The sequence below is a fragment of the Haematobia irritans genome, chromosome 2 (genome assembly GCF_050003625.1).
Source record: "Haematobia irritans isolate KBUSLIRL chromosome 2, ASM5000362v1, whole genome shotgun sequence".
Classification (NCBI taxonomy): Eukaryota; Metazoa; Arthropoda; class Insecta; order Diptera; family Muscidae; genus Haematobia; species Haematobia irritans.
Genome location: NC_134398.1, coordinates 128,098,202 through 128,170,290, shown reverse-complemented (window position 1 = coordinate 128,170,290; position 72,089 = coordinate 128,098,202). Strand labels below are relative to the sequence as shown.

General features: G+C 34.4%; 4 protein-coding genes across 4 annotated transcripts in view; 3 read left to right on the top strand and 1 right to left on the bottom strand.

Annotated features, from left to right (window-relative positions):
• LOC142225061 (uncharacterized) overlaps positions 1-2,630 on the bottom strand; it is a 42,027-nt gene extending 39,397 nt beyond the window's left edge. Inside the window, exons 1-5 of the mRNA XM_075294837.1 lie at positions 2,449-2,630; positions 2,244-2,380; positions 1,683-2,182; positions 1,315-1,611; positions 1,047-1,240 (exon numbers count right to left, since the gene is read on the bottom strand). Coding sequence (XP_075150952.1) covers positions 1,047-1,240; positions 1,315-1,611; positions 1,683-2,182; positions 2,244-2,380; positions 2,449-2,610 — 1,290 coding nt within the window. The 5' untranslated portion in view covers positions 2,611-2,630. The remainder of the gene's footprint in view (positions 1-1,046; positions 1,241-1,314; positions 1,612-1,682; positions 2,183-2,243; positions 2,381-2,448) is intronic.
• Positions 2,631-9,916: 7,286 nt separating this feature from the next.
• On the top strand, positions 9,917-11,539 carry LOC142223987 (zinc carboxypeptidase-like). The gene is made up of 5 exons (XM_075293796.1): positions 9,917-10,090; positions 10,159-10,295; positions 10,357-10,856; positions 10,929-11,225; positions 11,300-11,539. Exons 1-5 carry the CDS (start codon positions 9,929-9,931, stop codon positions 11,497-11,499), a joined length of 1,296 nt encoding a protein of 431 aa, XP_075149911.1. The 5' UTR covers positions 9,917-9,928; the 3' UTR covers positions 11,500-11,539.
• Positions 11,540-43,077: 31,538 nt separating this feature from the next.
• LOC142225060 (zinc carboxypeptidase-like) lies at positions 43,078-44,579 on the top strand. The gene is made up of 4 exons (XM_075294836.1): positions 43,078-43,236; positions 43,298-43,434; positions 43,498-44,282; positions 44,350-44,579. The coding sequence occupies exons 1-4, from the start codon at positions 43,078-43,080 to the stop codon at positions 44,577-44,579; spliced, it is 1,311 nt and encodes a 436-aa protein (XP_075150951.1).
• A 15,870-nt stretch (positions 44,580-60,449) lies between these two features.
• LOC142226234 (zinc carboxypeptidase-like) lies at positions 60,450-71,881 on the top strand. Its single transcript, XM_075296134.1, has 4 exons — positions 60,450-60,635; positions 67,446-67,582; positions 67,672-68,453; positions 71,535-71,881. Exons 1-4 carry the CDS (start codon positions 60,477-60,479, stop codon positions 71,825-71,827), a joined length of 1,371 nt encoding a protein of 456 aa, XP_075152249.1. The 5' UTR covers positions 60,450-60,476; the 3' UTR covers positions 71,828-71,881.
• The last annotated feature ends 208 nt before the right edge of the window (positions 71,882-72,089 follow it).

The following is a 72,089-nucleotide window of genomic DNA, read 5'->3' as shown; positions in this document are numbered from 1 at the left end:
CTAACAGTGTAAGGATTGTAATGACAAGTTGACTTTTTAGACGCTGCTACTTTCGACTTTTGTTGAGACCTCAGCATAAAAATCTGTTTATATAAGGCTCGACTATTCCATTTTGGCTAATGCCCGATTTTGATAAGTCGATATGACTCAATTAAATAAAAAAGAATCAATTAGCTTTGGCTTTGCGATTTTTTTGGACCACGAATCAAATAGTCGAAGGCCGATTTTCGAACTTTTGTATTCCCAGAGATTACATAACCAATAACACGTACGGGTATTAAATCCTACGCAAGGCCACCAAAAGTAATTCTCCATCTCAATGGTAGTATTGGTAGCTGTGCCTCCATCGGCCTCACAAAATAATCGCCCCTGTAATACTCCCAAACATATATCCTGCTTCAAGCATATATATATTTTCAGAATTTTTTCAAACAAAAACTTCTTTGTAAATACTGTGCAAACACATTATATTTTACCCTTAACATATCTTTTTTATAGCGCCTAATAGTTCATTCGAGTTACTAAGTCGAACTCGACTATTCAATTATTGCAAGGCAAGTATGGCTACTGTTGTTCCGATCTTCATTCTGTTCACACTTTGGATGATCAATTCTCCAGATGCCCATAACTGGCACAATGATAAGCAGCAATGTTCAAACAAATGTGGCTTAAAAAGGAACAATGATGACTTTGGTAAATTTGATAAAATACTATTATAATTAATTCTTATTACAGGTCTTAATAATTTTCATGCGTGTAATGCCACATTATTTTTGAGTTTAATTTTTTGATTAGTCGGCTTGACTTCTTCACTTCAATGGCTCAAAATTATTTAAGCGATAAAACTCAATATTTAAGTCCCTTAGAAATGAAACAACTACTATGCAACGGAGTGATAACAATGAACGTGAACATTAAGAATTTCAATATCATAGGTTTTAAACCGAAGTCCCCATAGAATGACGCCGGAGGTTTGAGTAGCTTCTTTCGTCTCCAATTAAAAAACAAAATTACAAGGCAAATTGCAAATCTTTATTATCCTATTAAAAAAGTCCTTCAGATTCAGCTTGATCAACCATGGCCATAATACCATCAGTCACTTCAGCGCAAACCTCTAAAATTTGGCTGGCAGGCAAGAAGAATCCATATTTAGTGCCGTCATCACGCAATTCAATTGTGGCGGTGAAAGGAATATTTTTAACACCATAGGCCCAATCCTTGGCGGCACCCGAGACAGGATCTAAAAATATGAATGGGAATGTATATTAGACACGCACTTAAGCAAAGACGTACTATGACAGTTTTAATGCTTACAATTCAACACACCACTGGCTCCACTTTTGAATTTAGTTCCATATTTCTTTTCAGCAGCATCAGCAAAAGCATTGGCAATACGCATCATTTGATCATAGTTGGGGGGAAATTCAATAGTGGAGTGACCATAGGGAAGAAGGACAAAATTGCCATATGAATGGAATGCCAAATACATGCGAATGTAGTTGTCAGGGAAAGAGTTGACGAATCGTTGCAAAGCTAGAACTTCAGGTTCGGTGTCTGCAGCAGCACCACCATACCAATGATCACAGGGAACATCAATGTTATAGCCAGCACCTGAAAACGAAATAGATTCCCTTGATAAGTCTAAAATCTTACGTTTGTGATGCATGGCATTAATGGCTTACCTCCCCAATGGTAACCGAAATTACGATTCATATCGACACCCAAACATTCGCCTGAGGAATTTGAGAATCCAGTAGGCTTACGATTTTTACGCCATAAACGTTCCACTAAGTGGGTATGTTCCAAACCATCCGGATTAAGAACTGGTACAAATATCCAATCGTATTGATGTAACAACTCCTTCATTTCCTTTTTCTCTTTTTTTAGTAGGTTGTCAATGAAGCAGGTTGTGGTGGCCGAGGAAATCCATTCAATTGCATGAATATTCGATTCAATGAAGATAGCTTTATTATTTGGTTTGTGAGAAATGCGAACAGCCTTAATGGGAATGCCGTTATAAGAATATCCTATAGTGTAGGGAGTTATTATACGTGGGTAAGCTTTATGGATGTAGTCCGTCCAATTGTAGATATCCCATACTCTGTGATAGCTTGTCCATGTCATGTTGTGAGTAAGCGTAGGAAACAAGGGTTTTGCCTTTGGCGCACTCTCATCAAGGACTCTAAAGATATGGAAATTGAGTCTTTACAATCTGAAAGGACCATCTAAATAAAAGTACTTACGCCTGCAAGTCATCAATAGTGCGTTCGTAGCTCAATTCATTGTAATGAAGATAAGCTTCCATGGCCTCGAAATTGGCAGGATCAATAGCTACATCGTATTTATGACCGGCACCCGCGATTTCGTTCAAGAAATGCACCTATATACCGAAATTCTCAATAAAACCAAATGTCCTAGTATTAAACAACTCCCCATGGATATACTCACCGGAATGTTATTGGCCATTTTCTTGAATTCAGCCAATTGTTGCTCATCCTTGACAAAAACTTTGTAGACCTTAAAGTCATCGTAACGAGCAGCAGCTGGTTGGGAAGCCGATGTCAATCCAAGGATTGACGTAGCAACGACAATAATCGCGAATAATTTCATTGTGCCTTTTTCTTTCGAATTTGAACAATGACTGCGCAGTCTATAGAAAAACTACAGGTTTTTATATCCATTTGTCTTGGATGATATTTGCAACATTCATAAAAATCTCAATATAACCGTCAATAAAATAGTTGATAAATTTTTATAGCAATCAAATGTGCACGTTTTCAAAGTTTTCAGACGGCGGAGGGTTAAAACTATTCTCATAAGATATTAGCAACGATAAGATAAAATCAAACAATCTCAATGTTTACTATATCGTAAACCACATAGTGGTCAGGGTATAATAAGTTTGATTTGCCAAAAAATGTGCCTACCAGAAATATTCATTTTAGACCACATAAAATATATACCGATCGACTCAGAATCACCTCCTCTAGCGCTTGGTGTCCGTCCGTCCATCAGTCCATGTATTTGTTGTTCACAGGATTCCGGTCGCAATTATTAACCGATTTTGATGAAACTTGGTACAAGGAGTTTTTTGGGCACAAGGACGAACGCTATTGAATTTGGAAGAAATCGGATAAATTTATATATAGCTCCCATATATATGTATCGCCCGATTTCGACAAATGGGGTCACGTTGCGCTTTTTTTTTAAGGGATCGTCACCAAATTTGGCAAAAGGTAATCTTTTTCATCGCCCTTCAAGTCTGCAAAATTTCATCCAAATCGATTCAGATTTAGATATAGCTCTCATATATATATGTATCGACCGATTTTCCCAAATTTGGCCACAAAAAGCTTTATTTATCAACCGATCTTACTCAAAGTTGGCTAAATGTAATCTTCTATAGCACTAACTATATATGCAAAAAATCATCGAAATCGGTTCAGATTTAGCTATAGCTCCAATTTATATGTACCGCCCGATTTTTCTAAATTTGGCCATAAAACCCTTATTTATCAACCGATCTTACTCAAAGTTGGCTAAATGTAATCTTCTATAGCACTAACTATATGTGCAAAACACCATCGAAATCGGTTCAGATTTAGCTATAGCTCCAATTTATATGTACCGCCCGATTTTTCTAAATTTGACCATAAAACCCTTATTTATCAACCGATCTTACTCAAAGTTGGCTAAATGTAATCTTCTATAGCACTAACTATATGTGCAAAAAATCATCGAAATCGGTTCAGATTTAGCTATAGCTCCCATAAATATGTACAGCCCGATTTTTCTAAATTTGGCCATAAAACCCTTATTTATCAACCGATCTTACTCAAATTTGGCTAAATGTGGTCTTCTATAGCACTAACTATATGTGCAAAAAATCATCTAAATCGGTTCAGATGTAGATATAGCTCCCATATATGTATCGCCCGATTTTGAAAATTTTGCCTTATGTCTGACAATATAGGCCTCATTTCTTAACTGATCTTACTCAAATCTTGCACAAGGTAACCTTTTAGTATTAATCAAACCCGCAAAATATTATGCAAATTGGTTCAGATTTAGATATAGCTTCCATATATATGCATCGCTAGATTTTCCTAAATTTGGCCATAGTACTCTTATTTATTAACCAATGTTACTCAAATTTCAAATGTTGATGTACTAGCCGATCGTATTTATACGTACTTGTAGCTCTTACATAAGAATATTGCTCGATTTTTACAAATTTGGATTTATTACCCACACTAATTGAACGATTTTCTCTTTTTTAATAATGGGCTCAATATTAGTGGCATACTAACTCTGTAGGTGCAATACCAACTATAGCCAGTGTTGCTAGAAGTAGGGGAAATTCCCTATATATAGGGTTTTTCTAATATTTAGCGTCTTGTAGGTACGTTGGACCACAATGTAGGGACATTTTCACTCAACACAATTTGTAATAATTCTTACATTTTGGTGGCTCCAGAGGAGGAAATTAGAAGCCGACAAGGCTTGATCTTTAACAACATTTACCACTCGTGCCAAAAAAAACTAACAAAATTTGAAGATTACCACAAATCTACCAAACAAATATTTCTATAGAAATTTTTGTCAAAACTTTATTTCTGTACAAAAATTTTTCAACATTTTATTTCTATAGAAAATTTTGTCGAAATTGTATTTCTATAGCATTTTTTTTTTTAATATTATTTCTATAAAAATTTTTCTCAAAATTTTATTTCTACACCCTCAAAAAAAATAGCTTCTTTAACATATGTTCCAAACATATTTTGCAGGAAGCACATATATTATTGGATACTGCCGAAACATTAATATGTTTGTTTTATGTGAACATATTATATGTTTGGAAGCATTTTGAGCCCAAAAATATTATATGCTTGGAAGAATTTTTCCCAAAGACGATTGTGCTCATTCCCTAACATACTCGTTATTTTCACTTCCACGAAATATTTTAATTCTTGGCAACTTTTTCTGTAATACAAATAATGTTGAAGAAATTATTCACTTTTATAATTTTTTTAAATTTTACTTTTCGCCTGCACGGAGAATCGAACCGAGGACCATACAGTTTGTAAGCCAACACACTATCCACTGGGCTACGTAGCTGTTATGGTCACTAGCAGATAATTATCGTTATAAGTTACATTTATATAGCATAGTTTGCAGCGCCCACGAGCCCATGTAAACATAACATTATTTAACAGAAACATACATTTGTTTGCCACGTGGAGCAGTGGTTAGCATGTCTGCCTTGAATGCAAAGGGTCGTGGGTTCAATCCCTGCTCCGACCGAACACTTTTTTTTCTAATTTACACATTTATATTTATACTATATAATTTTTTTATAATGAAACTTCGAAATGTGGGTTATTAAAGATTTATAGTCATTAACAGTGCTTGATATAAACGAAATTGATTTTGATTGATTGATTTTTTGATAAAATATTATTTTTTATTGCAAAAATAACAATTTTGTTACAAAAAACTGTTTTTGGTACAAAACTTTAAAATTTGGAAGGAATTCAAAAACTCTAACAAAAGAAGAACGTGGCGTCGAGTAGTAACATACATAAATAATTTTATAATATAAACATAAATTTATTTAGGCGTGAACAGTTTTTTACTAGCATTTAACACCATCGGTCTAAAATGCCTTTTATTTTTCTTTAATAATTCATTTTAAAGAAAATAAACTTTTTAAATTGTTTTAGCTGCAAAACTCGAACTTAATGCCCGCTTTTATATTTGAAGGTGTCCGTCAACTCCTCTTGGACTACTTATTAATGAAGAGGAACTAAACTTTGTTTTTATACATTTTACTGTGTAATTTTTCACTATTTCCTCCTTATTTCATTTTACTGTCCCAACTCTAAAAAGAGAATAGTGCCCTTTCGTTATTTTTATGAAGACCCCTGATTTCTTTTAACGCACCAAGAAAAAAATTGTTCCCATAATGCCAAAATGATAAACAAAACACATGTCCACACATACATAAAATGCTGCTCTCAAGGCGAAAACACATGCTTTTTTTCAAATGTCTATTCTCTTGGTTCCGAATGTCCATTCTCTTTATTCAAATTAAATAATTTTTAGACTTAAGCATATCAAATTTTTGGCCTTATCATAAAACAGTTTTCCGAAACAACATACAATCAGATTCGCAAAAATTTCTCTCTTTGGATTCTTTCGCTGTGTTATGTTGATATCGTTCGTCAACTCTCCCGGTTTCCATCTCTATTTCTTTCTCTATACTCTCTCTGTCGCTTTGGATAAAATATCACAACATATGTATGTTTAGTCGAAATTTGTAAATTTATATATGTTTGTATTCACACATATAATTTTTATGAAACATTTATGCCCCAAACATAATATATTTTAACATATTAGGAACATTACATGTTTGCACTTAAATATATTGTGTTTTAAAATTGTGCCCGAAACACACTTTGATTATATCGGAACATATGAAAAACATATTTTTCTAAGAGTGTATGGAATTTTTTATCAAAATTTTATTTCTATAGAATTTATTGTCAAAATTTTATTTCTGTAGAAAATTTTTTCACAAAAATTTGTTTATAGAAACTTTTTCCACATTTAATAGAGATTTAGAATTCTACCAACTGTGGCAACCGTGGTGGCATATTCATGTTTTAAGATAATAAAGTACTTACTACCATTTTTGTTTTGTAAAATTTTTTTAAATTTAACGAAAAATATTGTAGGGAAAATTGTTTGGGAATATATGAGAAAGTAGGGAACTTTTTTTTCCTTGTAGGGTAAACCGAACATTTTCCCTAGCAACACTGACTATGAGCTAGTTAGATTGGGACAAAGCACCCATAAACATGTACCCCTTAATTTTTTTGAATATGAAACTGCGGTTTATCTCCCATACCTATATCAATGTTACCCCACAAATCCTTATGTTTACTAATTCAACAAGTGTGGTTTAGGGTATGATATAGTCGGCCCCGCCCGACTTTCTACTTTACTTACTTGTTATACCCTAAACCACATAGTGGTTAGGGTATAATAAGTTTGATCGGCCAAAAAATGTGCCTACCAGAAATATTGATTTTAGACCCCATAAAATATATACCGATCGACTCAGAATCACCTCCTGAGTCGATCTAGCGCTTGGTGTCCGTCCGTCTGTCCATGTATTTGTTGTTCACAGGATTCCGGTCGCAATAATTAACCGATTTTGATGAAATGTGGTACAGGGAGTTTTTCGAGCACAAGGACGAACGCTATTGAATTTGGAAGAAATCGGATCAAATTTAGATATAGCTCCCATATATATGTATCGCCCGATTTCGACAAATGGGGTCACATTGCGCGTTTTTTCAAACCGATCGTCACCAAATTTGGCAAAAGGTAATCTTTTCCATCGCCCTTCAAGTCTGCAAAATTTCATCCAAATCGGTTCAGATTTAGATATAGCTCTCATATATATGTATGCCCGATTTTCCCAAATTTGGCCACAACACCTTTATTTATCAACCGATCTTACTCAAAGTTGGCTAAATATAATCTTCTATAGCACTAACTGTATGTGCAAAAAATCATCGAAATCGGTTCAGATTTAGCTATAGCTCCCATATATATGTACCGCCCGATTTTTCTAAATTTGACCATAAAATCCTTATTTATCAACCGATCTTACCCAAATTTAGCTAAATGTAGTCTTCTATAGCACTAACTATATGTGCAAAAAACCATCGAAATCGGTTCTGATTTAGATATAGCTCCCATATATATGTATATCCCGATTTTCCAAATTTGGCCATAGAACCCTTATTTATTAACCGATCTTACTAAAAGTTGGCTAGATCCAGTCCCCTACAGTACTAACTATATGTGCAAAATTTCATCGAAATCGGTTCAGATGTAGATATAGCTCCCATATATGTATCACCCGATTTTGAAAAATTCGCCCCTAATAACCTTATGTTTGACCATACAGGCCTCATTTCTTAACTGATCTTACTCAAATCTTGCACAAGGTAACCTTTTGTGGTATTAATCAAATCCGCAAAATATTATGCAAATTGGTTCAGATTTAGATATAGCTTCCATATATATGCATCGCCCGATTTTCCCAAATTTGGCCACAGTACTCTTATTTTTTAACCAATAATACTCAAATTTAATGTACTAGCCGATCGTACTTATACGTACTTGTAGCTCTTACATAAGAATATTGCTCGATTTTTACAAATTTGTATTTATTACCCACACTAATTTAACGATTTTCTCTTTTTTAATAATGGGCTCAATATTAGTGGCATACTAGCTCCGTAGGCGCAATATCAACACAGCCAGTGTTGCTAGAAGTAGGGGAAATTCCCTATATGTAGGGTTTTTCTAATATTAAGTGTCTTGTAGGGACGTAGGGCCACAATGTAGGACATTTTCACTCAACACAATTTGAAATAATTTATACATTTTTGAGGAGGAGGAAATTAGAAGCCGGCAAGGCTTGATCTTTAACAATGTGTGGTAAACTTTATTCCTGTAGAAAATTTTGTCAACATTTTATTTCTATAGAACATTTTGTCAAAATTGTATTTCTATAGAATTTTTTTCAAAATATTATTTCTATAAAAAATTTTCTCAAAATTTTATTTCTGTGGAATTTTTTCTCAAAATTTTATTTCTATAGAATTTATTGTCAAAATTTTATTTCTATAGAAAAATTTCTCACAAAAATTTGTTTATAGAAACTTTTTCCAAAATTTTATTTTTATAGAGATTTAACAAAAAAGATTACTAATTTGGGTAGAATTCTACCAACTGTGGCAACCGTGGTGGTAATACAAATTTATATTCTAAGTTATATACGTTGCATATTCATGTTTTAAGATAATAAACTACTTACAACCATTTTTGTTTTGTAAAATTTTTTAAATTTAACGAAAAATATAGTAGGGAAAATTGTTTGGGAATGTATGGGAAAGTAGGGAACTGTTTTTGTCCTTGTAGGGTAAACCGAACATTTTCCCTGGCAACATTGACTATGAGCTATAGTCAGATTGACACAAAGCACCCATAGACATGTACCCCTTAATTTTCTTAAATATGCAACTGCGGTTTATCTCCCAGACCTATATGTTACCCCACAAATTCTTATGATTACTAATTCTGTAATGGTGGTTTAGGGTATGATATAGTCGGCCCCGCCCGACTTTCTACTTTACTTACTTGTTTTTTATCTACAACTGATTTTATCTAATTTTCCAATTTGAACAGTCATGTTGCTTATGGAAAATTTCTTTTCTGTACGAGGGCATGTCACATAATTTTAATTAACATCCATACAGATTTTATTTTCGAGTGGAATTTTATTCATCGTAATATTTTGTACCCTCCTCTCATCTAAATATGGGTCTCTGACTCCACAATTTATATGTATTCTTGGTCTGGGTGAATTTCTGAGTTGAAACTTTCGAGTTTTGTAGACATAAAAGTAATAGAGCCTACTAAAACTAGTCATTATAGTACTATTTCAAATGCAATAAAAATGTTTTAAGACAGTGAACAAACTTTTATTTTGCTCAGCGGATTAAATGTGGATTAAAATTATGTGACATGCTTTCGTACATTACTTTGTTCCAGAAAAGAAATGTTCCATTAGCAACATTATTGTTCAAATTAGATAAAATCAGTTGTAGATAAAAAAAATCATTGAGATTGTTTGATTAGATCTTATCGTTTATAATATCCTGAGAACATTTAAAAAGTTTGCATTGGTTTGCAATAAAAAAAAAAATTATCAAATATCTTATTGACGGTTATATTGAGATTTTTATGAATGTTGGAAATATCAACCAAGACAAATGGATATAAAAACCTGTAGTTTTGCTATCGACTAAACAGTCATTGTTAAAACTCGAAAGAAAACGTCACAATGAAATTATTCGCGATTATTGTCGTTGCTACGGCAATCCTTGGATTGACATCGGCTTCCCAACCAGCTGCTGCTCGTTACGATGACTTTAAGGTCTACAAAGTTTTTGTCAAGGATGAACAACAATTGGCTGAATTCAAGAAAATGGCCAATAACATTCCGGTGAGTATATCCATGGGAAGTTGTTTAATACTATGACAATTGGTTTTATTGAGAATTTTGGTATATAGGTGCATTTCTTGAACGAAATCGCCGGTGCCGGTCATAAATACGATGTAGCTATTGATCCTGCCAATTTCGAGGCCATGGAGGCTTATCTTCATTACAATGAATTGAGCTATGAACGCACTATTGATGACTTGCAGGCGTAAGTACTTTTAATCAGATGGTCCTTTCAGATTGTAAAGACTCAATTTCCATATCTTTAGAGTCCTTGATGAGAGTGAGCCAAAGGCAAAACACTTGATTCCTACGCCTACTCACAACATGACATGGACAAGCTATCACAGAGTTTGGGATATCTACAATTGGATGGACTACATCCATAAAGCTTACCCACGCGTAATAACTCCCTACACTATAGGATATTCTTATAACGGCATTCCCATTAAGGCTGTTCGCATTTCTCACAAACCAGGAAGAAAAGCTATCTTCATTGAATCGAATATTCATGCAATTGAATGGATTTCCTCGGCCACCACAACCTGCTTCATTGACAATCTACTAAAAAAAGAGAATAAGGAAATGAGGGAGTTGTTGCATCAATACGATTGGATATTTGTACCAGTTCTTAATCCTGATGGTTTGGAACATACCCACTTGGTGGAACGTTTATGGCGTAAAAATCGTAAGCCTACTGGATTCTCAAATTCCTCAGGCGAATGTTTGGGTGTCGATATGAATCGTAATTTCGGTTACCATTGGGGAGGTAAGCCTTTCATGCCATGAATCACAAACGTCAGAGTTTTCACTTATAAGGGGGAATTTATTTCGTTTTCAGGTGCTGGCTATAACATTGATGTTCCCTGTGATCATTGGTATGGTGGTGCTGCTGCAGACACCGAACCTGAAGTTCTAGCTTTGCAACGATTCGTCAACTCTTTCCCTGACAACTACATTCGCATGTATTTGGCATTCCATTCATATGGCAATTTTGTCCTTCTTCCCTATGGTCACTCCACTACTGAATTTCCCCCCAACTATGATCAAATGATGCGTATTGCCAATGCTTTCGCTGATGCTGCTGAAAAGAAATATGGAACTAAATTCAAAAGTGGAGCCAGTGGTGTTTTGAATTGTAAGCATTAAAACTGTCATAGTACGTCTTTGCTTAAGTGCGTATCTAATATACATTCCCATTCATGTTTTTAGATCCTGTCTCGGGTGCCGCCAAGGATTGGGCCTATGGTGTTAAAAATATTCCATTCACCGCCACAATTGAATTGCGTGATGACGGCACTAAATATGGGTTCTTCTTGCCTGCCAGCCAAATTTTAGAGGTTTGCGCTGAAGTGACTGATGGTATTATGGCCATGGTTGATCAAGCTAAATCTGAAAAGATTTTTAAATAAGTTTTAAAAGAACAATAAAGATTTGCATTTACTACAGTAATGGATTTTAATTTATTTTTTTTTTTTTGACTTGGAAATGAAAGAGGCTTCTCGAAATCGCAGCAGAAACATTTTCGATCAAAAATTTGTGCGAAAGAGTAACAACGTAAAGCAACCGATCATATCCTATATTTTTACAAATAAGTAAATCTTTAGGTGGATTTGGCAAAGTGGAAAAACAAGCTATTGAAAAGGTCTTTCAAATACGAGGGCGGAATTTCTTAGACTATCAATGAGAGAGAAAATTTAGTTTTTCAAAAATATTTTTATTTTTCAATATAATCTCTTGAAACTTCAACACACTTAGTCCAACGCTTTTCTAGCAATTCTATCCCTTGATTAAAATAGTTTTCTTCAAGATCTTCAAAATAGTGGTTTACAATTGTAATTGCATCTGAGGTATAACGCTTGCCAGCAAGGAATTTTTTTAGATTTGGGAACAAGTAAAAGACACTGGGAGCTAAATCAGGAGAATAAGGTGGGTGGTCAAGCAACTCGTACTTTAATTCGTTGATTTTAGGCATTGTTAAAACACTCTTGTGCGATGGTGCGTTGTCTTAATGAAACATTTTTTTGTGTTGTAAGCCAGGACGTTTTTCTCGAACTTTTAAATTTAATTGATCCTAAAGGTTGCAATAGTACTCTGAATTTTTTGATATTGAATTTATTGGGGCACTTCCTTCAGCTTCAGTCCATTGTTTGGATTGTTCTTTTGTCTCTGGAGTATAGTGGTTGATCCATGTCTCATCAACAGTTATGAAACGACGCTTAAAATCCATTTTATTTCGCTTAAAACGATCCAAACCAGCTTGAGAAATGCTCATTCTTATGCGTTTTTGATCGACTGTTAACAAATGTGGCACCCATCTTGCAGAAAGCCTTTTCATCTGTAGTTCTTCATGCAGAATTAAATGGACTCGATCATTTGAGATGACCATGATATTAGCAATTTTACGCACTTTTATTCGTCGAATATTTAATACCATATCATGCTCTTTGGCTACAATTTCTTTTGTTGTTGCTGTTTTTGGACGTCCACTACACGCAAAGAAAAAAAACGTTTGGAAAACGTGTACCGAAAACGTTTTTCTTTTGTTAGAGTTTTTTGAATTGCTTCGAAAATTTTAAACTTTTATCACCAAAAAAATTCGTTTGTTACAAAATTTTTATTTTTTCAATAAAAAAAGTTATTTTTGAAACAACAACACAGTCCATTTCGTTTATATCAAACACTGTTCTTTTCTGACTTTAGGTCTTTAATAAGACATATTTTACAGTTCAAAATTTAATATACTACAATGTAATGTTGAAAAATTTTTCGGAATCTTCCGAACATATCTGGAATATATGTAAAAAAAAAAAACAAAAAAACTTTGGTCGAAGCGGGGATCGAACCCACGACCCTTGGCATGCAAGTCGGACGTAGCAACCACTGCTCCACCGTGCCAAACTAAATGTTTGTTTCTGTTAAATAAACTTTGTTTATTCGGTTCGTGGGCGCCGCAAGCTATGCTATATAAATATAACTTATATGGATATTTATCAATTGATGACCACAACAGGTACATAGCTCAGTGGTTAGTGTGTTGGCTTACGAAGTGCATGGTCCGCGGTTCGATTCTCCGTCCAGGCGAAAGGTAAACAAATTTTAAAAATTTATAAAATCGTATAATTTCTTCTACATTGTTGGCATTACAGGAAAAGGTGTTAAGAACTAAAAAACATCGTGGGTGTGAGAAAGATGTGATGGAAAATGCAATTAGCAAGAAAACAATGTTTTTTTTGACTTTGTCCTTATGAAATTGTTTTTACATCCTGGAAAAGAATAAACGTTTATCACAAAATGTATATACTTTTCTCCCAAATACACTTCCTTACAGCGAAAAGCAAATGAGAAACGAACTTTGTTTGTCTAAAATTTCGTTTGGGAGGAAAGAATTATTTTTTTTGCGTGTACGTGGTTCATCTTCAATGATTGTACGACCACGTTTAAATTCAGCAACCCAATTTTTATACCCTGCTCCACACTATGGAACAGGGTATTATAAGTTAGTGCATATGTTTGCAACACCCAGAAGGTGACGAGATAGACACATGGTGTCTTTGGCAATAATGTTCAGGGTGGGCTCCTGAGTCGATATAGCCATGTCCGTCTGTCCATTTTTGTAATCAACTGCGAACTAGCAGTTTTAGTCCAATCGACTTAAAATTTGGCACAAGTATGTGTTTTTTGGCTCTATTTTTTCTATTGATTTTTCCTATTGATTTTGGAAGAAATCGGTTCAGATTTAGATATAGCTCCCATATATATCTTTCGCCCGATATGGACTACTATGATCCCAGAAGCCAGAGTTTTACCCAAATTTGCTTAACATTTTGCTCAAGAAGAACAATTGGTACTATAGTCAAGTGTGCCAAATTTTGCTGAAATCGGTTCAAATTTAGATATAGCTCCCATATATATTTTTCACCCGATATGGACTACTATGGTCCCAGAAGCCAGAGTTTTACTCCATTTTGGTTGAAATTTTACACTAGGAGTACAATTAGTAGTGATCTCAAGTGTGCCAAATTTTATTGAAATCGGTTCAGAATTAGATATAGCTCCGATAAATATCGTTCGCCCGATTTACACTCATATGACCACAGAGACCAATTTTTTTACTCCGATTTAGTTGAAATTTTGCACAGGGAGTAGAATTGCCATATAGCTATGCGTGCCAAATTTGGTTGAAATCGGTTCAGATTTAGATATAGCTCCCATATATATGTTTTTCTAATTTCGACAAAAATGGTGAAAATACCAACATCTGCTTAGACGAAAAGTTGTAAAAATGACTCTAATTTTCCTTAACTTCTAATTCATATATGTCGAGCGATAAATCATAAATAAACTTTTGCGAAGTTTCATTAAAATTGCTTCAGATTTAAATGTTTCCCATATTTTTTTACTAACATTGTGTTCCACCCTAGTGCATTAGCCGGCTTAAATTTTGAGCCTATAGATTTTTTAGAAATCTATCAAATTCTGTTCAGATCGAATGATATTTAAATGTATGTATTTGGGAAAAAACTTTATATATAGCATCCAACACATTTGACGGATGTGATATGGTATCGAAAATTTAGATCTACAAAGTGGTGCAGGGTATAATATAGTCGGTCCCGCCCGACTTTAGACTTTCCTTACTTGTTTACTGTTGCATATGAAGGAGCACTTTCACCTAACTTATTCACCATATCATTATGAATTTCTTGTCCCGATGAACCTTTTTTATGTAAATATTTAATGACAGCACGCATTTCTAATTTTTCTATTGTAAAAAAAATGCGGATGCGTCTTTTTTGAACACCTGTTTCTATATGAAGGAGATGCCAGATCGAAACAAAATTTGACATGTGTTCATAATAGAGATGGAAGTTTCCAAAACACTTAACTTTTTTCTGTTTATACCGTGCTTTTTGTGCTAGGCTAAGAAGTTTACGAACTGCCCTCGTAAATATTAAACATTTTCAAGATGTTTTCTATAGAAGTTTTTGTGGCCTCTTAAAGGTGTATTTTCTCTCTCCTGTAAAATTAAGTTTTTAGACTCATGAGGTTTTGTCACAAATTGTTTCCGCTACAAGAGCTAAACCTCCTAAATTAAGGTAAGTACTATGTTCGCTTTTCGCGTTGAAATTTTCGCGGTTACTTTATTAAAACAGTTCAATATAAATCAGATAAATTAACTCAATTTATGCACAGTTTCTTGTTCCTCTAGATTTCGGCAAGACTTTACAGGAATAAGTTTGTTTTCATTTATAATTTTGATTATTTAAGGAAAAGTAATCGCGAAAATGAAGTGGTTTTCAACTCGAAAAAGGAACATAGTACACACCTTTATGCAGAAATCGTTGCATTGTTAAAATGTTATTTGACGATGTACTTGCACCGAAAAAAAAAAAAAAAAACAGTGAACCCCCCAGGAAGAAGAATTTTGGTTAACTTTAGAATATTTATATTGTTTTTAGAAAATGTTAACTAAACAGTATTACAAACGACGAAATCACACCGATATCATAAAAATAAGTAAATATTTTTCGACAAATTCAAATTCAACTTTATTAAACATAATTATTTTTTTCTTTTTTTTTTAAGAATTTGAAGGAGACAATTGGAATGCAAAATTGCAAGAATGTCTTTAGTGCTATACGAAGTTCAAAATGGGCAATTTTTATAGAAAAATATACAAATTTAAAGAAATAATGAACGAATTTAGTAAATCTTTATGCTTCATTTGTGTATAATTTTCCCGTTTTTTAGTTCATTAAACTAAATTACGCAAAAAATTATTAGAGTAAAGGAAACTTTCTCAAAACATAATAATTCCATGAACTAAAATAAAATTAAATTGGCTTTAGTGAAATAGAGGGTTCACATAGAAAGTATTCGTCAAGATTACTCGAAGTTTAAAAAAGAAACTGGAAAATTTTAGAGTTAAATAAATACAATGTTTGTAGACTTTATAAGAATTGCAAACATGAACAATGTGGCGTTGTTGTTTAGTCGGATAAGAGAGAACAAACAAATTACTTAACAAAAAACATCAAGAAGTTTTGGACCATATTAGCAACATTCCTAAATACGAGAGCCACTGTTTTTATACCCTCCACCATAGGATGGGGGGTATATTAACTTTGTCACTCCGTTTGTAACACATCGACATATTGCTCTAAGACCCCATAAACTATATATATTCTGGGTCGTGGTGAAATTCTGAGTCGATCTAAGCATGTCCGTCCGTCCGTCTGTTGAAATCACGCTAACTTCCGAACGAAACAAGCTATCGACTTGAAACTTGGCACAAGTAGTTGTTATTGATGTAGGTTGGATGGTATTGCAAATGGGCCTTATCGGACCACTTTTACGTATAGTCCCCATATAAACCGACGCTCAGATTTGGCTTGCGGAGCCTCATGGAGGAGCAAAATTCATCCGATCCGGTTGTAATTCGGTACATGGTGTTAGTATATGGTCTCTAACAACCATGCAAAAATTGGTCCACATCGGTTCATAATTATATATAGCCCCCATGTAAACCGATCCCCAGATTTGGCTTGCGGAGCCTCTAAGGGAAGCAAATTTCATCCGATCCGGCTGAAATTTGGTCTCTAACAACTATGCAAAAATTGGTCCACAGCGGTCCATAATTATATGTAGCCCCCATATAAACCGATCCCAGATTTGACCCCCGGAGTCCCTTGGAAGAAAAAAATTCACCCAATCCGGTTGAAATTTGGTACGTGGTGTTAGTTTATGGTCTCTAACAACCATGCAAAAATTGGTCCATAATTATATGTAGCCCCATTTTAAACCGATCCCCAGATTTGACCTCCGGAGCTCTTGCACTCAAAAAAAAAAGTGAACTCTCTATTTCACTAAAGCCAATTTAACTTTATTTTAGTTCATGGAATTATTATGTTTGGGGGAAGTTTCCTTTACTCTAATAATTTTTTGTGTACGTTGGTTAAATTAACTAAAACCGAGGAAAAAAATATACTCAAAATAAGCATAAAGATTAACTTAATTCGTGTCTTCCACATAATAGTTCAGAATTTCTTTAAATTTGTAAATTTTACCAAAAATGCGTCCATCATGAACTTCGTATGTCACAAAAGAAATTCTTGCAATTTTGAACTCCAAGTTTTTCCATCAAACTACAAAACTTTCTTTAACAAATGAAAGAACTTAGTTATGCCTAATAAATTTTTTTGAATTTGTCGAAAAATATTGACCGCTAACAACTATTCCAAAATTGGTCCATATCGGTCTATAGTTATATATAGCCGATCCCCAAAAATAATCTACCAAAATTGTATTTTATTATAGAAAATGTTATTATTATAGAAAATGTTGTCAAAATTTTGTTACTATAAAAAATTTTGTCAAGATTTTATTTCTATAGAAAATTTTGTCAAAATTTTATTTCTGTACAAAATTTTGTCAAACTATGGACTAACTTACAATTGGGAAAACGGTGTTAAGAAGTTTTAATATCCCAATCTTTTTTTGCCATCTGATGAAATTTTCAATGTTAACGACACAAAAGCAAGAAAACTAAACAAGAACAAGTATATACGGCCGTTAGTTCGGCCAGGCCGAAGCTTATATACCCTCCATCATGGATTGCGTAGAAACTTCTTCTAAACACTGCCATCCACAATCGAATGACCTAAGTTGTGGTAACGCTTGCATGGCAAGGTATCTTAAAACCTCCTAACACCATCTTCTAAATTGTATGTAAGTCCATACGTGGTATATATTAAATCAAAAAAGATCGATCCAATACGTATATAATTCAGTTTGAAAAAGTAGAAATAAAATTTTAACAAAATTTTCGATAGAAATAAAATTTTCACAAAATTTTCTATAGAAATAAAAATTTTGACAAAATTTTCTATAGAAAGAAAATTTTGACAAAAATTTCTACAGAAATAAAATTTTAAAAAAAATTTTCTATAGAAATAAAATCTTGGTAGATTATTTTTGGCTCGAGTGGCAACCATGATTATGAACCGAATAAAATTTGAACAAAATTTTCTATAGAAATAAAATTTTGACAAAATTTTTTATAGAAATAAAATTCTGACAATGATGAAAATTTTATTATGAACCGAATAAAATTTTAACAAAATTTTCTCTAGAAATAAAATTTTGACAAAATTTTCTATAGAAATAAAAATTTGGTAGATTATTTTTGGCTCTAGTGGCAACCATGATTATGAACCGATATGGACCAATTTTTGTGTCATTGGGCCAATTTTGGTATGGTTGTTAGCGACCATATACTAACACCACGTTCCTAATTTGAACCGGATCGGATGAATTTTGCTCCTTCAAGAGGCTCCGGAGGTCAAATCTGGAGAACGTTTTATATGGGGGCTATATATAATTATGGACCGATATGGACCAATTCTGCCACGGTTGTTAAAGATCATATACTAACACCATGTACCAAATTTCAGCCGGATCGGATGAAATATGCTTCTCTTAGAGGCATTGGCGTAGCTAGGGGGGTGCTGGGGGGGCTATGCCCCCCCAGAATAGTTCTTGCCCCCCCCAGAATAATCAAAGCTACAGTTGTTTTATATTTTAATTCAAGATTTGCGATGTGTTTAATCCAATTAAGATTGTGGCAGAGAGAGTATGTTAAGCATATTATTTATTAAGCATATTTTTGATATTTACATTACAACTAAAAACACGTAATAAAAACACTAAAAGGAAACTTGAGACGCACATTTTCAAAAATAGTCAATTTATAACTACGTTGATTAAAATCATAAATCGTCACATGCCCAATTTACCATCTAAAATCGTCAAAATCACGAAAAATCCACAGAGTTGGCACCGCTGCTCTCGACAGTTGCTTCGTTGTATTCTGTTCTCAGAGAATTTTTAAAAACTAATCGAAGATAGACGTTTTATAATATTCAATTTATTTTTTGCCTTTTATTTAATTTTTTATTCTTAGTATTTTTTATACACGATGAATATATTAAGTTTATGTTTTGCTTTATGATTTCTAGTCCTGTTTTAAAACACACATTTTAAATAAAATTTAAAAATCATATGTTTGTTGTCTTGAATTAAAAATAAATTACAAACAATATTTTTCAAACACATACTTAAAGCAATGCTTTTATTTTTTGTTATATTAAATAATGGTAAGTTGCTATTTGATTATTTATAGCGGTGTCGTGGAACCGGCTCCCACACACAATAAAATATTTTTTGTCTTCAACCATGAAATTAATTGATCTAATTAATTATACCCTTCACCACTACTGTGGTACAGGGTATAATAAGTTTGTGCATTTGTATATAACGCCAAGAAATAGTGGTCATAGACCCATCTTTTAGTATACCGATCGGGTAAGAATTAAAATCTGAGTCGATTTAGCGATGTCCGTCTGTCTGTCTGTCTGTCCGTCTGTCTGTATATGTAATTTTGTGCACAAAGTACAGCTCGCAATTTAAGTCCGATCGTCCTCAAATTTGGCATAGGGCCGTTTCTTGAGACAGAGACAATTGCTATTGGTTTTGGAAAAAATCGGTTCAGATTTAGATATAGCTGCCATATATAATTATCTACGATGTGGTCATAGTTAGCGTGTTTATCAACCAATTTTCTTGAAATACCGTACATCCAAATATTTAATGAATCTCGCAAATCTTGCAAAATATCAGCCAAATCGGTTCAGATTTAGATATAGCTCCCATATATATCTTTCGTCCGATTTAGACTCATATGACCACAGAACCCAAAATTTACTACCGATCTTCATGAAATTTTGCACAGAGAGTAGAATTGGCATTCTACCAATGCTTGGTACACTTGATTGAAATCGGTTCAAATTTAGATATAGCTCCCATATATATCTTTCGTCCGATTTGAACTTATATGGCCACAAAAGCCAGAGATTTTCCGTGATTTGCTTCAAATTTTGCACAAGGGGTACGTTTAATAGTATAGTTAAGTGTGTCAAATTTTGTTAAAATCGGTTCAGATTTAGATATAGCTCCCATATATATCTTTCGTCCGATTGAACTTATATGGCCTCAAAATCCAGGGTTTTGCCGTGGTTTGCTTCAAATTTCGCACAAGGAGTACGTTTAGTAGTATAGGTAATTGTGCCAAATTTGGTTGAAATCGATTCAGATATATATATGGTTCCCATATATATCTCCCGTCCGATTTGCACTCATATGACCAGGGGGGCCAAAGTTATACTCCCATTTACGTGAAATTTCGCATAGATAGCAGAATTATTATTCTAACTATACATGTCAAATTTATTCAAAATCGGTTCAGATTGTATATAGCTCCCATATATACGTACACCAGAGTTGGGGAAATATGGTCGACTGTTTCATATTTTAGACCCATTTTCAATGGGATTTCCCTCCAATTGACTGGATAGTTTCCACAGAGAATACAAATATGGCCAAAATTCTCACAGTTTTCACAAAATTCTGTGATGATTTCCCCATATCCTACACACTGCAATGCCAAAATTTCCACAGAACGGATGAGTTTTAAATAAGGCTCCAAGTCGCCCTACACATATCTTGGCGAGATCTAACCAATATCCTTGTAAAATCGCCACTGCTGAGTAGCAAAAATTGTAAATATTACTCTAATTGTCCTATATCTCGAATACATATGTATCGCCTGAAAAATTAAAAATCTCTTTTGTACAATTGCATTAAAATTTCTCTCGCTTCATATTTCCCATATTTTTTACTAATATTGTGTATCATCCCAGGGCGTTAGCCGATTTAAATTTTAATTCTAGAGTTTTTGTAGAAGTACAAAAATTGTTTCCATTAAAAGTATTTGTATCTGGAAATGCAAACCTTTATATAGCTCCCAGCAAATTTTAAGTAGATGAGATGGTAACACAAATGTTTGTCTACATAGTGGTGAAGGGTATAATATAGTCGGCTCCGCCCGACTTTAGATTTTACTTACTTGTTTTTAATTGAAATGTATTCAATCAAAAAAAATGATAGTATCAATCGTCAAAGCCAATTAAAAAATTAATTGATACAACTAATTTTTGTGATTGAGTTTTTTTTGTTTTTGATTGATTTTGCTGCATATTGCCTTTAACACCGCAATAAAATTGAGGATGTATAGTTTTATCAATAGGGGTAATTTATCGCTTCGGAAATTTCGACAAAATTATGAAGGATGTCTGGGGGGGCATAGCCCCCCCCAGAGAAAATTTCTAGCTCCGCCAATGCTTAGAGGCTCCACAAGCGAAATCTGGGGATCGGTTTATATGGGGGCTATATATAATTAAGGACCGATATGGACCAATTTTTGCATGGTTGTTAGAGACCATATACCAACATCATGTACCAAATTTCAGCCGGATCGGATGAAATTTTCTTCTCTTTGAGGCTCGGCAAGCCAAATCTGGGGATCGGTTTATATGGGGGCTATATATAATTATGAACCGATGTGAACCAATTTTTGCGCGGTTGTTAGAGACCATATACCAACACCATGTACCAAATTTCAGCCTGATCGGATGAAATTTGCTTCTCTTTGAGGCTCCGCAAGCCAAATCTGAGATCGGTTTATATGGGGGCTATATATAATTATGGACCGATGTGGACCAATTTTTGCATGATTGTTAGAGACCATATACCAACACTAGTTACCAAATTTCAGCCGGATCGGATGAAATATGCTTCTTTTAGAGGCTCCACAAACCAAATCTGAGGGTCCCTTTATATGGGGGCTATACGTAAAAGTGGACCGATATGGCCCATTTTCAATACCGTCCGACCTACATCGATAACAACTACTTGTGCCAAGTTTCAAGTCGATAGCTTGTTTCGTTCGGAAGTTAGCGTGATTTCAACAGACGGACGGACGGACGGACGGACGGACGGACGGACGGACGGACATGCTTAGATCGACTCAGAATTTCACCACGACCCAGAATATATATACTTTATAGGGTCTTAGAGCTATATTTCGATGTGTTACAAACGGAATGACAAAGTTAATATACTCCCATCCTATGATGGAGGGTATAAAAATTTATATGGTAAAATTAAGTATATGCTGCAAAGAACTGTTTAAACAAAGGTTTCTTTCCCATAAATGGGTATTTTCCCATGGGAAAATAACCACTTTTGTTGTCTTACGTGTGTTTTACTAAAAGCATCCTTATTAAATGAAGCCCGCCTAAAGGCGGGATTGGGCATTAGAGGGTTAAGATACCTTGCCATCGGCAAGTGTTACCGCAACACATGTAATGCGATTGTGGACGACAGTCTTTAGTACAAGTTTCTATGCAATCCATGGTGGAGGGTACATAAGATTCGGCCTGGCCGAACTTACGACCGTATATACTCGTTCAGTTTCACTTGTTCCAGAAATTGAATATTAAATTGAGGAAGACACTTCCCTACATGTTCAATGTCTGTGAAAAATTAAGAGCGTGTATTTTGAATACAAGCAACAAGGAGAACGAGCAACAAGAAGGAAGAACACCATACTGAGGTAGGTATGGCATACGATTCTAAAAATAAAGCACAGCATTTCAATGTTCGAGTTTCATTAATAAAATACCATTATGGATCTTCAATTTAACAATGAATGATGGTGATATTAATATGGCTACATGTATTTTATGGAATGAAACAATAGCTAAGCGTGGAGAGAATGAAATGTCGCCTTGCATATTGAAATTCCTCAAAAAGAACTCCTGAACTGTGTAAAACCTATAATTTTACGTAGCGATTCTTGTCTAGACCATCTGCGCAAGGTTTGAACAAATTCTAGTTGAGAATCCAAGAATGGAAATGATTGATCGCAAGTTTCCACTAGCAGAACTTATTCATATGGAATACTATACCATTAATTTTCAATAAGTTATGAAATAAATCAAATATTTGTAAGTTCTTAAATATGAATGAGGTGTGCACGTGACTCACGAAAATTTTCGTGTCTCACGCGTGAGTCACTTTGACGGCAACGGCGTGAGTGTACGTGATTAACCAACCAAATGTCGTGCGTGAGTCACGAAAATAATATCTTCGTGAGTGTGCGTGAGTAACGAATTTCGGAAAAACACGCTCACGAAAATAATCCCACTTACGATCATAAAATGCTTACGAGTTGAATTCATTTATAATTTTAGTGACATCCTAGGGGGTAAGGGTTTTATAACGCACCCGATTTTAACCATACTCATGTTTTCAGTCAGGTTCTATAGGTAAATTACTCATAAAATTATTCGTGAGTCACGATATTTTTCGTGAGTCACTATATTTAAAAGATTTTCGTGCGTGAGTGTACGTGATTACAAATTTTCTTTTCGTGAGCGTGCGTGAGCGTGATTCCTACCAAAAAATATCGTGCATGAGTGTGCGTGAATAAGATTTGTGAAACGGTTTGTGTGTTGTTTCGGAAAATTGTGCATGTATGAGTGAATTCGTTGTGGCTATGCACTGGGCATGTTAATTAGTCTTCCCAAAAAATTGCGTATGTTTACATGCAGAAAAGAAAAATGGCTGTCACGATCATATTCGAAGAGCAAAATAATATGAAGGAGATGAGTTTTGCGGCCAAAATATAACATTTTCATTTGCAACCATGTGCTCAGTAAACATAGTTCTAGGAAAAATATAATTGTCCTCATCTAAAATGTTATTATATTGATAAAAATAATTTAGTTTGAATCAAAAGACAATGTTCTCGATCTATAATGTTATGGTATTCGTCAAAAATATTTTTTTTTCAGTTAAAAGAACATAGTCACAACCTAAAATGTTTTGATCTTTATGAAAAACTTGTTTCGTCGACGAAACACAAAATTAACTTTATTTATTTGTTTTTATTTATGTATAAACTAATTCATTGTTTATTTGTATTTATAATGTCGTGCAAGCAAACATCACGTATTTTTATTCTCCGTCCATTGTAATCAACAATCAAAACTCGAAGTTTTTATAAAATTCTTTTCGCTGCAAAAAAGTAAAAAAAATTAAATGGTCACGAAAAAAATTTACATGGTTTTTATGATCATGTAATGGTTCTAGACATGTCTATAAGTAGCCGATAAACAAAAAAGAAACTTTTTTCCCTGCAAAAAAGTCACAAAAATTTAATGGTCCGGTACATGCTTTTCCCTGACCATGTAATGGTCTCCAATTCTATAATTTAAATGATAGAACATGTTTGCGGCATTTGCGAACCATTTAAATGCTATGAAATTATTTCGTGAGGAATCGAGCTTAAATGTTGCCCCTTCATCTACACCGAAAAAAAAGTAAACTGTTTTATAGGAAAAATAAACTAACTCGTACGAAAATTGAACTAAATTTTGTTACACATTTTGAGATTTCCCCAAAGCGTTGTTAAAACCAGGAAAATTTAATGCCCTGTTGTACTTTTTAACTACAGTTCATGAAATTACACCCTCTAATAGAAGAAAATATTAACTAAAAGTTAAGACGAAAATCATTGGCGCCAAATCATGACTATTTTAACCATACAGCAGTTCATTCTTAATATTTTTGGGAATCGTAGGAAATTTTTCATTTGCTTTAGTTCATATTGAACTTATGTGTACGGTCATCGAACATTATTCTCACGCCTAGTTCATAAGATATTTGAGACATACTAAAAAAAAAAGAAAATTTCAAAAAAGTAATAAAATTTAATAACAAAATGATTAAAATTTTCAAAAGTAAAAACGAACGAAAGGACACTACGTTTTTTTGATGTTACATCAATAATAACTCATTTTATTGTTTATTCGCATTTTATGTGAGCGTTTTTTATCTACACCAGTATCACAATAAGACGAGACAGAAAAAAGTGAGATGTAACAAGTATATACGGCCGTAAGTTCGGCCAGGCCGAAGCTTATGTACCCTCCACCATTGATTGCGTAGAAACTTCTTCTAAACGCTGCCATCCACAATCGAATTACTTGAGTTGCGGTAACGCTTGCCGATGGCAAGGTATCTTAAAACCTCCTACCACCGTCTTCTAAATTTTAAGTAAGTCCATACGTGGTATATATTTAATCCAAAAATACCGATTAAATACGTATATAATACAGTTTGACAAAGTTTTCTATAGAAATAAAATTTTGACAAAATTTTCTATTGAAATAAAATTTTAGCAAAATTTTCTAAAGCAATAACATTTTGGTATATTTTTTTTTGCTCGAGTGGCAACCATGATTTTGAACCGATATGGACCAATTTTTGTGTGATTGGAGACCGATATGGACCAATTTTGGTATGGTTGTTAGCAGCCATATACTAACAATTCGTTCCAAATTTAAACCAAATCGGATGAATTTTGTTCCGGAGGTTCGGGGGCTATATATAATTGTGAACCGATGTGGACCAATTTTTGCATGGATGTTAGAGACCATATATTAACACCACGTTCCACATTTGAACCGGATCGGATGAATTTTGCTCCTCCAAGAGTCTCCGGAGGTCAAATCTGGAGAACGGTTTATATGGGGGCTATATGTAATTATTGACCGATATGGACCAATTCTGGCACAGTTGTTAGAGACCATGTTCCAAATTTCCACCGGATCGGATGAAATTTTCTTCTATTAGAGGCTCTATTATTAGAGGCTTCTATTAGAGGCTCCGTATGCCAAATCTGGGGATCGGTTTGTATGGGGGCTATATATAATTATGGACCGATGTGGACCAATTTTAGCATGGTTGTTAGAGACCATATACCAACACCACGCACCAAATTTCATCCGAATCGGATTGGATGAAATTTGCATCTCTCTTTGAGGCTCCGCAAGCCAAATATGGGGATCAGTTTATATGGGGGCTATATTTAATTATTGACCGATTTGGACCAATTTTTGCATGGCTGTTAGAGACGATATACTAACGCCACGTTCCACATTTCAAACGGATCGGGTGAATTTTGCTCTTCCAAGGGACTCCGGAGGTCAAATCTGGGGATCGGTTTATAGGGGGGCTATATATAATTATGGACCGCTATGGACCAATTCCTGCATGGTTGTTAGAGAGCATATGCTAACACCACGTACCAAATTTCATCCGAATCGGATGAATTTTGCTCATCCACGAGGCTCCGGAGGCAAAATCTGGGGATCGGTTTATATGGGGGCTATATATAATTATGGACCGATGTGGACCAATTTTTTCATGGTTGTTAGAGACCATGTACCAACACCATGTACAAAATTTCAGCCAGATCGGATGAAATATGCTTCTCTTAGAGGCTCCGTAAGCCAAATCTGAGGGTCCGTTTATATGGGGCATATACGTAAAAGTGGACCGATATGGCCAATTTGCAATACCATTCGACCTACATCAATAACAACTACTTGTGCCAAGTTTCACGTCGATAGCTTGTTTCGTTCGGAAGTTAGCGTGATATCAACAGACGGACGGACGGACAGACATGCTTAGATCGACTCAGAATTTCACCACGACACAGAGTATACAGTCAGCAAAAAAAAATTTACACCAATCAATGTGAAATAAATTGTGAAACGCTATGGAAAGTATCAAGTAAATATATGATGAAAAAAATAAGAAAAACAAAAAATCGATAATTTCGCATAGCAAAATAAAAACTCGTACACCAAAATTAAATGAAATTTTTTGGTTTAAATACTAAATATGACAAGTTTTTAATATTTTGTATGTTATCAATTAGCGTTTGTTACAGCTTGGAGTATCTTTGGCATTAAGTGGGCTAGGATTTTCGTCAAATTTACGGGAATTGAGCTCCATATACCCATAAGGACGTTTTTGAGAGTTTCTTTGCTAAAAATTTTAACGTTATTCAGCTTTGTCTTCATATATTTCCAAATGTGTTCAATTAGATTCATGTCTGGGCTCTGCAGAGGTGAAGTAATACTTTTTTGGTGTTGTATATCATGTATTCTTTAAGAATATGGGTCAAATGCTTGGAGTCATTATCTTGGACAAACCCAAATCCATCTTCCAGACCCGTTTTTTTGGGAAGATTCAGCCAAATTATTCTTCAGAATGTGTAAATTATCTATTGTGTGTATATTTCCTCCAAGAAATATGGGGTTTTCAACGCCATTTGCATGCCGTCACATTTTTGTCTATGAGGTTAGCAGTAAAAGTAATATTTCGTTTTTCCCCATTAATTTAATGTTTAACATTTTATGAAGCTAAATAGATGCATAGTACTAAAATGGATAAGACAAAATAATTGCAACTCATATCATCTTGTATTCTAAGGCTTAATAGTTAAAATTTTTCCCAATCCTTTATTTTCAGTAACAGCTATGTATCGTTGGGACATGGACTTTATTAAATGTTCAATTGCATCCTGTAAAGTGGCATAAATTATTGGAAAAGTGGCACAAAGTCGTAAAAAGTATCACATTTAGTGGCACAAAAGTGACACCGGCCAAAAAAGTGGCAAATTTGCCATAAATTGGCACAACGGTAACGCTGCTTCGTCGCCACACCCAGTGAAGGAATATGATCACCTCAAACATGTTTTAAGAGCAAAATGTTATTTTTGGTGGTGACCAGGTAACATGTTTGTGTCAAAAATGTTGTTTTTCGCCAAACATAACATGCTTGCCTAAATCAGATACATAATTTCCGAGAAAATAAAATGGTTGCGTCAAACATGTTACATGGTCACCTTCCAAAAATAACATTTTGCTCTAGAAACATGTTTGAGATGATCATATTCCTTCACTGGGCGTGGCGACGAAGATAGATGGTGAAAGACATTAACATAACACAGTGAGATAACCAAATCAGAGCAAATGATGCTCTACTCGTACTTGAGAGACTTGAGTTATGAAAACAAATTGAGTTGGCCTAGGAGTATGTCGACATTTTCTGACAAAAAATTAATAAAAGAGCAGAGAGCATTCAATATATATTAACATATTTGGGGCCTTACAACAGGCTATGCTTAGGGTAAACCATAATATGCTTGCACAGCACAAACATATGTTTGGGAGTATATGTTTTTGAGGGTGTACTGAATGGTTAATTTCATGGTCACGGATTGGCCCAATGATTTTCTTCTTTACTTTTAGTTAATTTTTTCTTCTATGAGAGGGTGTAGTTTCATGAACTGAAATTAAAAGTTAGAAATGATTTGTTATAGTTAATTGCTGAATTTCTCGTGTAACACAACATATATGGCATATTTTCGATTATTTTGTTTTCATAAAACCCATAAATCGAGATAGGCTGTAAGCTATTGATTTCCATTTTTTTGGGAAATAAATTTTCATATGACAAAACGACATTAGTTAGTAATTGCTAATTTTCTCTGGATCAGTGGGTACTAGGTGAAGTTGGTAAAGTGGAAAAATAAGCTATTGAAAATGTCTATCACATAAGTGTAAAACATTTTCCAGGTATTTTCTACAGAAGTTTATGTAATCCCTTAAAGGGTGATACGGTCAAAATTTGGTCAAGGGAAAACGCGTGTAAATCTGTGAAATCGTTTATTAAAAAAATCAAATTAAATTTCTTTTTCAAGTTCAATTAGTATAAAATTCAGGAAAAATATTCAGTTAGGCTTTCGCTTTTCCAAATCCGAATTGCATGGATGGGCCTCACGCTTGACACCTGCCATCAGATTTTGTACAGCCACCTTATCCACCTTCTTCGCCGCATAAAGCCAGTTTGCCTTGAGCTGCTGTTCGTCCTTAGCAGTTTTTTGGTCTTCTTTAGGTTCCGCTTGACAATAGCCCAGTATTTCTCAATTGGGCGGAGCTCTGGCGTGTTGGGAGGGTTCTTGTCCTTGGGAACCACGTGCACGTTGTTGGCGGCGTACCACTCCATGGCCTTTTGACCGTAATGGCAAGATGCCAAATCCGGCCAAAACAGTACGGAACAACCGTGTTTCTTCAGGAAAGACAGCAGACGTTTATTCAAACACTCTTTCACGTAAATGTCTTGGTTGACAGTCCCGGAAGCTATGAAAATGCTGCTTTTCAAGCCACAGGTACAGATGGCTTGCCAAACCAGATATTTCTTTGCGAACTTTGACAGTTTTATGTGCTTGAAAATATCTGCTACCTTTCACCTTCCTTTTGCCGTATAAAACTCCTGTCCCGGAAGCTGCTTGTAGGCGGCTTTGACATAGGTTTCGTCGTCCATTACCACGCAGTCAAACTTCGTCAGCATCGTCGTGTACAGCCTCCGGGATCGCGCTTTGGCCGTCGTATTTTGTTTATCATCGCGATTTGGAGTCACTACCTTCTTGTAAGTCGATAGTCCGGCTCGTTTTTTGGCTCGATGCACGGTTGTAGACGATACACCCAGCTTATTTGCGGCATCTCGGAGAGAGAGGTTAGGGTTTCGCTTGAAACTACCGGCAACTCTCTTTGTCGTCTCAGCGGCTTCCGGTTTTCGATTTCCCCCCGATCCAGACTTCCTGGCTGTCGACAAATGTTCCCCAAACACTTTAATTACATTTGTAACGGTTGATTTGGCAACTTTTAGCGATTTTGCCAGCTTTGTGTGCGAGTAGCTCGGATTTTCGCGATGCGCGAGCAAAATTTTGATACGCTGCTCTTCTTGCTTGGACGGCATTTTGACAACTGAAGAGTGAATTCCAAAATCAAAATAGGAGCAACATTCTACACACACACACCTTCAAAATGAGGGGTGTTCAGGTTTTTTAAATGCAAAATTGAAAGAAATACATCAAGTTTATATTGACCAAATTTTGACCGTATCACCCTTTAAATGTGTATTATCGCTCTCCTGTAAAATTGAACTTTTAGACTTATGGGGTTTTTTCATAAATCTATAGATATAATCTACTTTCCCTTAGTAGTGCCAATTTTTTTTCATGTCAAAGTAAAAGAAATATTAATAATACAATCGGCAATGTTAATAGACCCAGACAAAGCAAATATAAATCTGCAAACATTTCAGTGTTTTGGAAAGTTTATCGACACGCGTTTGAAAAATTCATAAAAATTTATACACCCATTAATGATATAATCTAATTGTCCTAATTGATAAGATCTAATCGTAATTTCATTGATATGGACAAATGCATTTTATAGTATGATAGGTCACAAATTTAATTGTATTCACGCAAGAAAAAAAAGCGTTTGGAAAACGTGTATAGAAAACGTTGGTTTTTGTTAGTTTTCGTCTGTCTCTCTGTCTGTTCATGTATTTTTGTGTGCAAAGTACAACTTGCAGTTTTAGTTTGATCGTCCTCAAATTTGGCATAGGACCGTTCTTTGCGTCAAAGACCATCGGATTTAGATATAGCAGCAATATATAATTATCACCGATTTTACCATAATTGGCATGTTTAAAAACTTAAGAAGATTGGCAAACTTGCAAGATATAATCATGTATCAGTCATATCGGTTCAGATTTGGATATAGCTTCCAATATATCTTTCGTCCGTTACGCATTTATATGGCTCCAGTACCCATAATTTCATATTGAATTGTTTCAAATTTTGCACAAAAAGTACAACTGATGGTATCGTCATGTATGCCAAATTTGAAATCGGTTGAGATTTAGATATATCATATATATCTTTCGCCCGATTTACACACATATGATAACGGAGGCCAAATCTCTACTCGAATTTACGTGCAATTTTGCAGAGATAGTAGAACTAACACCTTAACTATGCATGGCCTATTTGACCTAAATAGGTTCAGATTTAGATAAAGTTCCCATATATATGTACATCAGATTTGAGGAAATATGGTAGAATATTTCATATTTTAACCCACTTTCAACGGGATTGTACTCCAATTGACTTGACATTTTAAACAGAGAATAGATTTAACATTCTATTTAGGTTTGTCGAATTTGATCCAATTCGGTTCAGATTTAGATAAAGCCTCTATATATTTGTTCTTCCGGTTTAGGCAAATATGGCCAAAATTACCACATTTTACATAAAATTATGTGTTGGTATCCCTATATAGCAGTAAAATCCTACAAAGGGTAATGCCAGACTTTCCATAGAGTTTTAAATACGATTGACGATTTCGCCAAATAATGCCTCAAGCAAGCACATCTACTATGTTTGGTTCAAACCTGAACAGGCCTCCTCTAATACAACAAAGTAAAGTGCAAAACTTTTTATTTTTTTTTAATTTTATTTTTGAAAAGCAATGGAGAACAAATTCTAGTAACCATGTAGAGATCAAACTGCTCCTACACTGAAAAAAAATACTGAATTAGTATGAAAGATTATGCACCCTTAACTGTAGGACACCCAATATTATGGACAAATTTCTATAACATAAAGAGATTTTAATTAAAAAACAAGTAAGAAAGTCGGGCGGGCCGACTATATCATACCCTAAACCACCCTTACTGAATTAGTAATCATAAGAATTTGTGGGGTAACATTGATATAGGTCTGGGTGATAAACCACATGGGTGCTTTGTCTCAATCTGTCTATAACTCATAGTCAGTGTTCGGTTTACCCTACAAGGACAAAAAGTTCCCTACTTTCCCATACATTCCCAAACAATTTTCCCTACAATATTTTTGTTAAATTTAAACAAATTTTGCAAAACAAAAATGGTTCTAAGTACTTTATTATCTTTAAACATGAAAATGCAACATATATATAACCTAGAAAAAAAATTTGTATTACCACCACGGTTGCCACAGTTGGCAGAATTCTACCAAAAATAGATTTTTGTTTTGTTAAATCTCTATAGAAATTAAATTTTGGAAGAAGTTTCTATAAAAAATTTTTTTAAGAAAATTTTCTATAGAAATAAAATTTTGATAATAAATTCTATAGAAATAAAATTTTGACAAAAAATACCATAGAAATAAAATTTTGAGAAAAATTTTTATAGACATAATATTAAAAAAAAAAAAAATCTATAGAAATACAATTTTGACAAAATTTTCTATATAAATAAAATGTTGACAAAATTTTCTACAGGAATAAAGTTTTAACAAAAATTTCTATAGAAATATTTGTTTGGTAGATTTGTGGTAATCTTTAAATTTTGTTAGATTTTTTTGGCACGAGTGGTAACTGTTGTTACCACACATTGTTAAAGATCAAGCCTTGCCGGCTTCTAATTTCCTCCTCTAGAGCCACCAAAATATAAAAATTATTACAAATTGTGTTGAGTGAAAATGTCCCTACATTGTGGCTCTACGTCCTACGAGACGCTAAATATTAGAAAAAACCTAGATATAGGGAATTTCTCCTACTTCTAGCAACATTGGCTGTAGTTGATATTGCACCTACGGGGTTAGTATGCCACTTATATTGAGCCCATTATTAAAAAAGAGAAAAACGCTCAATTAGTGTGGGTAATAAATCCAAATTTGTAAAAATCGAGCAATATTCTTATGTAAGAGCTACAAGTACGTAAAATACGATCGGCTAGTACATCAAAATTTGAAATTTGAGTAACATTGGTTGATAAATAAAAGTATTATGGCCAAATTTGTGAAAATCGAGCGATGCATATATATGGAAACTATATGTAAATCTGAACCAATTTGCAGAATATTTTGTGGGATGGATTAATTCCACAAAGGGTTACCTTGTACACAATTTGAGTAAGATCTGTTAAGAAATGAGGCCTCTATTGTCAGACATAAGGCAAAATTTTCAAAATCGGGCGATACATATATGGAAGCTATATCTAAATCTGAACCGATTTCGATGAAATTTTGCACATACCGCTAGTACTATAGAGGACTGGATCTAGCCAACTTTGAGTAAGATCGGTTAATAAATAAGGGTTTTATGGCGAAATTTTGGAAAATCGGGCATACATATATATGGGAGCTATATCTCAATCTGAACCGATTTCGATGAAATTTTGCACATACAGTTAGTGCTATAGAAGATTACATTTGCCAACTTTGAGTAAGATCGGTCGATAAATAAGGGTTTTATAGCCAAATTTAGAAAAATCGGGCGGTACTTATATATGGGAGCTATAGCTAAATCTGAACCGATTTCGATGATTTTTTGCACATCTAGTAAGTGCTATAGAAGATTACATTTAGCCAACTTTGAGTAAGATCGGCTAATAAATAAGGGTTTTGTGACCAAATTTGTGAAAATCGGGCAACACATATATATATAAGAGCTATTTCTAAATCTGAACCGATTTGGATGAAATTTTGCAGGCTTGAAGGGCGATAAAAGAGATTATTTGTTGCCAAATTCGGTGACGATCCGGTTGTAAAAAAGCGCATCGTAACCCCATTTGTCGAAATCGGGCGATACATATATATGGGAGCTATATCTAAATTTGATCCGATTTCTTCCAAATTCAATAGCGTTCGTCCTTGTGCCCAAAAAACTCTGGTTAAAAATCGGTTAATAATTGCGACCGGAATCCTGTGAACAACAAATACATGGACAGACGCACGGACGGACGGACACCACGCGCTAGATCGACTCAGGAGGTGATTCTGAGTCGATCGGTATATATTTTATGGGGTGTAAAATCAATATTTCTGGTAGGCACAGTTTTTGGCAGATCAAACTTATAAAACCTGACCACTATGTGGTTTAGGGTACTTAAAAACTATTTTGTTTAAATTAAGTACATGAATCATTGAAATTTTCGTCCATCCGTTAAAGTTATAGGTCCTTAAAATAAGGCCAATTTCCCTTAATATAAAGAAAGAAATGATTTAAAGGAATAATCTTTTTATTAACTGTGATAAAAATCGTCAAAATAGGCTAATATTTATTTGAAGGATTTTGTATCTTTGGTTTAAAGTTTGTTTGAAATTAAGAAAATATTTTTTTGCTTTAAAATATTTTTTATTATTTGGATTTTTTTATTCGAAATTTATTTATATCTGAATCCCTATGTTGGTATATCACAAAAAGTGAACGAAAATTCGAAAAATGAGATCTGTATCTTAGTTTTAAATTCATAGAGCCTAGATTTAAAGCTAGATAGCTCCCAAAAAATGGTTTCATATTAAAAAAGCAGTATCTTTGATTTAATAGCAAAATCCTTAAGGGAAGGTCAAAAGCTTTGAATTAAAATACATTGTTCTGAGTGTATGCTCTCACAAAAACATCACAAAACTCTATTATAGCAACAATAACTAATATACACTGAATATTAAAGATTACGTGATATTAAAGAATACGCAACCTAAATTTTAGGATGCGAAATTTACAAAATATTAAGGACAAATAAAATAAATAAATTAATGAAATTTTAATTAAAATAAACTTTGTAATCTTTGCTTAAAATATTTTTTCATTCTATTTAGGACAAAGTTTTTGTAAATTTGCGTCCCTCCGTTAAAGCCGCGTTGCTTTGAACTAAGGGTAATTTCCTAAAAGTAAAGAAACAAATTTTTGTTTTAAAGAAATTGTCCTTAAATTAACTGCAATATTGAAACTTTAGATTTAAGATAAATATAGGCTAAGACTTATTTTGAGGATTTAGCGTCTTTGGTTTAAATTTTTTTTTTTTTTTGGAATTAAGAAAACATATTTTACTTTGAAGTATCCGTTATAATTTGGATTTTTAAAGTAGCATTTGTTTGTACGTGAGTACCTTTATTAATAAACCGTGAAAAGAGAATGAAAATTTGATAAATGAGATCTGCATCCTAATTTGAATTTTATTGCTCCTAGATTTAAAGCCAGATATGTCGCTAAAAAACTTTTTTTATTTTAAAAAAGTCGCATCTTTGGCTCGGAATCAATACCAAAATCCTTAAGGGAAGGTGAACATCTTTGGATCCAAGTAAACTTTTTTTGAGTGTAGAAGACAAATAGAAATATCACGATTAAAATGATTTGGCTTGCGGAGCCTCTAAGAAACGAAAATTTCATCCGATCCGGCTGAAATTTGGTACATGGTGTTGGTATATGTTCTCTAATGGCCATGCAAAAATTGGTCCATATCGGTCCATAATTATATATAGCCCCCATATAAATCGATTCCCAGATTTGTCCTCCGGAGTCTCTTGGAGGAGCAACATTCAACCGATCCGGTTGAAATTTGGAACATGGTGTTATAATGTTGTCTCTAACAAACACGCAATAATTGGTCCATGTCGGTCCATAATTATATATAGCCCCCATATAAACCGTTCCCCAGATTTGACCCCCGGAGCCTCTTGGAAGAGCAAAATTCATCCGATCCGGTTGAAATTTGCAACGTGGTGTTAGTATAAGGCCGCTAATATCCATGCCAAAATTGGTCCATATCGGTCTGTAGTTATATATAGCCGATCCCCAGTCACACAAAAATTGGTCCATATCGGTTCATATACATGTTTGCCACTCGAGCCAAAAATAATCTACCAAAATTTTATTTTTATGGAAAACATTGTCAAAATGTTATTTCTATAGAAAATTTTGTCAAAATTTTATTTCTATAGAAAATTTTGTCAAAATTTTATTTCTATAGAAAATTTTGTCAAAATTATATTTCTATAGAAAATTTTGTCAAAATTTTATTTCTATAGAAAATTTTTTCCAAATTTTATTTCTATAGAAAATTTTTTCCAAATTTTATTTCTATAGAAAATTTTTTCCAAATTTTACTTCTATAGAAAATGTTGTCAAAATTTTATTTTATCAAAATTTTATTTTGCAAAAATTTTATTTCTATAGAAACTTTAAACTTAATTATATAGGTATTTAATCGGCCTTTTTTAGTTTAATATATACTACGTATGGACTACCTTGTAATTTAGAAGACGGTGTTAGGAAATTTTAAGATACCTTGCCATCGGCAAATGTTACCGCAACCCAAGTATTTCGATTGTGGATGACAGTCTTCAGTAGAAGTTTCTACGCAATTCGGTCTGGCCGAACTTACGGACGTATATACTTGTTTTTTTTTTTTATACCCACCACCATAGCATGGTGAGGGGGTATAATAAGTTTGTCATTCCGTTTGTAACACATCGAAATATCGATTTCCGACTATATAAAGTATATATATTCTTGATCAGGGAGAAATTCTAAGACGATATAACCATGTCCGTCTGTCTGTTGTAATCACGATACAGTCTTCAATAATGAAGCAATCGTGCTGAAATTTTGCACAAACTCGTCTTTTGTCTGCAGGCAGGTCAAGTTCGAAGATGGGCTATATCGGTCCAGGTTTTGATATAGTCCCCATATAAACCGACCTCCCGATATGGGGTTTGGGCTTATAGAAATCGTAGTTTTTATCCAATTTGCCTGAAATTGGAAATCTAAAGGTATGTTATGACAGTAAAGAGGTGTGCCATAAATGGTGAGTATCGGTCCATGGTTTGGTATAGCCCCTATATAGACCGATCTCCCGATTTTACTTCTTGGGCTTATAGAAACCGTAGTTTTTATCCAATTTGCCTGAAATTGGAAATCTGGAGGTATTTTCGAACCATAAATAGGTGTGCCAAAAATTGTGAGTATCGGGCCATGTTTTGGTATAGCACCCATATAGACCGATCTCCCGATTTTATTTCTTGGGCTTCTAGAATCCGCAGTTTTTATTCAATTTACCTGAAATTCGAAATCTAGAGGTATTTTAGAACCATAAAAAGGTGTGCCAAAACTGGTGAGCATCGGTCCATGTTTTGGCATCTATCCAATTTGCCTGAAATTAGAAATCTAAAGGTATTTTAAAACCTTAAAGAGGTGTGCTGAAAATGATGAGTATCGGACCATGTTTTTATATAGGCCCCATATAGACCGATCTCCAGATTTTATTCTTGGGCTTATAGAAACCGTAGTTTTTCTCCAACTTGTCTCAAATTGGAAATCTAGAGGTATTTTAGGACCATAAAAAGGTATGCCGAAAATGGTGAGTATAGGTCCACCATTTTCTAAAACTCAAATATATATGGTTCTTATAAAAAAGCCGCGTAAAATTATTTGCTAGTATTATTCAAAACGTAGAAAAAAAAAAACAAGTATATACGGCCGTAAGTTCGGCCCGGCCGAATCTTATATATCCTCCACCATGGATTGCGTAGAAAATTCTACCAAAGGCTGTCATCCACAAACGAATTACTTGGGTGGTTGTAATGCTTATACTCAACAAAAAGCTTACTTGGATCCAAAGATTGTGATCTTGTCTTAAGAATTTTGGTATTAATTCAAAGCCAAAGATGCGTTTTCTTTAAAATAAAGACATTTTTAGCGACCTATCGGGCCTTATATCTAGGATCAATAAAATTAAAATTTGGATTCAGATCTCATTTATCAAATTCGCGTTATTAATAAAGCTATTCACATTCAAACAAATGCCATCCAAATTATAGCGGATACCTCAAAGTAAAAATGTTTTCTTAATTAAAAAAAATAATTAAAACAAAAAAAACAAAAAAAAAAACTTTAAACCAAAGATGCTAAGTCTTCAAAATAAGTCGTAGCCGGCTGAAATTTGGTACATGGTGTTGGTATATGGTCTCTAACAACTATGCAAAAATTGGTTCACATCGGTCCATAATTATCTATAGCCCCCATATAAACCGATCCCCCGATTTGCCTTACGGAGCCTCTAAGAGAAGCAAATTTCATCCAATCCGGCTGAAATTTGGTACATGGTGTTAGTATATGGCCTCAAACACCCATACAAAAATTGGTCGAAATCGGTCCATAATTATGTATAGCCCCCAGATTTGACCTCCGGAGCCTCTTGGAAGAGCAAAATTCATCCGATTCGGTTGAAATTTGGTACGTGATGTTAGTATATGGTATCCTACAATCATGCAGGAATTGGTTCATATCAGTCCATAATTATATATCCCCAGATTTGACCTCCGGTGCCTTTTGAAGAAGCAAAATTCATCCGATCTGGTTGAAATTTGGTACGTGGTGGTAGTCCATATCAGTCCATAATCATATATAGTACATTTTTAACAACCATGCCTAACTAGGTCCATATCGATCTATAGTTATATATGGCCCTCAGATAAATCGATCCACAATCACATAAAAATTGGTCCATATCAAGTTCATAATTGTATATAGCTCCCATATAATCGACCCCCATATTTCAATTCTGGCTCTCTACATACCGTGCAAAAGTCCATATCGATTCGTAATTATTTGTAGACTTACCTACACGTACCTTTTTTGTCTACTATATACCACGTATGGACTAACTCACAATTTAGAAAACGATTTAAGATACCACAACCCGATTGTGGATGACAGTCTTTCGTAGAAATTTCTACGCAATCCATGGTGGAGGGTACATAAGATTCGGCCTGGCCGAACTTATGGCGATATATACTTGTTTATTTTAAATCTAAAGATTCAATATTTCAGTTATGTTAAGGTCGATTTCTTTAAATCAAAAATGTGCTTCTGTATTTTAAGAAAATTTTTCCATAGTTCAAAGACATGCGACTTTGACGAAGGGACGCAAATTTACAAAATTTGTGTCCTAAATTTAATGAAAAAAATTTTGAAGTAAAGATTATAAACTTTGTTTTAATTAAAATGTCATTATTTTAATATATTAATATTTTGTAAATTTCGCATCCTAAAATTTAGTTTGCACAATCTTTAATATCACGTAAATATTTTTTTCAGTGTAGCGACGGTAAGGTATCTTAAAACTTTTAAACATCGTCTTCTAAATTGTAAGTTTGTCCATATGGGGTATATATTAGACAAAAAAGGCAGATTAAATACGTATATAATTCAGTTCCTGACTAGTATATAGGGGAGTCTATAAATAATTACGGACCGATATGAACTTTGCGCGGTAATTATAGAGCCAGAAGCTTTATATGGGTGCTACAATTATGAACCGGTATGGACCAACTTTTGTCATATACTAACACCACGTACCAAATTTTAACCTGATGGGATGCAATTTGCTCCTCCAAGAGGTTCCGCAAGCCAGATCTGATGATCGGTTTATATGGGGGCTATATATAATTATGAACCGATATGGACCAATTTTTGTATGGTTGTTATACTAATACTATGGTTGTTATACTAATACTACGTACCAAATTTCATCCGAAATCAGAGCTCCAAGAGCATCCGCAAGCCAAATCTAAGGGTCGGTATATATGGGTGCTATACTTAAAAGTGGTCCGATATCGCCCATTCGCAATTAGATCCGACCTACATTAATAACAATTACTTATGCCAAGTTTCAGGTCGATATCTTGTCTCTTCGGAAGTTAACGTGATTTCAACAGACGAACGGACACCGCTAGATCGACTTAAAATTTCACGCCAACCCCGAATATATATATTGAAACCAATATTTCGATGTGTTGCAAATAGAATGACAAAGTTTATATACCCTTATCCTATGGTGGAGGGTAAATTAAAATAAGTATTTTTTTATAGTTTCCCTTATTTTTCTTTTTAATGCTGAAATAGTATCACATCTGAAGAACTGATGCGAAAGAAATGCAGCGGATGCTTAAAAATAAGACTTCCACACTATGACAAGCCCATGTAAAATTCATTGCTTCTGAGCCAAATTTGCACTACTTCCGGATCCACAAAAAGCTTTTCATTGCTTTTCATTTCTTTGCTAGTCAGTTAAGGAAATTTCCATCCTATTTGTAAGACATTGTTTCTTAAAATTGGTAAATTTTCATTTTGAGTAGTTAATTGCCTTTGGAGATACGAAAAAGGAATTACAATACAGTAAAATGCTTTTAATAAAATATAGTAAAAATGTGCTTAAATTAATGAGACCCTTCCTTTGTGCATACATGAAGACTTATAAAATTACTCATACTCAACTTTCGACTTAGCTCTTAGTGTCAGTCTCTTTCTTCTTTGCAGTGTTGCCAGGTGATTTTTGATTCTTCCCCCCAAATCTTAAGAAAAAAACCCCTAAATTGGTCTAAGCTTTTTTCAAAAACCCCCAAAAAATTTCAGAATATAAAAGTACAAAAAGTGGTCCCAAAATTACGTGAAAAAATCCTGTAGTGATACACTTTAAAAATTAAATTTAACACAAATATATATCCTGAAAGAAGAGTTCTTTCCTGAGAAACGAAATTTTAGAAAAACTAAGTTTTCTTTTGATGCAATTTTTTTTTTCGTTTGAAGTAAATAAAAAATAAAATTTGCTATTTAAGAAAATACTTTAAAACAAAAGAGAATTTCGTTTGTTTTCATCCCTGAGGAAATTATTTTTTCTATGGATGTAATAATACAATATGTATATCAATTTAAAAAACGGGCTTACTCTTAAAAAGCTTTCAGCTGCTAAGTTAAAATACGATTGTTTTTAATTTTGTCAAATATTAAAAATGCCATTTCAACAGAAGAGTTTAAACAAGTATATACGGCCGTAAGTTCGGCCAGGCCGAATCTTATGTACCCTCCACCATGGATTGCGTAGGAACTTCTACTAAAGGCTGTCATCCACAATCGAATTACTTGGGTTGCGATAACACTTGCCGATGGCAAGGTATCGTAAAACTTTTTAACACTGTCTTCTAAATTGTAAGTTAGTCCATAAGGGGTATATATTAAACAAAAAAAGGCCGATTAAATACGTATATAATTCAGTTTGACAAAATTTTCTATAGAAATAAAATGTTGACAAAATTTTCTATAGAAATAAAAACTTGACAAAATTTTCTATAGAAATAAAATGTTGACAAAATTTTCTATGGAAGTAAAATGTTGACAAAAGTTTCTATAGCAATAAAATTTTGACAAAAGTTTCTATAGAAATAAAATGTTGACTAAATTTTCTATAGAAATAAAATGTTGACAAAATGTTCTATAGAAATAAAATGTTGACAAAATTGTCTATAGAAATAAAATGTTGACAAAATTTTCTACAGAAATAAATTTTTTACAAAATTTTCTATAGAAATAAAATTTTGACAAAATTTTCTATGGAAATAAAATGTTGACAAACATTGCTATAGAAATAAACTTTTTACAAAACTTTCTATAGAAATGACATTTTGACAAAACTTCCTATAGTAATAAAATTTTACAATTTTTACATGGCTGTTAGAGGCCATATACTAACGAAATGTACCAAATTTCAACCGCATCGGATGACTTTTGCTCCTCCAAGAGGCTCCGGAGGTCAAATCTGGGGATCGGTTTATATGGGAGCTATATATAATTATGGACCGATATGGACCAATTTTTGCATGGTTGTTAGAGACCATATACTAACACCACGTACTAAATTTCAATTGGATGGGATGAATTTTGCTCATCCAAGAGGCTCCAGAGTTCAAATCTTGGGATCGGTTTATATGGGAGCTATATATAATTATGGACCGATATAGACCAATTTTTGCATGCTTGTTAGAGACCGTATACTAACATCAGGTACCCAATTTCAAACGGATCGGATGAATTTTGCCCCTCCAAGAGGCTCCGGAGGTCAAATCTGGGGATCGGTTTATATGGGAGCTATATATAATTATGGACCGATATGGACCAGTTTTTGCATGGTTGTTAGAGACCGTATACTAACATCAGGTACCAAATTTCAACCGGATCGGATGAATTTTGCCCCTCCAAGAGGCTCCGGAGGTCAAATCTGGGATCGGTTTATATGGAAGCTATATATATTTATGGACCGATATGGACCAATTTTTGCATGATTGTTAGAGACCGTATACTAACATCAAGTACCAAATTTCAACCGGATCGGATGAATTTTGCCCCTCCAAGAGGCTCCGGAGGTCAAATCTGGGGATCGGTTTATATGGGGGCTATATATAATTATGGACCGATATGGACCAATTTTTGCATGGTTGTTAGAGACCGTATACTTAGACCACGTACCAAATTTCAACCGGATCGGATGAATTTTGCTGCTCCGGAAGGCTCCGCAAGCCAAATTTGGGGATCGGTTTATATGGGGGCTATACGTAAACGTGGGCCGATATGGCCCATTTTCAATACCATCCGACCTACATCAATAACAACTACTTGTGCCAAGTTTCAAGTCAATAGCTAGTTTCGTTCGGAAGTTAGCGTGATTTCCACAGACGGACGGACAGCCGGACAGACGGACAGACGGACGGACGGACGGACATGCTTAGATCGACTCAGAATTTCACCACGACCCAGAATATATATACTTTATGGGGTCTTAGAGCAATATTTCGATGTGTTACAAACGGAATGACAAAGTTAATATACCCCCATCCTATGGTGGAGGGTATAAAAAGATAACGAAAATAATGCTATTGGATACTTGTTTGTATTTAGGATCTTCTTGTTGACTTTCCGCATCTTTTTTCTCATAACTCATGCTAGAATTGTTCCGAATTTGCTTGAGAATTGCTCCACTTTATAAGGTCTGAAATAATTTTTTACCCCCAAAAATCCCCCCAAATAAATTTTACCCCTAAAAATCCCCCTAAACGTGAAAAAAACCCCCTAAATTTGGGGGGAAAACCCCTAACCTGGCAACACTGCTTCTTTGATAACGATAATCATATTGGAAAGTTACAATCATTATTTGAAACAAACGTTTTATGTTGCTACTATATGAGATGCATAAATGTTTTTTTTCTAAATTATGATCTTATAACTATGTCGAATAAAAGTTTATTGGGAAATAAAAAAAATTGGCAAATTTATTTGCAATATTTCTTATCAGATATGTTGAACTACTTGCTTTTGGCTCTGGTATAGGATAATTACTATTATAGAAGGACCTATGATGAGATTTAGGTTCGTGTGACTTACTGATATCCTGCCTTCTTAATTTACCTTTCAGCCTAATTTCAGTTTATTTATTTTTTGATTTTTTTAACATATTGGAAAAGTGAAACAAACTGAATTTGAAACAAAAGTTTTATGTTGCTGCCTTTATGAGATGCATTAATTTTTTCTCTAAATTATGACCTTATAAGTGTGTCGAATAAAAGTTTATTGGAAAATAAACAAAATTGGCAAATTTATTTGCAATTTTTCTTATCAGATAACAGTTTTGGAACAGTTTTACAAAACCTAAGTGCTGTTCCTATATAAAAGTTCGGGATGTGGTGTTTCATGTAGAATTTCGTTTTCATTTGTCAGGCGATCAACATGAAAGTTCTTACAGGTCTCCTGATATTTGCTCTGGCTGGATGTGCTCTGTCTTCTGGGCCTGGAATGGCACGCTATGATGATTTCAAGGTTTACAAAATCTACATTAAGGAGGAACAGCAATTGAACGAATTGAAAAAATTTCGTAATGTCTTGCCGGTAAGATCTTAGAAGGATTTGTGTTCTTCACAGAGATAAAGAATTTTACTGTGTAATTTAGATCCATCATTTGAATGAAATAACCGGAGTAAATAATAGCTATGATGTGGTAATCGATCCAGCCAATCAAAAGAAACTTGAAGATCTTTTACAATTCCATGAAATGGAATACAAGATCACCATCAACGATTTGCAAAAGTAAGTAGCTTAGTTCGTAGGAATTAACTTTAAGATAAACAAATTATTTGTTGGTTCTTCCAGATCGATTGATGAAAGTTTACCCAAAACCCGTAGTAGTACTGGCATGGAATGGACGAAATTTCATATGTTAGAAGATATCTATGATTTTGTCGACAATTTGACCGATAATAATCCTCGCCTTATTACACCCTATACCATTGGCTATTCGTATGAGAAAAGGCCCATTAAGGCCATACGCATCTCCCACAAACCCAACAACAAAGCCATTTTCATCGAAAGTCAAATTCATGCCATTGAATGGATATCCTCGGCCACCAGTACTTGCTTCTTCAATAATCTTTTCAATTCCAATAACAAAACCTTGAATAAACTCCTAAAGGATTATGATTGGATCTATGTGCCAGTTTTAAATCCTGATGGCTTTGTCTATACCCATACGGTGGAACGTTTATGGCGTAAAAATCGTAAACCCACAGGTTTCTCGAATTCATCGGGTATTTGCTATGGAACTGATTTGAATCGTAACTTTGGCTATGAATGGGGTGCCTTGTCGGCTTGGAATTTCAATGAACCTTGTGATCATTGGTATGGTGGTGCCAAACCCGATTCCGAACCTGAAGTTTTGGCTTTACAGAATTTCATAAATTCCTTCCCCGATGATTATATCAAAATGTATGTCCCTCTGCATTCGTATGGCAACTTTGTGCTTCTACCCTATGGTCATACCAATGAGATTTTTCCACCAAATTATGATCAAATGATGCGCATTGCCAAGGGTTTCGCTGATGCTGCCCATAGAAGATATGGCACGGTATTCCGTTATGGTTCCACAGGAACCCTTAATTGTAAGTGTCCTAAAGTGATTATTTTCTTTGAGTGGTATGATGTTTTGTGTGTGTGTGTGTTTTTCAGATTCCGGTTTTACCTCGGGTGCCACCAAGGATTGGGTATATGGTGTTAAAAAGGTTCCCTACACTGGTACCATTGAGTTACGCGACAATGGTGAATATGGATTCTTTTTACCACCCAGCCAAATTCAGGAGGTATGTGATGAAGTAACCGAAGGTCTGCTGGGTTTGATTCAAGCTGCTGAAAAGGAAGGTCTATTTAAACGTGGTGGCAAACCTGTTAGCACACCCTAATAGCACAACAACTGATTCAGAGGCTACGTTCCTATTGAGTATTATGAAGAGATATTGTGAAAAATAAAGTATCAATTCTGCAAAATAATTATCTTCCTGTTATACATTAATTTTTAACATATACTCGAAAGCACTAACTGGGGAGGGTTTCATAATATGTATCTGCTTGAAGATGTGGCTCTTAAAATATATTTGACTCTGAAGCTCTTCCTGGGCCAATTGAAAACATCCAAGCCTTACATACAAACGGTCATGGGTTTACGAGGGTTACCTTTCATATTTCGGGATTGGGCAACCCTAGTGTTACAATCTGTCAACTGAGGTTATAGTTATGAACTCAGAACGTTTTTACATACGAGCGCTATTTGTGTTGTTTACAATAACTTAAAAGTTGTATCTCTTGGGATTATTTTTTACAATATTCACCAACAGGGCATCGATGAACTTAATTACATTTTTGGCGATGATGATCCATCAAGGACAAATCAGTTGCTGTTCCGGAAACTATTGATGCTGATATTGCAAGATCGTCATGTGACTTATCGTGAGCTTGAGACAACCACAATGGGACCAGCATACATTCAGTATTGTCCATCAAAAAATTTGTTCGCTTTGGATCCCACATAATTTGTCCATATCTCGACGACAGAGATAATAGATAAAAAGATCAAGATGGCGATAGAGATAGATAACGATAGACATGTAAAGATATTTACAACAAATACCAGTGCAGGTTGCCGAGTAAGCGATCATGATTGATTATCGACTTATGGACATATTTATACCCAAAATCACATAGTGGTGAGGGTATAGTAACTTTGATCTGCCAAAAAATGTGCCTACCAGAAATATTGATTTTAGACCCCATCAAATTTATACCGATCGACTCAGAATCACCTCCTGAGTCGAGCTAGCTCTTGGTGTCCGTCCGCCCGTCTATCCATGGATTTGTTGTTCGCAGGATTCCAGTCGCAATTATTAACCGATTTTGATGAAATTTTGTAAATTGGATTCAGATTGCGTTAATTTACTATCGATCGATAATAATTTGCCACAAAATAATTTAACTGACCACCCTTTAAGTGTGCCAATTTTCATCAAAATCGCCCGATTTTCCCAAATTTTGCCATAAGACCCTTATTTATCAACCGATCGTACTCAAAGTTGGCCAAATCTAATTTTCTATAGTACTTACTACTCGTATATGTGTAAAAAATCAACGAAATCGGTTCAGATTTAGCTATAGCTCCCATATATACAATGCTGTTCAAAACATTTGCAACCACAATCCCTGTTGAAAAAAACCGTAGTTTTAATGAAAACAAGTTATATACTATATATATATATATATATATATATATATATATATATATATATATATATATATATATATATATATATATATATATATATATATATATATATATATATATATATATATATATATATATATATATATATATATATATATATATATATATATATATATATATATAGTTCGGCCGGGGCGAATCTTAAATACCCACCACCATGAATCAAATATAATAGTTTACTTTGAAAATTTTTCGTCGTAGCGGGTTACTTGTCAATATATAGAATTTCAGGGGGTTTTATGACAAATATTCTCCCAAGCAGATCAGTTCAATCAGTACGCTTCCCGAAGATACATTTAAAAAATCGATCTATGAGGACTAGATCAAATTCTGCATTTATAAGAACCATTTTTGTTTGAGTTTTAGAGAAATCATAATCATCTCGTGTAAGTGTGCAAGATAACGTATTTATTTGTGGTCCTAAAGTACATCTAGATATCCAATTTCAGGCAAATCTGATAGAAAATACGGTTTCTAAAAGCCCAAGACCCCAAATCCGTTGGTCGGTTCATATGGGGGCTATATCAAAACATGGCCATGGATATAGTCCATCTTCGTACCGGACCTTTGTGTTTGAAAACCTAAAAAACTTTTTTGTCTACGCCAATAATGCAATAAATTAAAACTGGTCCCTCTTCTATGGACTTAATTGCTTTAATTTTATTTAATTATAATTCAACACATATTTTTTAGTTTATGGTTTGTAACACATCGAAATATCGATTTCCGACTATATAAAGTATATATCTTGAACAGGGAGAAATTCTAAGACGATATAAGCATGTCCGTCTGTCTGTTGTAATCACGCTACAGCCTTCAATAGTCCTGAAATTTGGCACAGATTCGTCTTTTGCAGGTCAAGTTCGAAGATGGGCTATATCGGTCCAAGTTTTGATATAGTCCCCATATAAACCGATCTCCGGATTTGGGGTCTTGGGCTTATAAAAACTGTAGTTTTTACCCAATTTGCCTGAATTTGGAAATCTAGAGGTATTTTAGAACCATCAAAAAGTGTACCGAAACTGGTTCCTATCGGTCCATGTTTTGCTATAGCGCCCATATGGACCGATTTCCCGATTTTGCTTCTTGGGCGTCTAGAAAGTGTATTTTCTATCCGATTTGCCTGAAATTGGAAATCTAAAGGTATTCTAGGACTATAAAGAGGTGTGCCGAAAATGGTGAGTAACGGTCCATGTTTTAATATAGCCCCCATATAGGCCGATCTCCCGATTTTACTTGTTGGGCTTCTATAATCCGTAGTTTTAATTCAATTTAACTGAAATTTGAAATCTAGAGGTACTCTAGGACCCTAAAGACGTGTACCGAAAATGGTGAGTACCGGTCCATGTTTTGATATAGCCACCATATAGACCGATCTCCCGATTTTACTTCTTGGTCTTCTAGAATCCGTATTTTTTACCCAATTTGCCTCAAATCGGAAATCTAGAGGTACTCTAGGACCTTAAAGAGGTGTGCCGAAAATGGTGAGTATCGGTCCATGTTTTGATATAACCACCATATAGACCGATCTCCCGATTTTACTTCTTGGTCTTCTACAATCCGTAATTTTTACCCAATTTGCCTCAAATCGGAAATCTAGAGGTATTCTAGGACCTTAAAGAGGTGTGCCGAAAATGGTGATTATCGGTCAATGTTTTGATATAGCCCCCACATAGATCGATCTCCCGATTTTACTTCTTGGGCTTCTAGAATCCGTAGTTTTTACCCAATTTGCCAGAAATTGGAAATCTAACGGTATGTTAGGACCATAAACGGGTGTGCCGAATATATTGAGTATCGGTACAGTTTTTGATATAACTCCCTTATAAACCGGCCCTCCGATTTGGGGTCTACATTCTAGAACTACAATTAAATGTGCTGAATACTGTGTGTATCCTTCCATGTTTTGGTATAGCCCCCATTACACCGAACTCCCAATTTATCTCCTAGGGTTTCTAGAAATTGTAGTTTCTATCCGATTTGCCACAAATTGAAAATATACTGGCATTTTAGACCCATAACAAAGTGTATATGATTTAGTTTTATCGGTCCATTTGATAAGGCCTCCATATAGACCGATTTCACTTATTGAGGGTATAGAAGGCGCACTGATCATGAAAATTGCTTGAAACTGAATGCAAAATTTCCAGATTTTACTTCTCGCAGTCATTTAAATAATTGGGATGAAATTTCACAGATTTTAGATCTCAAATCAAGGCGTTATTTCATCATTTTCTTGCACTTACAAGAGATGTTTATGATTTCTCTAAAACTCAAAACAAAAAATGGTTCATATAAATTCTGAATCTGATCTAGTCTTCATAGGTAAAATCTTTGTATTTGAACTGATCTGCTTGGGAAAATATCTGTCATCAAACCTCCCTGAAATTTTCAAAGGAAAATATTATATTTGATTCATGGTGGTGGGTATTTAAGATTCGGCCCGGCCGAACTTACTACTGTACAAAGACTTTTTGATAATTTATAATATTATTTAAAAATAACAGTTTTCACCTGTTCAAAACATTTGCAATTAATATTAAGTGGCACATATATTTAAAAATAATTAAAGTTTTCGTAACTTTTGACGTAACCGTTTGACTACTTCTGCGCAACTTCTTGCCATTGGTTAGGATTAAATGGTCAATGATATCCTAAGGTTCAGGTTCAAATAGAAATCATAAGCCTTTTGCAAAAATTTAATACCAATTTTCCGCTTTACAACTTTCCAAAGGTGTTTTTTTATTACTTTTAAAGGGTGGTTAAATTGTAAGGGCCGATGTTGAATGTGAACCACACCTAAACGTTTTTTCCGAATTTTATTTGACATTTCTCTATTTCAGACTTACTCAATTTGAACCATGGAGATACATAATCCAACAACGTGTTAAAGTTATCCAGACTTATTATGAAAATGGGCGTTCAAATCAAAATGCATATCGTTCAGTGATGAGGCACATTTTCACCTCAGTGGATTCGTCAATAAACAGAATTGCCGCATTTGGGCGAATGAGAATCCAAGAGTGATTGTCGAAAAACCAATGCACCCACAAAGAGTGACTGTTTGGTGCGGTTTATGGGCTGGCGTCATCATCGGGCCGTATTTTTTCCAAAAAGAGGCCGGTAAGGCAGTTACTGTCAATGGTGTTCGCTATCGTGAGATGATAACGAACTTTTTATGGCCCGAATTGGAAGATATGGATGTGGACGATATGTGGTTTCAGCAGGACGGTGCCACTTGCCACACAGCTAACGAAACAATGGCTCTTTTGCGCAACAAATTCAATGGCCGTGTCATCTCACGTAATGGCGATGTCAATTGGCCGCCAAGATCATGTGATTTGACACCGTTGAGCTTTTTTCTTTGGGGTTATTTGAAAGAAAAGGTGTACGTCGATAAGCCAGCAAAAATTCAAGAGCTAAAGGATGAAATAATTCGGCACATTAACTGCATAGAACCTCCATTATGCCTCAGCGTCATCGAAAATTTGGACCATCGGATGACGGTGTGCCATCGAGTTCGCGGCGCCCATTTGGCCGATATAATAAAATAAAATTACAATAATTTCCTAAATAGATTGTGTTTTATTCAAAATCAACATCGGTCCTTGAAATTTTAACCACCCTTTACATTAGGCAACTGTGCAGGCCAGTCAATCAATTTTTCATCGGAAATCCATTGTTTTACTACCTTACAAGTGTGCTGGTGGCCATGATCGCGCTGAATAATCCATGCAGACGGCATTTCCCAGAATGCTTATGATAATATCACATGGGACAAAATGCATTTGTAGACTTCCGACAGCATAATACCTTCCACTCTATAAATCGGGCCAATAACTTGTCCAGAAAAACAACCCTAGACCATAATATTGCCCCCACCATGATTTCTTGGATTAAGACTTTCCTTTCAGCCTTCATACTAAATTTCCACCATCCGATCCATGCAAGATAAGCTTTGGTCTGCTCTTCAGACCATTTAAGGTATTTTTGTGAAAATTGAGGGTGTGTTAACATATTTTTCTTGGAAATAAGTGGTTTTTGACATTTTTGTACAATCGCACTCCGACTTCTGAAGCTCTAAATCTGATTGCTGTTACTTTAATTTAATTTTTGACTCCTTTAGATGACATTTGAGTGAAGAGTTGCCTAGTTCATTTGATTATAAGAACTTCTTCTGGCATAGTCTCTTCCGAAATTCGTTTTTGTGATGCCCCAGCTTTAAAATTATTGATATTTTGCTTTTTAATATGTTCGTTATATTTATTGCCGGTCATTTTATCGAATTATTCTAAAAATAGAGCATTATGGCCTGTGGCGATCAGTTTATGAACAAATTAGGCAATGAACCTAACGATATTCCTACAGTGCCGTTTTTTGTACGTTAAATCTATCCTCTTATAGGTCCTTATAACTACACCCTCAAAAAAAATCGCTTCTCTAACATATGTTCCAAACATATTTTGCAGGAAGCACATATATTATTGGATACTGCCGAAACATTAATATGTTTGTTTTATGTGAGCATATTATATGTTTGGAAGCATTTTGAATCCAAAAATAGTATATGCTTGGAAGAATTCCTCAAAGAAGATTGTGCTCATTTCCTCAGATAATTTTCACTTCCCCGAAATTTTTGTGTTCTTCGCATCTTTTTCTGTAATACAAATATGCTGTTTTTTTTCAAATGTCTATTCTCTTGGTTCCGAATGTCTATTCTCTTTATTCCGAATACTCATTCTAATATTCAAATTAAATAATATTTAGACTTAAGCATATTACATTTTTTGCCTTATCATGAAACTACATACAAGCGGTTTCACAGAAATTGCTTTCATTTCATTCTCGCTGTGTTATGTTGATATCTTTTTATTCCACCCTCCCGGTTTCCATCTCTATTTCTTTCTCTATACTAACTCTCTCCCTCTCTCTCTCTGTCGCTCTCTGAATAAAGTATCACAACATATATATGTTTACTCGAAATTTGTAAATTTATATATGTATACATTCACACATATTATTTTTATGAAACATTCATGCCCCAAACATAATATATTCTAACATATTAACATATGTTTCCCAAACATTTTGTGTTAGTTTAGGAACATTACATGTTTGCACTTAAATATATTGTATTTAAAAATTGTGCCCGAAACACATTTTGTTTATATCGGAACATATGAAAAACATATTTTTCTAACAGTGTAGGTAAAAACTACAAAAAATAACGTCCTTAAAGAGGAAAATATTACAGGGCGCTAGGTAGTTGCAAATGTTTTGAACAGGTCGAATCATACATTTCTTTACCTTTCTACTTTACTTACGTGTGTTTTCATATAGTGATAATAAATCCCAGTCTTTATTATCTCAAGTCCATTCATTAATATTGCAAATTGGTAAAATTTGAACCCGAAAAGTTCACCTTTTTATTCTCGCTGCTTAATTGGTTACACCGTTACTATTGTATTTGACACACCCTGTTTTATGAATATATGCTCCTAAAAATATGCAATAAATTAATTTATGATTCCCTCATTTAAAAGGGCGTTCAAAGTAAATATAATAGAGAACCAGAAGTACTTTATGAGGCTTATTTTCTTTTAGTAGTGGATAGTGGTACTAAAAGAAAATACAGTACTCATTTATCCACAACTTCTACCATGGATTTGGGGCCACAAAGGGTCTTTGGTTCAATCCCAGTGTCGACTAAACACCAAAAAGTTTTTCATCGGTGGATTATTCCCTCTCAGTATTGCTGATGACATGTCTGTGCATTTCTAAGCTTCTCTAATGCGCTTTACAGACTATCAGTTATTCCGGACAACAGTGCTCGTGTCGAACATATCCCATATATTGTGCACATTATAAGTTAAGTCCGAAGGCATAATCGATACAGCTGCATGTTTATGGGATCGATAACACATTAACCGATTATTTAGTTATCGCCGACAAGTCGTATCGATGCGACACACTGTAAGATTCTTTACAAACACCCAATAAACACAGGATGAGCGTTTTTCAAATGCAACAACTTTTCAGTTTGAGGGTAAATATAATTTTCAACATAAATTCAACTTGACTTGATATAGCCCATCTTCAATACATCTTCAAATTGTTTGCGAATTACTTCCAATTTGCCAAAATGTTGACGAAATCTTTGAAAAGGTGTTGAAGATAATATGAGAAAACTTTGACAAAACACTACCCTAAAATGCAACGAAAAAACCATGTGGTTTTCAATACTTATTTGTGCAACGAAGTTCGTGGTCAATTGCAAGAAATAAAAAAAATGGAAAATTTTAGACAAATAACCAAATAGTTTGTAAAAATAGGTAAGTGAAAATAAAAAATGAAATAAAACTTTAAGGAAGTCACTAAATGTATATCTCTTTGCAGCAAACTAAAATTATGGATTCTACGTTCTTGAAAACATTAAAAAGCTGACCAATGAAAACATGGTGGACAATTAACTGGAACTGATTCAAATAGTTTATAATAATTGGTACGTCAATATGAAAAATTAAATCAACTCTTTAAAGAAGTCACTAAATTTAAATCTCTTTGCAGAAAACTAAAATCTTTGGATGCTACATTCTTGCAAACAATAAGAAGCTGACCAATGAAAAATGAGTGGCTTATCGACAAGAAAAAAAAGTTTCCAGAAACATTACAAGTGCAACCAGTTAAAAACAACAAATTGTTGAAATCAACAACAATCAACAACTTCTGGATGAAAATGTGCATCACATCGTCAGTTTAATTCATATGCTATTATCAGTTTAAAATGGATATTTTGTGAATTCCTTCTGCTGGAAATCAATTTAAACACTCGGTCCAGTACGTTCCTAATTTCAAATTGCCCGCATGTTAATACATTTTAATGCTGTTTTATGACACCAAAAGGAAGGAAATCGAATTATCAATGCAAAAGTGTTTACTAATAATGTTTAAGATATTTAAAGTTTTGTTGTTTTTTGTTTTTGTTCTTATTTGTTGATATGTTTAATAAGATTATTATTTATCAATTGGTATTGTAGTGTATTATCAAGTGTAGTGTATTATTATATATTTCATTTTGATAAAAATGAATAAATTATACAAAATTCATAGAATTTTGGGTTTGACTTTCAATTTGAAGTGGGGATATCATTCATACAAATTTAGGTTGAAAAGTATTTCCAACGATGTTAATTTTGAATTTGACTCGCATCGAAAATTGTTTGACAAATTATTGAGTAGCGATGCGTTTCAATTTGAGGATAACACTTGAGATATTATTGCTAATGTGTTGAATTTCACTGTTGAGGGTTATGTCTGTTTTTTGTTGAGAACGCGATTTTCTCAACAATTTCTCAACTTGAATATTACCCTAATCCTTTGAAAAAATGTTTGAAAAATTGTTGAAATTTAGCATTTTTCAAACGTTTGTGTTTATTGGGCACTATTGTATTTGACACACCCTGTTTTATGAATATATGCTCCTAAAAATATGCAATAAATTAATTTATGATTCCCTCATTTAAAAGGGCGTTCAAAGTAAATATAATAGAGAACCAGAAGTACTTTATGAGGCTTATTTTCTTTTAGTAGTGGATAGTGGTACTAAAAGAAAATACAGTACTCATTTATCCACAACTTCTACCATGGATTTGGGGCCACAAAGGGTCTTTGGTTCAATCCCAGTGTCGACTAAACACCAAAAAGTTTTTCATCGGTGGATTATTCCCTCTCAGTATTGCTGATGACATGTCTGTGCATTTCTAAGCTTCTCTAATGCGCTTTACAGACTATCAGTTATTCCGGACAACAGTGCTCGTGTCGAACATATTATTGAGTAGCGATGCGTTTCAATTTGAGGATAACACTTGAGATATTATTGCTAATGTGTTGAATTTCACTGTTGAGGGTTATGTCTGTTTTTTGTTGAGAACGCGATTTTCTCAACAATTTCTCAACTTGAATATTACCCTAATCCTTTGAAAAAATGTTTGAAAAATTGTTGAAATTTAGCATTTTTCAAACGTTTGTGTTTATTGGGCACCGACATTCCGTCCGGAATAACTGACATCTCAATTTGATACGTAGTTCGTATATGATCTCTAACAATCATGTAAAAATTTGTTCGTATCGGTCCATAATTATATACAGCCCCCATATAAACAGATCCCCAGATTTGAACTTAGGGGCCTCTTGGAGGAGCCAAATTAATCCAATACAGTTGAAAATTGGTACGTGGTTTTAGTATATGATTTCTAACAACCATGCAAAAATTTGTTCATATCGGTCCATAATTATATATAGCCCCCATATAAACCGATCCCCAGATTTGACCATCGGAGCCTCTAGGAAAAGCAAAATTTATCCGATCCGGTTGAAATTTGATACGTGATGTTAGTATATGGTCTCTAACAATCGTGCAAAAATTGGTCCAAATCAATAATTATATATAGCTCCCATATAAACCGATCCCAGATTTGACCTTCGGAGCCTCTAGGAAGAGCAAAATTTATCCGATCCGGTTGAAATTTGATACGTGATGTTAGTATATGGTCTATAACAATCGTGCAAAAATTGGTCCAAATCTATAATTATATATATTTAGCCCCATTATAAACCCATCCTCCGATTTGACCGCCGATGCCTCTTGCAGGAGCAAAATTCATTCGATCCAGTTGAAATTTGGTACGTGGTGTTAGTATATAGTCTCTAACAACCATGCAAATATTTGTTCATATCGGTCCATAATTATATATAGCCCCCATATAAACCGATCCCCAGATTTGGCCTCTGGAGCCTCTTGGAGGGGCAAAATTCATCCGATCAGGTTGAAATTGTGTACGTTGTGTTAGTACACGCAAAGAAAAAAAACGTTTGGAAAACGTGTACCGAAAACGTTTTTCTTTTGTTAGAGTTTTTTGAATTGCTTCGAAAATTTTAAACTTTTATCACCAAAAAAATTCGTTTGTTACAAAGTTATTATTTTTTCAATAAACAAAGTTATTTTTGAAACAACAACAGAGTCCATTTCGTTTATATCAAACACTGTTCTTTTCTGACTTTTGGTCTTCAATAAAACACATTTTACAGTTCAAAATTTAATATAGTATAATGTAATGTTGAAAATTTTTTTCGGAATCTTCCGAACATATGTAGAATGTATGTAAAAAAAAAAAAAACTTTGGTCGAAGCAGGGATCGAACCCACGACCTTTGGCATGAGAGTCAGACGTAGCAACCACTGCTCCACGGTGCCAAACTAAATGTTTGTTTCTGTTAAATAAACTTTGTTTATTCGGTTCGTGGGCGCCGCAAGCTATGCTATATAAATATAACTTATATGGATATTTATCTATTGATGACCATAACAGGTACATAGCTCAGTGGTTAGTGTGTTGGCTTACAAAGTGCATGGTCCGCGGTTCGATTCTCCGTCCAGGCGAAAGGTAAAAAAATTTATAAAATCGTATAATTTCTTCTACATTGTTTGTATTACAGAAAAAGGTGCTAAGAACTACAAATCTTCGTGGAAGTGAGAAAGATGTGAGGGAAAATGCAATTAGCCAGAAAAAAATTTTTTTTTTAGTTAGTCTTTATAAAATTGTTTTTACATCCTGGAAAAGAATAAACGTTTATCACAAAAAGTATATACTTTTCTTCCAAATACACTTCCTTACAGCGAAAAGCAAATGAGAAACGAACTTTGTTTGTCTAAAATTTCGTTTGGGAGGAAAGAATTATTGTTTTGCGTGTATGTTGTCTCTTACAACCATTCTGATATTAATCCATATCGGTCCAAAATTATATGGTATATAGCCTCCAAAAAACCGATCCTCAGATTTGAACTCCGGATTCTCTTGGTTCGTTTATTAATTGTTTATAGCCCCCATATAAAGCGACCCCCATAATTCAATTCTGGCTCTCTAATTACCGCGCAAAAGTTCATATCGGTTCGTAATTATTTGTAGACTTGTAGACTAAAAGTTCTCCTCTGCAAAGAAAACAAATTTTTTAACACAATATTTTTAAGTGCATGCATATAATGTTCATAAACTAGCATAACATGTTTGGTACACATATGTTAATATGTTAGAACATATTTTGTTTGGGACAAAAAATGTTGCTAAATATAATATGCTTAGATGCAAACCTATATTAATTTGGAAATAGCCTTTAAACATATATGTGTTTAGAAAGAGAGACCTAGATAGTGTGCTGCAAGTAAAATAATGGATGTAACCAAACGGCGCCTTAAAAATATATCCACACAATGAAAATGTCATTAAAATTTTTTTCTACCAATGTATGCCCTAATGTGAAACATAATATGTTTGAACAATACAAACAATATTTTTTTTGGACCAATCCTGAAAATATATATGCTTGTAGCAAAATGTGTTTGGGGTATATGTTACAGAAGCGATGTTTTTGAGGGTGGAGAATGAAAACGTTTATAAAAAAGAACATTTGTTACTACAAAGTAGGTTCTAAATCCTATTTTCATTACGTTTCGTAATGCCGGCAGAGAACTGAAATGCGTAACGCCCACGCAAACTGTATGATATTGGAGAGAAGTGCCGAAAAAACTGCATGATTTTAGAGAAATTTTCCTCATGACTGCCATGACTTCACAGTTTCGTTCTATTGTATTTCATTCTCTCTGGCATACCTTCATCCTTAAGTTCGAGTTTAGCTTCTTAAATCATAAATAAATCTGTAAAAGCCGAATAAAATTATAACGTTTGTGGAAAATTTTATTATTACTTGATGGGGGAATGATCACAAGCACCAATTGAAAAAAACAACGGATTTTCATTAAAATGAAAAATTAACAAGTATATACGGCCGTAAGTTCGGCCAGGCCGAAGCTTATGTACCCTCCACCATGGATTGCGTAAAAACTTCTTCTAAACACTGCCATCAACAATCGAATTACTTGGCTTGCGGTAACGCTTACCGATGGCAATGTATCTTAAAACCTCCTAACACCGTCTTCTAAATTATCAGTAAGTCCATACGTGGTATATATTAAATTAAACAAGTATATACGGCCGTAAGTTCGGCCAGGCCGAAGCTTATGTACCCTCCATCATGGATTGCGTAGAAACTTCTTCTAAACACTGCCATCCAGAATCGAATTACTTAAGTTGCGGTAACGCTTGCCGATGGCAAGGTATCTCAAAACCTCCTAACACCATCTTCTAAATTGTATGTAAGTCCATACGTGGTATATATCATATCAAAAAAGATCGATCCAATACGTATATAATTCAGTTTGACAAAGTAGACATAAAATTTTGACAAAATTTTCTATAGAAATAAGATTTTCTATAGAAATAAAAATTTTGACAAAATTTTCTATAGAAAGAAAATTTTGACAAAAATTTCTACAGAAATAAAATTTTAACAAAATTTTCTATAGAAATAAACTTTTGACAACATTTTCTATAGAAATAAAATCTTGGTAGATTATTTTTGGCTCGAGTGGCAACCATGATTAAGAACCGAATAAAATTTGAACAAAATCTTCTATAGAAATACAATTTTGACAAAATTTTCTATAGAAATAAAATTTTGACAATGATGAAAATTTTATTATGAACCGAATAAAATTTTAACAAAATTTTCTATAGAAATAAAATTTTGACAAAATTTTCTATAGAAATAAAATTTTGGTAGATTATTTTTGGCTCTAGTGGCAACCATGATTATGAACCGATATGGACCAATTTTTGTGTGATTGGACCAATTTTGCTATGGTTGTTAGCGACCATATACTAACACCACGTTCCTAATTTGAACCGGATCGGATGAATTTTGCTCCTCCAAGAGGCTCCGGAGGTCAAATCTGGAGAACGTTTTATATGGGGGCTATATATAATTATGGACCGATATGGACCAATTCTGCCACGGTTGTTAAAGATCATATACTAACACCATGTTCCAAATTACAACCGGATTGGATGAAATTTGCTTCTCGTGGAGACTTCGCAAGCCAAATCTGGGGATCGGTTTATATGGGGGCTATATATAATTATGAACCGATGTGGACCAATTTTTGCATGGTTGTTAGAGACCATATACCAATATCATGTACCAAATTTCAGGCGGATCGGATGAAATTTGCTTCTCTTTGAGGCTCCGCAACCCAAATCTAGTGATCGGTTTATATGGGCGCTATATATAATTATGGACCGATGTGGACCAATTTTGGTACGGTTGTTAGAGACCATATACCAATACCATGTACCAAATTTCAGCCGGATCGGTTGCAATTTGCTTCTCTTTGAGGCTTCGCAAGCCAAATCTGGAGATCGGTTTATATGGGGTCTATATATAATTATGGACCGATGTGGACCAATTTTTGCATGGTTGTTAGAGACCATATACCAAGATCATGTACCAAATTTCAGCCGGATCGGATGAAATTTGCTTCTCTTTGAGGCTCCGCAAGCCAAATCAGGGGATCGGTTTATATGGGGGCTATATATAATTATGAACCAATGTGGACCAATTTTTGCATGATTGTTAGAGACCATATACCAACACCATGTAGCAAATTTCAGCCGGATCGGATGAAATATGCTTCTCTTAGAGGCTCCACAAGCCAAATCGGGGGTTCGGTTTATATGGGGGCTATATATAATTAAGGACCGATATGGACCAATTTTCGCACGATTGTTAGAGACCATACACCAACACCATGTACCAAATTTCAGCCAGATCGGATGAAATTTGCTTCTCTTTTAGGCTCCGCAAACCAAATCTGGGGATCGGTTTATATGGGGGCTATATATAATTATGGACCGATGTGGACCAATTTCGGCATGGTTGTTAGAGACCATATACCAACACTATATACCAAATTTCAGCCGGATCGGATGAAATATGCTTCTGTTAGAGGCTCCACAAGCCAAATCTGAGGGTCCCTTTATATGGGGGCTATACGTAAAAGTGGACCGATATGGCCCATTTCCAATACCATCCGACCTACATCGATAACAACTACTTGTGCCAAGTTTCAAGTCGATAGCTTGTTTCGTTCGGAAGTTAGCGTGATTTCAACAGACGGACGGACGGACATGCTTAGATCGACTCAGAATTTCACCACGACCCAGAATATATATACTTTATGGGGTCTTAGAGCAATATTTCGATGTGTTACAAACGGAATGACAAAGTTAATATACCCCCATCCTATGATGGAGGGTATAAAAAGACCGATTAAATACGTATATAATTCAGTTTGACCAATTTTCTATAGAAACAAAATTTTGACAAAATTTTCTATAGAAATAAAATTTTGACAAAATTTTCTATAGAAATAAAATTTTGGTAGATTATTTTTGGCTCAAGTGGCAACCATGATTATGAACCGATATTGTCCAATTTTTGTGTGATTGGGGTCTGCTATATATAACTATAGACCGATATGGACCAATTCTGGCAAGGTTGTTAGAGACCATATACTAACACCATGTTCCAAATTTGAACCGGATCGGATAAATTTTGCTCCTCCAAGAGGCTACGGAGATCAAATCTGGAGAATGGTTTATATGGAGGCCATATATGGACCAATTCTGGCACGGTTGTTAGAGACAATATACTAACACCATGTTCCAAATTTCAACCGGATCGGATGAAATTTGCTCCTCCAAGAAGTTCCGGACCAATTCTGGCACGGTTGTTAGAGACCATATACCAAAACCATGTACCAAATTTCAGCAGGATCGGATGAAATTTGCTTCTCTTTGAAGCTCCGCAAGCCAAATCTGGGGATCGGTTTATATGGGGGCTATATATAATTATGGACCGATGTGGACCAATTCTGGCACGGTTGTTAGAGACCATATACTAACACCATGTTCCAAATTTCAGCCGGATCGGATTAAATTTGCTTCTCTTTGAGGCTCCGAAAGCCAAATCTGGGGATCGGTTTATATGGGGGCTATATATAATTATGGGAAAAAAGGAAACAGTGAAAAGTTGCTGTTTTAACGAGATAATGGCAACATAATATCGGCCTTTTCTATCAAATAAAAATCCTGCAATTTATCTGAAAAAAGTTCGTTTTTGTCTGAATACCAAAATAACACCTCTTATTGGAAAACCATTAGTCAGTAAAATGTAGGTCCCCTCTCCTAGCATTTATTGCAGGCTATAGTTTTCGGCCGGTTTAAAAAAGATGGTCCATTTTTGGGTAAAGTTATCAAGTTGAAAGATGTTTATGTTTTTTTTTTGACCACCCTAATATGAGCTTCGCCTTTTGACCTTACAACCACAATGATCTTCGTGTTACCTAAAGAACTGTCCACCATGTAGACCCCAATGGTTGAAGGCAATCAGAGTTTTGTTTCTTTTTATCAGAATGCAATGGGCCATATTAAAAACTTCTTATCAAAATCTAGATATTAGATGTAATAAACGAATGTTCGCTATCAGATATCCAAAACATTTCTTGAAGAGTATATAAAATGTGGTTAGCATGATATTCTGAAACATTCTTGTCTTAATTTAGCACCGAAAACATGGCTGTGTTAAAGGTGTTTTTGTTAATCGGATTTCTCGGATGGACTTTGGCATCGGGGCCCGGTATGGCTAGATATGACAATTTTAAAGTCTATAAAATTTTTATCAAAGATGAAGTGCAATTGAGCCAACTGAAAAAGTTTCGTGATACGTTACCGGTAAGTTTATGAGGATAATAAAACAAAAATTAACCAATAATTTCTTTTCTTGGAAAAGAAATTTGTGGTATTTGCGATGAAAGTGGATACGCATTTGTGGTTTGCAGTGCAAATCAATAAATAATTGTGGATAAATAAAGAAAATATAATTAGGTCGTGGAAGAGATAACAAAAACGTGCTGCAAGTTAGCAAGGTTTGATGGTTCGAAAACTAAAGAATGCTCTGTAGATGGGACACTCCTTGTCCCTCTTTCTTTGGACCTACTGCAACATTTCTATGTTGCTTTAATCTCTATTGATGTCTACCTGTATGTCGATGCGAATATTATAATCGAATTAAGAAATTACGCTCCTGTATAATTGAATTCTGGCCCCATCATTGAATTCTGGCCTTCCTTAAACTTTATGTCTGGCAGTGAAACCTCTCAGAAATGGTCACCCACGGTCGCCTAAATTTTGTTTACATTTCGGAAGTGTGAAGTTACGAGAGGTTAATTTTAATGTGATAATATAGCAACCGGATATCACGTACCAAATGTTAACCGGATCGGAGGTCAACACTGGGGATCCGACTTACATCAATCAAATCGACAGCTACTTGGGTCAAGTTTCAGGTCGATTGGTTATTTCTTTCCGATGTTTTAGCGAAATGCCAACAGACGAATGAACGGACGGACATCTTAAACATAATAATTCAGTGAACTAAAATAGAATTAAATTGGCTTTAGTGCCATATAGTGTTTATTTTTTTAGTAAATATTTAATATAGTAGTACGTAATGCCGGCCAACTTTGCGAAAATTTTTGGAATATATGTAAAATTATATTATTTCCGTTTCCAAAAGTTGTATTTAATAATGGTCAAGGTATAATAACTTTGATCTGCCAAAAAAATATACCTACAGGAAATATTAATTTTAGACCCGATAAAATATACACCGAACGACTCAGAATCACCTCCTAAGTCGATCTAGAGTTTCCTGTCCGTCCGTCAATGTACACGCAAAAAAAATCTTTCAGACAAACAAAGATAATTTTTGCTTTTCGCTGTAAGGAAGTTTATTTGGAAGAAAAGTATATAATTTTTGTGATAAACGCTTATTCTTTTCCAGGATGTAAAAACAATTTCATAAAGACTAACTCAAAAAAACTATCTTTTCTGGCTAATTTCATTTTCCCTCGCATATTTCTCACCTCCGCGAGGTTTTTTTAGTTCTTAGCACCTTTTACTGTAATACAAACAATGTAGAAGAAATTATTCGATTTTAAACTTTTTTTTTTTAATTCTACCTTTCGCCTGGACGGAGAATCGAACCGCGGACCATGCAATTTGTAAGCCAATATACTATCCACTGGGCTACATAGCTGTTATTGTCATCAGCAGACAATTATCGCTACCAACGCACAAGCAATTCAAACAGTTATATTTATGTAGCATTCCAAGGTTAGGTTAGGTATAGGGCATCCGATATTTCAGCCTCACTTAGACTATTCAGTCCATTGTGATACCACAGTGGTGAACTTCTCTCTTATCACTGAGTGCTCCCCGATTCTATGTTAAGCTCAATGACAAGGAACCTCCCTTTTATAGCCGAGTCTGAACGGCGTTCCACATTGCAGTGAAACCACTTAGAGAAGCTTGGAGACACTCACCTCAGCATTACTGAGGTGGGATAATCCACCGCTGAAAAACTTTTTGTTGTTTGGTCGAAACTGGGTTTGAACCCAAGACACTGTATATGCAAGGCGCGCATGTTTACCACTGTACCACGGTGGCTCTCAAGGGTCGTGGGTTCGATCCCTGCTTCGACCGGACACGAAAAATGTTTTGTTACATATATTCCAGATATATTCGGAAGATTCCTATATTAAATTTTTACCATCGAACTGTAAAATGTGTTTTATTAAAGACTTAAATCAGAAAATAACAGTACTTGATATAAACGAAATAGACTGTTTTGTTGGTTCAAAAATATTTTTTTTTTATAGAAAAAATATTTTTTTTGGTGATGATTAAAATTTTCGAAGAAATTCAAAAACCCCTAACAAAAGAAAACCTTTTCGGTACACGTTTTCCAAACTTTTTTCTTTTGCGTGCATTTGGTGTTCGCAGGATTCCGGTCGCATTTATTAACCGATTTTGATGAAATGTGTACCAAACACGGTGTTTTTGAAACAAGGGCGAACGATATTGATTTTGGATCAAATTTAGTTATAGCTCCCAAATATATGTATCGCCCGATTTCGACGAATGAGGTCACAGTACGCTTTTTAACTAACCGGTCCCGGTCAAGTTTGGTACATTGTAATTTGGTAAAATTCATTGAAATCGGTTCAGATTTAAAGCTCTCATATGTATACATCGCCCGATTTTTCAAAATTTAGCCATAATAGCACAAGGTAACCTTCTGTGGTATCAACCAAACCTGCAAAGAATCGTTCATATCGATTCCGACTTTCAAAAATTTGGCCCTACACCCAAAGAAAAAATATTTTCCTCAGGAACGAAATTTAAAGAATTTTCTTAAAGAGCAAATAAAGCCGAGTGTTGCAACGATTTTATCTAATGATTTTGATTTACTTCAAGAGAACATTTTTTAACATCAATAGAAAACTTAGTTTGTCTAAAATTTCGTTCCACAGAAAAGAAAACTCTTCTTTCAGCCCTTGCTGGGTTGTGCAAAACGTAACGAAAATATTCTTTTTGGATCCGGAAGTTGAGCAACCTTGCGCAGAAGCGATGAATTTAAAATGGGCTTGTCATGGGTCGTGTGTTCACCATTTTAACAGTCGTTGCACTGAATTTACATCATTGCCTAAAGTGTGATCCGAACTCTGTGTTTTGAATCTGAATTAAAAAAGTTTACGATATTTTGCCAAATGAATAATTTCTATAATTTTTAAGGATTTCTAAGGTATTTTAACGCTTGTCTGAAACGTTTCAACTGAGATATTTTCAAAAATTCCCAATTTTTCCAGAACAGATTCAGCATTTTTTGGACAAAATTTAACTAATTGTGCAATTTTATTAATTTGTACTCTATTTTTAATTTATTTGAAACAAAGAACGTTAAAATTATGCGCCTGAAATACACAAGCACGTCATACGCTGAACTTTGTCCAAACTTGTCGGCAGCTGAAGTGCCGGCCAGCAGACTATGTTACAACACCATATATCATTATAGGTCTAACCACTGCCGTGTATAGCCAATGCACAATTTTCGGTTTTAGTCACCACTTTTTATACCCTCCACCATAGGATGGGGGGTATATTAACTTTGTCATTCCGTTTGTAACACATCGAAATATTGCTCTAAGACCCCATAAAGTATATATATTCTGGGTCGTGGTGAAATTCTGAGTCGCTCTAAGCATGTCCTTCCGTCCGTCCGTCTGTTGAATTCACGCTAACTTCCGAACGAACAAGATATCGACTTTAAACTTGGCACAAGTAGTTGTTATTGATGTAGGTCAGATGGTATTGCAAATGGGCCATATCGGTCCACTTTTACGTATAGCCACCATATAAAGGGACCCTCAGATTTGGCTTGTGGAGCCTCTAACAGAAGCATATTTCATCCGATCCGTCTGAAATTTGGTACATGGTGTTGGTATATGGTATCTAACAACCATGCAAAAATTGGTTCACATCGGTCCATAATTATATATAGCCCCCATATAAACCGATCCCCAGATTTGGCTTGCGGAGCCTCTTGGAAAACCAAAATTCATCTGATTCAAATTTCATCCGATTCGGCTGAAATTTGATACATGGTGTTAGTATATGGTCTCTAATGACCATGCAAAAATTGGTCCACATCGGTCCATAATTATATATAGCCCCCATATAAACCGATCCCCAAATTTGGCTTGCAGAGCCTCTTGGAAGACCAAAATTCATCTGATTCAGTTGAAATTTGATACGTTGTGTTAATATATGGCCAAACACCCATGCAAAAATTGGTCGATATCGGTCCATAATTATATATAGGCCCCATAGAAACCGATCACCAGATTTGACCTCCGGAGTCCCTTGGAAGAGCAAAATTCTTCCCATTCGGTTGAAATTTGGTACGGGATGTTAGTATATGGTATCCAACAACCATGCAGGAATTGGTTCCTATCAGTCCATAATTATATATAGCTCCCATATAAACCGATCCCCAGATTTAACCTCCGATGCCTTTTGGAGAAGCAAAATTCATCCGATCTGGTTAAATTTGGTACGTGGTGGTAGTATATGATATTTAACAACCATGCCAAATGTGGTCCATATCAGTCCATAATTATATAGCCCCCATATAAACCGATCCCGAGATTTGGTTATGTAGCCTTTTGGAGGAGCAAATTTCATCCGAGTCAGTTGAAATGTGGTACATTGTGCTAGTATATGGCTGTTAACAACCATGCCTAACTAGGTCCATATCGGTCTATAGTTATATATAGCCCTCAGATAAATCGATCCCCAATCACACAAAAATTGGTCGATATCAAGTTCATAATTGTCCCATATAAGCGACCCCCATATTCCAATTCTGGCTCTCTACGTACCTTGCAAAAAGTCCATATCGATTAGTTATTATTTGTAGACTTACCTATACATAACTTTTTTGTCTAATATATACCACGTATCGACTAACTCACAATTTAGAAAACGATGTTAAAAAGTTATAAGATACCAGAACCCAAGTAATTCGATTGTGGATGACAATTTTTCGTAGAAGTTTCTACGCAATCCATGGTGGAGGGTACATAAGATTCGACCTGGCCGAACTTTCGGCCGTATATACTTGTTACTGTCTTGCAAGTTTGTACTGAATAACTTTTATTGGAAAATTACGCAAACAATCCTATTGTTGTATAATTTTCGTAAATGTTATTCCATTCCATTCACAATCTGCAGATTTCTTTTTATCGCACTTATAATAATGTTTTGATCATATCAATACCATATTTTTTATTGTATTTTTTGATGTTAGAAAATAATACCAAATTCAAAACTTTATTTCCTTAATTGTTTCTTGCATACACTGAAAAAAGTATGCCAGGTTCCAAAGATTTTGCCTTTACACTAATGATTTTGGTATTAATTCCGAGTCAAATTTGAATTTATTCGTTTTTTTTTTTAGTTTTTTCTTTGTGAGATATCAAAGTCCTTTAAAAACGTGCTAACGAAATTATTCTATTTATCACGTAAAAAAGGTCTTTAAAATAAAGTATTGAAAAACATCTTCTTTTTTTGAACGCTTTTTTTGCTTTGTGGTCTAGATACAAGAAGTCTACAAATTTAAAGACGACTTCATTAATTTTGATGAATTTATCAGAATTCACCTTAGTCCAACAAAATTTTCTTTCAAGTAAAGATATCTATTTTTAAATTGAATCACTTAACTATAAGAACAAAACGACTTCTCTGACAAGTTTGTCGACTTTTGCACAAGGAGAAATTTGTATATGGGAAAAAATCACGACACATAATTAGATAAAAACGCCGTTTTGTCCCTACACTCAGAGAAGAGTGAACCCATTAGCGAGTTATTTTTAACTAACCAGTGTTAATATTGAACTTCGAATGTCGCTAAAGAAGCATGTACCCATAGTAAGTTCAACATTTTCCTATAGGTTAGTAATTTGTTTTAACTTTTGCCAAGCTCAAATTTAACTGTTCGGAAGGAAAAAAATTAACTAAATAATACATTTTTGAAAGCAAAAAAAAAATAATGTTCCGGATTTCCTAGACCAACTGGTGACTTGGAGCAAGGAGACCTCAAGGGGGAGGATCCCAATTTCTACATGCCATATTATATTTAGTACAAACCACTTACTCTTCTGTAGTACAAATCCTATAGAATCATTTATTAGATTTTATTTTTATCATTTTATAAAATTTTACCTTTTGTCCGGACGGAGGATCGAACCGCGTACCATCAGTTTTCTAACTAAACACACTATCCACTGTGAGGGCCACTTAGCTCTTACACTCACCAACAACCAAATGTGACTTTGTTTATTCTTTTCTTGCTTGGATGCATGTATTCATTAACACATACAGTCAAGGGTGTCTATTTTTAGAAACACCACACGAGTACATGTTTCGGAGACGAACTATTGTCTAGAAGTAGATTCACTCATCGTTAGTTTATTTATACTAAAAATGGAAATTTCGTGTCCAACTAGACTTCGTAGTATTGCACAGTAAAAGTTCAGTAACGCTGAGAAACTTCTTCGTACGTTCGAGAAAATACGTATTCCCTATTATTATATTGGCTTCAGTCCATTTACGAACTCATTGGGAGTTCTTAACCATTTTTCTGGTAATGACCGTAGGTTCAATTTACTTCCACTGAGTTAATTTTGTTCATCAATAGTTAAATTTAACTAACTGTGAGTAAAATTTTGAACTGCTCAATATTATGGAATTTACTTGTAGTTACGACGTTAAATTTTCTGAGTGTATTTCAATAGAAACAAGTCGTAAATAAAAAAGCTAAAAATCGCTAAAAGTTATGAAAAAAAAGCTAAATGCAATTTTTTCCGGCTAAACGACTTAAAAAAAAGCCAAATCTAGCGGGAAAATAGCTAAATTGGCAACTCTGGTCCATTTAATATCGAGCTCGGACGGACGTTATTGAATGCCCCTTCGATGTCAATAAAACAAAATTTATTATTTAATTTGATAAAACAAAAAAATATTAATATTAAAATAATAAATTATTATAAAAAATATTTCAAACTTTATAATAGAAAATTTTTTTCTATAAAAATCCGTGCATTAGAACAAAATAATTGAAAATGTTTTTTTTTTATTCAGATACGTCATTTGAATGAAATTACCGGAGTCCAAAATAACTATGATGTTACCATTGACCCTATAAATCAACGGAAATTTGAAGACGAACTGAAGTTTTATGAAATGGAATATCGTGTTACCATAGAAGACTTGCAAAAGTAAGTTTCATTTACGAGTGATACATGTCTATCGGATTGGTGTATTTTTATATTTTTATTTATTTCAACATTTCTTTCCTTCCTTACAGAGTGATCGACGATAGTTTACCAAAAACTCGTAATACTGGCATGGAATGGACTAAATTCCATGGTCTTGATGATGTTTACAATTTTGTTGATAATTTGACCATGTCTTTTCCCACCACTATAACGCCCTATACTATAGGCTATTCCTATGAAGGAAGACCCATCAAGGCCATTAAGATTTCCCATAAACCCAACAATAAAGCCATATTCATAGAAAGCCAAATGCATGCCATCGAATGGATATCATCGGCCACTAGTACTTGTTTTTTCAATAGCCTATTGAATTCCCAAGATAAGGTATTCAAGAATATGCTATTGGACTACGATTGGATCTATGTGCCCATAGTGAATCCCGATGGTTTTGTCTATACTCACACAGTGGAACGTTTGTGGCGTAAAAATCGCAGACCTACAGGATTTTCCAATTCGTCAGGCATTTGCTATGGCATCGATATGAATCGTAATTTTGGCTATGAATGGGGAGCCTTGTCGGCCTGGAATTTCAATGAACCTTGCGATCATTGGTATGGTGGTGCTAAACCAGATTCAGAACCAGAAGTTTTGGCTCTACAAGCTTTCATTAATTCATTCCCTGATGATTATATTAAAATGTATATACCATTCCATTCGTATGGAAATTTAATTCTGTTGCCCTATGGTCATACCAGTGATATCTTTCCACCAAATTATGATCAAATGATGCGCATAGCTAAAGGATTTGCCGATTCTGCACGTGTAAAATATGGTACCGATTTTAAATATGGTTCCACGGGTACCATTAACTGTAAGTATGGAAAGAGTGTTGCATATAAATTACACACAAAAAATATTTTCTGGAAAACGAAGTTTCACTCAAAGGTAAAATATTTTCCTCTGGAACGAAAATCATTTTTGTTTTGAAGTCTTTCCCTTAAGATCAAATATCCCCGAATTTATGAAAGTCGTTGCAACAATTGTAACTAATAGATTTTATTTGCTTGAAGAACATTTTCTTACGACAAAGGAGAACTTTGTCTGTCAGAAAGGAGATCTTTGTTTATAGTGTTTAACGATAAATAAAACTAGTTTGAATCAACTAACTTTCGTTGGCCTAATAGTTGCTTCTAAAATACACGAAAAATAAATATTTTCTCGGAAACGAAATTATAGATACACAAAGTTGGTTATTGCCTTTAAGGAAATTTATTTAATGGCAAATAAAACTCGTTACATCTAAAATAAACGCAACAAATAAACAAAGTTGTAGCCTTTAAGCATGGCAAGCAAAATTTGTTGGAATTCAACAAATTTCGGTTGTATGTGTGCTGCATATAAAATTCGCAAACATTTTTTTGGGTAGAAAAATTTGAGATGAACAAAGAGTTGCTTGTCTTTAAAGAATTTCCTTAAAGTCAAATATAACGCGTTCCACGCTAACAAATTTCGTTTGTCTGAATATGGCTTATACAAAAAACAAGTATATACGGCGTAAGTTGGGCCAGGCCGAATCTTATGTACCCTCCACCATGGATTGCGTAGAAACTTCTACGAAAGACTGTTATCCACAAATTTCAACTCACTCGGATGAAATTTGCTCCTCCAGGAGGCTCCAAAACAAAATCTCGGGATCGGTTTATATGGGGGCTATAAATGATTATGGACTGATATGGACCACTTTTGGCATGGTTGTTAAATATCATATACTACCACCACGTACCAAATTTCAACCAGATCGGATGAATTTTGTTTCTCCAAAAGGCACCGGAGGTCAAATCTGGCGATAGGTTTATATGGGAGCTATATATAATTATGGACTGATAGGAACCAATTCCTGCATGTTTGTTGGATACCATATACTAACATCACGTACCAAATTTCAACCGAATGGGAAGAATTTTGCTCTTCCAAGATGCTCCGGAGGTCAAATCTGGGGATCGGTTTATATGGGGCCTATATATAATTATGGACCGATATCGACCAATTTTTGCATGGGTGTTTGAGGCCACATCACGTACCAAATTTCAACTGAATCAGTTGAATTTTGGTCTTCCAAGAGGCTCCGGAGGTCAAATCTGGTGATCGGTTTATATGGGGGCTATATATAATTATGGACCGATATGGACCAATTTTTGCATGGTCATTAGAGACCTTACATCATGTACCAAATTTCAGCCGGATCGGATGAAATTTGTTTCTCTTAGAGGCTCTGCCAGCCAAATCGGGGGATCGGTTTATATGGGGGTTATATATAATTATGGACCGATGTGGACCAATTTTTGCATGGTTATTAAAGACCATATACTAACACCATGTACCAAATTTCAGCCGGATCGGATGAAATTTGCTTCTCTTAGAGGCTCCGCAAGCCAAATCGGGGGATCGGTTTATATGGGGGCTATATATAATTATGGACCGATGTGGACCAATTTTTGCATGGTTGTTAGAGACCATATACTAACACCATGTACCAAATTTCAGCCGTATCGGATGAAATTTGCTTCTCTTAGAGGCCTCGTAAGTCAAATTTGGGGGTCCGTTTATATGGGGGCTATACGTAAAAGTGGACCGATATGGCCCATTTGCAATACCATCCGACCTACGTCAATATCAACTACTTGTGCCAAGTTTCAAGTCGATAGCTTGTTTCGTTCGGAAGTTTTCGTGATTTCAATAGACGGACGGAATTTCACCACGACCCAGAATATATACACTTTATGGGGTCTTAGATCAATATTTCGATGTGTTACAAACGGTGACAAAGTTAATATACCCCCCATCCTATGGTGGAGGGTATAAAAAAGTATTTCCTCCGCGAAGACATTTTAGACAAACAAAGATTAGAGTTGTCTTTAAGGAAATTTCCTTAGCGACAAATAAAACTTGTTGAAAGTATCTTTTACTTCGTACAAATAATGCGAATGCGCATCACTACACGCATAGAAAATTTCATTAAAAGTCAGCCAACGAAAAATTTTCATTGATATAACGAAACATTTTCATTAATACAATGAAAATATTCGTTAATAGTACGAAACATTACGTTGATTGGCAGAAAATTCGTTATATTAACGAAAAAATTCATTGTATTAACGAATTTGTTTCATTGGCTGACTTTTAACGACACATTTCGTTAATATAACGAAACTTTTTCTATTAGTGTATGATAAATGCATTTTGGAAATAAAAAGACTGAAGAATAAATCTACAAAACCAATGACTACAACGAAATTTTAGGCAAATGTACTTGAGTGTTGTCATTAAATATAAAAGTCGTTGGAATCAAACGAATTTCATTTGAATTTCATAAAACACCTGCGAAAAATATTTTCACGGTATCGAAATTTTAGATAAACAAATTTTCTTGTTGTCTTTAAAGAAATTTCGTTAAAGACAAATACAATTGTCTGAAAGCTGCAAATTTTAGAAAAACAAAGTTGAAAGAATTTTCTCTGATTCGAAGCAAACAAATTTCATTTGTCTAAATGTTACATATACATTCCACGCAATAAAATATTTTATAGAAAATACATTTTTGAAATACTAAATTGCCTGAAATGGATTTTGGCCTAGTGTGACCGTACCGTAAGAGTTGCTTTTGAAATAAATGCAAACAAATATTTTCTTGGTATTGAATTTCTTTTTATTTTCTTTAGAGGAATTTCCTTAAGTTCGTTCGAAACAAACAAATTTCATTTGCATATAAATTTCATATAAAATAATATTTTCTCTAAAACTATATTTTAGATAAATGAAATTGTTAGTTTTCTTTAAAGGAATTTTCTTAAGTGCAAAAAAACTCGTTGAAAGCAAACGAATTTAATTTGTCTAAAACTGCAACATTTTATCCGCATGATATTAAAATGTATATCCTTTATTTCTATTTTAGTATCTGGCTATGTTTCAGGAGCTTCCAAGGACTGGGCATATGGCGTTAAAAAGATCCCCTACACTGGTACCATTGAGCTACGTGATTATGGTGAATATGGTTTCTTTTTACCAGCCAGCCAAATTAAGGAAGTCTGTGCCGAAGTTACCGATGGCATAATTGGAATGCTTCAAGTTGCCGAAAAAGAGGATCTCTTCGAACGTAATTCAGCTGGAATAAATTTAATGTCAAGTTTAAATTTATTATTAGCCTCTTTGTTTGTTAAATTGATTGCCCATTGGCTATCTAAATAAAGCTGGTTTTTTTTACGACATACGAATAAAATTTCGATTTCATATCATATGAAATATGTTGGTCTTGCTTGTATATTTAAGTATCCAATCATTATTTTTTTTGATATCTATAAAGATATCCCTGAAAACTACAATTAAAATCACATAAATCAATAAATTGATAAAATACATTTTTATTATGGTCATCGAGGGCTTTTTGCGTGTTAATAGAAATGTTACATAGGTTGATGGGGGTTCACAAATGCTTTTATGGTTACTAGAA

Bases quoted from the DNA above. Each gene is read 5' to 3' on its own strand.
- LOC142226234 (XM_075296134.1), top strand. From the start codon at position 60,477: ATGGCTGTGTTAAAGGTGTTTTTGTTAATCGGATTTCTCGGATGGACT. The intron at 60,636-67,445 runs GTAAGTTTATGA...TTTTTTATTCAG, and splicing joins AGTTTCGTGATACGTTACCG to ATACGTCATTTGAATGAAAT. The intron at 68,454-71,534 runs GTAAGTATGGAA...TTTCTATTTTAG, and splicing joins TTCCACGGGTACCATTAACT to TATCTGGCTATGTTTCAGGA.
- LOC142223987 (XM_075293796.1), top strand. From the start codon at position 9,929: ATGAAATTATTCGCGATTATTGTCGTTGCTACGGCAATCCTTGGATTG. The intron at 10,091-10,158 runs GTGAGTATATCC...TTTGGTATATAG, and splicing joins AAATGGCCAATAACATTCCG to GTGCATTTCTTGAACGAAAT. The intron at 11,226-11,299 runs GTAAGCATTAAA...TCATGTTTTTAG, and splicing joins AGCCAGTGGTGTTTTGAATT to ATCCTGTCTCGGGTGCCGCC.
- LOC142225060 (XM_075294836.1), top strand. From the start codon at position 43,078: ATGAAAGTTCTTACAGGTCTCCTGATATTTGCTCTGGCTGGATGTGCT. The intron at 43,237-43,297 runs GTAAGATCTTAG...TGTGTAATTTAG, and splicing joins AATTTCGTAATGTCTTGCCG to ATCCATCATTTGAATGAAAT. The intron at 43,435-43,497 runs GTAAGTAGCTTA...TGGTTCTTCCAG, and splicing joins ACCATCAACGATTTGCAAAA to ATCGATTGATGAAAGTTTAC.